This window comes from Uloborus diversus, chromosome 1 (assembly GCF_026930045.1).
Source record: "Uloborus diversus isolate 005 chromosome 1, Udiv.v.3.1, whole genome shotgun sequence".
In the NCBI taxonomy this organism is placed as follows: domain Eukaryota; kingdom Metazoa; phylum Arthropoda; class Arachnida; order Araneae; family Uloboridae; genus Uloborus; species Uloborus diversus.
Genome location: NC_072731.1, coordinates 120,589,473 through 120,661,561, shown reverse-complemented (window position 1 = coordinate 120,661,561; position 72,089 = coordinate 120,589,473). Strand labels below are relative to the sequence as shown.

At 34.2% G+C, this 72,089-nt stretch overlaps 2 protein-coding genes across 5 annotated transcripts in view; both read left to right on the top strand.

Annotated features, from left to right (window-relative positions):
- The first annotated feature begins 21,904 nt into the window (after positions 1-21,904).
- On the top strand, positions 21,905-59,249 carry LOC129220853 (protein lev-9-like). 4 transcript variants are annotated; one of them, XM_054855295.1, is made up of 9 exons: positions 21,905-22,064; positions 28,503-28,676; positions 35,340-35,492; positions 35,632-35,706; positions 50,638-50,769; positions 52,787-52,948; positions 54,652-54,738; positions 56,511-56,594; positions 59,134-59,249. In XM_054855295.1, exons 1-9 carry the CDS (start codon positions 21,971-21,973, stop codon positions 59,196-59,198), a joined length of 1,026 nt encoding a protein of 341 aa, XP_054711270.1. In that variant the 5' UTR covers positions 21,905-21,970; the 3' UTR covers positions 59,199-59,249. The 4 variants fall into 4 exon arrangements, with proteins under 4 accessions (XP_054711270.1, XP_054711262.1, XP_054711286.1 ...); XM_054855287.1 differs by having other exon boundaries at positions 54,649-54,738; XM_054855311.1 differs by lacking the exon at positions 50,638-50,769 and having other exon boundaries at positions 54,649-54,738.
- Positions 59,250-67,778: 8,529 nt separating this feature from the next.
- The window catches only part of LOC129231785 (conserved oligomeric Golgi complex subunit 1-like), a 70,030-nt gene continuing 65,719 nt past the window's right edge, over positions 67,779-72,089 (top strand). The window contains exons 1-3 of the mRNA XM_054866154.1: positions 67,779-68,038; positions 68,306-68,383; positions 72,081-72,089. The exon at positions 72,081-72,089 is cut by the window's right edge and continues 36 nt beyond it. Coding sequence (XP_054722129.1) covers positions 68,310-68,383; positions 72,081-72,089 — 83 coding nt within the window. The 5' untranslated portion in view covers positions 67,779-68,038; positions 68,306-68,309. The remainder of the gene's footprint in view (positions 68,039-68,305; positions 68,384-72,080) is intronic.

Below are 72,089 nucleotides of genomic sequence, written 5' to 3'. Positions count from 1 at the left end.
CATGATTCAGTTGTTTAAATTTATTAAAATGAAAGATGTTACGAGGCTGAAGTTTAGCACTGAAAACAGGACAAGGGGTCATTGTTTTAAGCTATATAAATCTCAGGCTAACATGGATATTAGGAAAAATTATTATTTTAGCAAAGTAGTGGAACCTTGGAACAGCTTACCGGAAGAGGTGGTAATGAGCAAGGGAGTAGATAGTTTTAAGAGTGCCATTGATCTTCACTGGGGACTGTAAATTGACTAGGACCAGTCTAGCTGGGCCCTGAGCCTGTTGCTGGTCGTCACTTCTGTATTTGTATTTGTATTTGTATTCTTGTCAGTCTTATGGTCGCAATGAAAATGTAGTTCCATCAAGAATCGATAAATATTGAATTCTACATCGTGGAAATTGCTGCTTAAAACTACGAACTACATAATTTGCATTAATTTCTGACGTTTAGTAATGCTTCTTGAGTTCTCATTTCTTTCTACGTGGGCCAGAATATCCAAAAGACTTTAAAAATTAATTTCAAAAGAATAAAGCAAAAAAATCATTCATACAAACAAAAATTACTAGGCTTATTGAAGTTTTCTACGCTAAAGCATGCATTTGATTTACCTTTTTCATCCGCCATTAAACAGTGGCTGCAGTGCCTCCTATATTTTGTTGGAGTTGCGAATTGGTGGAAAATATTTTTAAAAGCCAGCTGAATTCGCAATTATTTTTCACGTTAAATTCAAAGCAAAGTATATTGTTTTCGAAAAGGGAAAATACTTTGAAGATGGTCAATAAAATTTTAAAATAAGTTCAAAATGCTCCTTTTTTTTTTTTTTTTTTTTTTTTTTTTTGCAATTTGATGGTTGTAATATTGACTACATTTGTCAAACATAAATTTAAGGTCTGGGGTACCCACTAGTTGCAAATCGTTTGGAGATTGTTCTGACAAATTACACTGGTTTGAGTCTTCAATGATGCTTTTTTTTTTTCATCTTTTCTTTTTGCATGAAAAATTCTAACTCCGAAACTCTGAAATGTTGTCAAACAAGTATTGACAGAACAAATTAGAAACGCAACTGCATATGTTAAAATAAACAAACACAATTGCGAAAATCATTTGAATGAAAATTGCAAAGAATTACAACTATTTCTGGTGAGGACTGTCAGCTATAAACAGAGGCAACCAGCGAATTCCATTAAAACATCTAAACACTTCCTCGTTACAATTCAGGTGGGTTCTTGGCCTCTTAATTCTTCGGCAATTTCAGGAAGCAATAAGTGTTGCAAACACGGAGGAAGAAAAGACATGTTCAATTTCCTTTTCGCACTAAAAAAAGTCGTTTGAAAAGCTGCAAACGTTTGGTGGATGAGATAATGGTGACAGTTCTAATTTCTATCCTTTTTCTCTTTCTCTCTCACTTTTTTCTTAAACCAGAAACTTATCCTTCCCTGGGGATGTTGTTAGTTGTTACCGTCATAATTTCTCACTTAAATGCGGTGAAAGTGTTATGTAACTTTGTAGTGTGTAGAAAGTAGTGTGTGTAGAAAGTTCTATGAGAATGGGGTTGTTTCCTTTAGTCGAAAGTAGTACTTTTGGTCACTGAAATTGATAGAATAAGCAAAAAAAATAACATGGATCCAGAAAATACTTTCATTTTCCCAACAGTTATTTTTTAATCAATTTTTTAAAGTGTCCAATTTTTAAAACAAGGCGTGGTCTTTATGACGTCACAAATGATGCATTTTGGCGCATCTGCCTGCCGCGATTCCATTCCACGTTGTGATAATCAAGAAGTGAATAAAATATTGCGCTCGACGCCTGCTGTCAACCATATCGTTGCCAATACACGTGAGTAAAGAAGCGAATTTAATATTACGTTCTGCGAAATAGCAACAGTGAATGGCATTTTATCATTTGTGATGTCATAGGCCGAAGCGTAAAAAATAAAAGTGTGCCGATTAAAGTTTTTTTTTAAATGGTAAACTTAGTCAAATTATTTAAAAAATGTTCAGATCCTAGTTTTTAAGCATGCTCTTTCAGAAAAAAATACTTTTAAAATTTTTGAAACGACCACATTGAGTGCCCGACATACTGCGGATTCCTTTTGAGTGTTTTTATTAAATTATTTAGAACTGGTTTTCGTTCCATCAGCTCTTTGTTAACTGATTTCTCTGCTACTTTATCTAGTTTTCCCTTAATATGAAATATTTCAATACTTCCGTTTTAAATTCTTGGTCTTTATTTAGATGTACCAGTTATAGGTAGTTATTGCAGTTCGTTGAGGAAAAGGAAAATCGTCGGCATGGGCTAAGGCCCAGGGGTAAACTGGTTCGCGGGCGGGCCGATGCGCCCTCTTGCCTGAGAGCCCTCAAACGCCATCTCCCCCCCCCCCTTTTTTGCGCCCTTGAACTTGAGCACCTTTGACTTTTTGTTGCGCCTGTTTTTTTTTTCTGTGCCCCCGAACGTGTGCGTATTTTTTTTCTTTTTTTCTTTTTTGTTCCCTTAAACCTGTGCTCTTTGGAGATTTTTATTTATTTATTTATTTTTATTTTATTTTATTTTATTTTTGCTCTCTCGAGCATTTGTGGCTTTGTTTTTTGTTTCCTTTCTTGCAACTCAAAGCTTTTCTGTCTTTTTTTTCTCGTTTGTTTGTTTGTTTTGCACTCTGTGCGCCTTCGTTGTTCTTTTTTTTTTTTTTTTTTTTGCACCCTTTGGGAGTCAAGGTTGGTGCTCTCTTGGGGGAACAAGTCCGGCCCTGCTAAGGCCGGAATTCCCAAAGTGATGTCGCGGCACTCTGGGGAACCCCAGGGAGAGGCGATGGGTGCCATGGAATGTCCGTAGTTTCAATATATTCACGTATGAGGCAATGAGAAGCAAAAGGATGTAAGTGGCAAAATAAAAATTTGGGGATTACCAGTACAAATGGTAGGTGAACCTCTCCTCTGTCTTGGGGCAAGAGATGGTACTAAGTAGCCCTGGTAGGTGTTGCTGTACAGCATGATTTAGAAACAAAAATTATTGAAAGCCTGCCCAGTAAGTTATTTCTTCACGCTCTTTACTCAAAATTTGAAAATGACTACTCACATCCCTTTGCTTCTTACTGCCTCATATCACGGGACGCGGGAGCAATCCGCCCCGCCAAGGAAACCAAACGTCAGCAGCCAACAGAAGCAAATCCACCGCCAAAGACGAAAGGACATAAAAGCGACCAAGACCAAGATTACACGACAGAACAAGTTGGGATTTTTTGGGTTTTTCACCCCTCTGTATCTCAGCCCCATGAAAACCCCCGGAGTTGATTTTTGGTACACTCAATCTCTAGTGGCCCCTGACGCCGTAAACCAAAATACAATCCCCTGGACCATCAGGGGGAGGAGGTATTAAAGTTATAAAATCGCTGTTCAAAAAAGTTTTCGCTTTCTTTGACAGGGCTACAGCCCAGACGAAAAAAGGAATCAAGCTGAAATTTCGCACACACATTCCTTGTGCCCTTCTGATGTGCCTTTTGTGCCATTTGACCCCCTCCCCTTCCCCCCTCGTTTTCCCCCCCAAATTGTACCTTTCCGGGGTTCTATCACAGCCCCCCGGGGGGCTACGGTAATGATTTTTTGTATACATATTCTTGGGGGGGCCATTGAGTACATATACAAAAATTCAACCCCCAGGGACATCATGGGCCGGAGTAATTAAAGTTTGAATATCAATAATTTTCCCTAAATTATTATGTACTTACTCTCAGCTCATAGGGTTTGTTTATCTCGGACTGCAATTGCAAGGTTAGAACAGATCTAACAGTTATTCCAAAGTTGTCTTAGGAAATGAAATTCAATCAAGACTAAAACAAATCCAACAGTTGCAATTAGACGTTAAATCGCGGATATCACAAATTTGCCACAGCGACTGCGCATGCACGCAGACTTAGCTCATTGGGCTTTCTGTTTTCAGATTATATGTTGTTTGTTTATACTTAAACAGAGAAACAAATTAATGATGAGATTAGAATGCTGTCCCCCCCCCCCCCAAAGTTTTGCCGATACGAAATTTCCTTCCCCCTGTTTTTCAGTTTTTATATATTTATGGAGGAAAGAAATTTTAAATGTCGGTGCGAAACTGGGGTTAAACCATTACAATATTTTAGTAGACAAATTATATGAAACTGTACGCATATGAATACGGCACATATAACTTTTTAATTGAAAGCAAAAAATAGCACTTTTTTATTGGTTTGCTTATTTTCTAAATTAATGGATTTTTCACAAACAACACATAATGAATTGAAAATATATGAAATACGTGTGTGGATATCTGTGCTTTGCAGTAACTTGTTAGCTGGAAAAATTTTTGCAATTAATTTAAGCAAGACTTTTATTGAGCTTAGTTCGCGCGCAACATGCGCATTCGCTATGGCAAATTTGGGATATCCGCGGTTTGACATCGAGTAAAGTTGTATAGATCTTCTGACACATTCAAATTTAAAATATTTAATGGCTTAGTTTTTTTTTTTTTTTTTGCTTGGTGATAACATGGGTTATTTCGTTTTTTAAATGAACTTTTAAACAAAACTAGGTATTAAACAAGACAAAGACTTCTATCAAGAAAAAGATAAATCACCAAACAATTAAAATTATCCCATAAAACGTAAAATAATCCACGATTTAAGAAAAAATGTAATTAAACAAGAAAGTGAAAAGTTAGATTAAAATAGCCCTCAAGCTGTAAAGTATTTAAAGCCTTCATGAAAATGTTGAATAATCTGTCAAATAAAGAAACTGTAGTAGAATTTATTGCGAAGTTGTAAAATACTCGAAAACAATGTAATTTAAAATATAGTATTTTATTATCCAAGAAGATTTCTTTGCAACAGAGAGGATACAAGAATTATAATAAAATTTAAACCGTCCAATTCTCGCAAAATGAACATAGAATCTTAATAGTTTAGAAAATAACTTGACGTAAAATTAGGCTAGAAATTATTGTTCCTTAAAAACACAAAACAGCGTTGTTTCAATTGAAAATTTTCTGACTTGAAGTTCTCAATTCTAAAAATACAAAGTACTAATATCAATGCAAAAAGATGTGATATCTTATCAAAAACAACCCTGTTGTAAAAATTTCCCCGCCAAGAAAACCTTTAACTTTTCCGCACAAAAAAGAAAACCTGCATCCTAAACCCAAAAACACTCAGCCTTAAAAAGTTATGATATCTAGTTTGCCCGCCAAGTATCTGTCAAACTATCATCCCCCCTCTTCTCCTTTTTCATCACAGTTACTTCCATTAGAACCTCCTCCCACCTTCAACTCCTCAGAAATATGGATAGATCTTTTAAATTGTTTATCTTGTTTGGCGGGAAGCTTTTTGCTCACCAAGCAACCACTTCACTTTGAAAAGCTTCCCACCAAATAAGATAAACAATTTAAAAGATCTATCCATATTTCTGAGAAGTTGAAGGTGGGAGGAGGTTCTAATGGAAGTAGCTGTGATGAAAAAGTAGAAGAGGGAGGATGATAGTTTGGCAGATACTTGGCGGGCAAACTAGATATCATAACTTTTTATGGCTGAGGGTTTTTGGGTTTAGGATGCAGGTTTTCTTTTTTGTGCGGAAAAGTTAAAGGTTTTCTTGGCGGGGAAATTTTTACAACAGGGTTGTTTTTGATGAGATGATAGATACAGAAGGCATCACTAGAAAATTCTGATTCTTCTAAGAGTGCCAAGAAACGAAAACGTTTAGGAATCCCTGGGCGAAAGTAAAATCAAAAGCAATGCAAGTATTATTTTATTTTTTCACACTTACAAAAAAAGTCAAAAAGCTATAATTTTCTCAATATTTGGTACCAAATGCGTTTCTGTATTTTCCAATGTATTTCAAAATTCATTATCAAATTCATTTGGGGTTTGTCAATTTTTACCCAGCCAGTATATTGAAGTTATTTCAAGCTAAATTTATTATCTATGGGATATTTCATGGCAGTATTTTGTTGTGAAAACCAGAGAAACACCGAATAATCGGCAGTAATCGGTAATCTGCCTCAATTGGTCAGCATTGCCGATTACTTTTGTTCGATCAATTTTTCCAATTAGTCGGAGATATTAATCATTAAAATCACTTTAAGTGGTGTCTGAAACAAGAAATCAGGCAGGATAAGTTTATAGACAATAATGTTTTTTTTTTTTTTTTTTTATTCACTATGGTTTTTTTTTTTTTTTTTTTTTTTTATTGTTTAAAAAAAAAGTAGGTAGTTGTGAGGTAATCATGTGCATGTTTGTTTTGGTTCTCTTCGACTCCTTCCCAGAAATATTTCTCATTATTTTATTCTCTATAAAAATAAATATAACAACATACATAATACAATTCGTTTTAAAAATTACTACTTTTTTTATTCTACAAATATGTTATTGTTTAATTATTTTTATTTTTAAAACATGCGTTATTTTTTCAAAACATTTCATTTCGTTAGTTTTTAAATTTAATTTTATGACTTATCATTTCACTAGCAATATTTTTAACTATCTGCGTTGAGTTTCATGACGAATTTCCCTCTACTAAAGTCAATTCTATTTTCAAATAAGGATTTTATTTTTTCTGTAAAACCTGGATATCTTTTTGTCGGCCAGAAGAACGCCAAAATTCCATCGATTCTTTCCCATCCCGCATGAGTAGCTTTTCTCATGAGAAAATACTACCTTTTGAGCAGTTTGACCTTGACCTTGGCCTCCCACATTTTGTGACCATTCAATAAATAAGAAGACGCTTGACTAATAGTGAGCGAACCTGGGAAGTTTAGCGAGGTTCAGTTATAGTAACGATCACTTGAGATGATTTATTTTTCTCTTGAGATTTAGAAAATACGGTTCCATGCTCCTTGCTTAATGAAACTATGTAAAGTTTCAGTGCACTTTTATTTTCTCCAAGTTGAATAATTTCGCAGGCAAAACTCAATATTTTTCAGTCTTACTTGTTCATTTGTTATTTGCATTTGAGATTATGGGATTCAAAGAGAAATTGTTTCCCGAATTGGAAATGAACAACAGGATTCGGAAAGAAAAAATAGAGAAGAAAATTGCTCTGCTGACACGAAAAAACAGGCTATTAGAAGGAACATCCATAGCGCTCATTCGTGAATTAAATACTAGGATTCTAACTTAAGAAGAATATAAATGGGTGAAAAAACGGTAAAAAATTTTGCGTTCCCAAAGAAAAGAATTTCTGTTTACTTTAACATTCATTATTTCACGAGTTGTAGCTATTTTTGTATTTGTTAAGGTGAAAGTCAGACGATGTTTGAACTTTTTTGAGTTTTATTGGCACCAGGGGAAAATATGCCTTCCTGGGGCTACGCTATTGACTTTCAAATTGCCAGAGGAGTGGCGCCAGAAAAGTAACAAATTTACACATAATCTATTAAAACACACATCACCCGTTCTTTTTACCAGAACGTAAAAGCAATCCCTAAAGTCTTCACACAATAAACATGCATTGTACAAACGTACATTTAATAAAAGATAAAATTAAAAAATCTATACTTACCGGGGGAAATACTGAAACGACTGGCACAAGCACGCTTTGTAGCAATGCAAAGAGAATTGATGCAATATTATTTGAATTTTACTCGACCCCATTAGCTTGTTTCTAACTTTAGTCTGTGTTACACTGGTTATTCACAGTCAAGGTATTTTTTAGCAAATTTTGTGCTAAATTAGAATCTCTTAATTTTGCCAAGTGAGGGTGACATAATTATCATGTGACGTGAAAATTAATAATTTTTTGTATGTTAATAAATATTTTTACATTGTTTTTTGATAAAATATGTTTTGATGCTTATTTAGGTATCTGACTGTGGTAAAATACATTATGCCATGTTATTTAAAAAAGAACGTTGAACGCGTTTGTATAAAAAGTAGAAAAAAGGGAGGCCTGGGGAGTATACATTTTTAACTATTTTCAGCTATAAATGCTAAAATAAAACAATTATCGAGAATTAACTGTGGGGCCACATAAAAGACAATATTCTTTATTAATAAAGAATACAATAACAATAATATAATTTGTTATAAATAAAAAAATTCTACGCACCGTTGAAATTCAAATAGCGTATATTCGCCCAAATCACAGCTTTCCCTCTTTCCACGCAATGCATTAAAAAAATTCGTTTTTTCTCTCTCTCTCGTTCTAAATCACAGAATGACATAAAAAAAAATAAAGAAGGACGGAAGTTTTGTAATAAATTTAAAACAAAAGTTGACTACTTGAAGGCATGGGACACTTGATTTTGTTGAAAAGCCAAAAGTGTTTTACGTATTTTGAGTTGAGCCAAAACAATACAATGGTTTTCTTGGAGGCGACAAAAACACTTCAGAACGCAGGAAAGAGGACTCACATTGAAGTCTCCAAATGAATACTCTTCCTTTTTTTTTTTTTTTTTTTAAATTTCAAACAACATTTTCATGTTTTGTCAAATATTTGAATTGAGTTTATACATCGTTCCTATTTTTACGAAATTGGAATACCCATAAAGAGTTACACAACAGGAATTTCGTTTGAAATCAATGCGATAATAAAGCAAGATCAATAATGATCCCTAAATTCTTTTAAAAGCAAAGTTTGTCAATTATAATATCCTAATAACCAATCAAAATATCTATCTTAATATTCACAAATGAATTGAACTTGTTGAAAAATATGTTTAGAAATAACGAGCTGATGTGTGCATCACATGACTTCCTTTTACTCCAATTTAATGTCATTTCCCCATTATTCGCTATTTTAATGTGATTCAATATTTATTCTCTAAATATCACCAACAATGGCCAAATTGAAACCAAAAAAAAAAAAAAAACTCCGCCAAATTTGTCGCGAAGTTGGCGACAAAACTTGGCGACCAAAAGACTGGCGATATATCGCCAAGTGTCCGACAAATTATAACGCCACTTGAGTTTACATCGAAATTAACAATGATTTCCCCCCAAAAAGGTGCAAAAGACCCCCTTAGGAACATCCGAAAGCAACCAAAAGGGGAGGTGCACAACTAGACCCCACTAAGAGTCTATGTACCAAATTTCAACTTTCTAGGACATACCATTTTTGAGTTATGCGAGATACATACGCACATACGCACATACGCACATACACACATACGCACATACATACAGACGTCACGAGAAAAGTCGTTGTAATTACCTCGGTGATGGTCAAAATGGATATTTCGCGTGTCTATACATTCTTAGGCACTTTTCCGCATGTGGTCGTATCGAAAAAAAAACTCAACATTCATTTGGGGGTGAGCAAAATGGAAATTAAGGGCGATTTTTGAGTGAAAATTTTTTCGCGAATACAATACTTCCTTTTTTGTAAAAGGAAGTAAAAATGTATGAGTATTCACTTATTCATTCAAACTAGAGTTTGCCCAGTGGTCGAAATTCGATCATATTCATAAATGAATATTTGAGAAAACTTGAATGAGGATGCGTGTTTAATTAATATCTCCTTTAATTAGCGTTCGATTTCAAAAACTTTTATTGATGACACTAAAACTCGGCAATAGCTACTAAACAAAAAAAGAATGAAGGAAATCAGTTCAATAACGGAAGAGGAATCGGTGCCGAAAGAAAACGTATTGCCTATTAATATATAAAGATTTTACTAGAAAATCGCCCGTCAAAGTATGAGAGGTGAAAATTGCTTCTACATTTGAATGAAGACATTGCCTGTTTGGTGATATTTTGAAAGTTGAATTTGTAACCCTAACTTCAGTGGATGAACCCTAAACTCCAATAGGTAGCGTTCATTGTTGACCTTTTTTTTCGTTTCTTCATTCTCCTGAAATGACACAGTCGTACCAGTAAAACAGTTAAGATACCGGATCCAGTTCAGCCTTGTCACAATAAAGCCTTTCTCTGCATGTTGAACATTACCAACACACATTATCAAATTATCATGCCGTGGCGCGAGTTTCATTGTTGAAACACGCGGGTCACTCGATCATCGGCTATTATTTATATGCGGATTTTAGTTTATTTATTTATTTTGTATTATTATTTCATTTTTTCATTTTGCTTGGCATTGTCTAATTTCTGTTATATCCACATTTTAATGAAATGATTTAATGTTGCAGACATTCCAGTTCGCAATTACATACTTTTAAACATTATTTGACAGAATCTGTTTCGTATTCTCTTAATTACCAAAAGATACTACTTTTATTATAATGATATTCAAAACTTTTTTTCTTTAATTTCTTAATATCTCTGTATTCTTATTTTAGGCAAATTCTTCCCTCAGAATATGTACTTACATTTGTTCTATTTATCTCATTCGTGGATAACATCTTTTTTAAAAGCTTGTTTGAATTAATTTAATAGTATTTTACCATCCCCCTACATCTCTAATAAAAAAAAAATATGAGTCACTGTAAGTGAAGATCGGGCATGGCTGAAAAAAGGCTGGAAACCACTGAACTAACATATCAGGACATTAAAAGGGAGACATGCTGAAACGCTTTTTCCAGATAACACCTTTTTGGTAGCTCGTGCATAACGAAACGGAACTGTCTCATCGTCGACTTTTTCTCTCTTTTTTTAATGCAAAAGCTTTTACTTTATTCATTTTATTTTTTTACCGTAAAATGACACAGCTCTATCAAACCCAAAGCGTTGAGTGATTTTTAAAGCTCAGGTGGTGAAACATTGAAATTAATATAAGATATGCAAAAATTAAAATATCACTTTTAGTCCAGAATTTAAAAAAAAGAAAAAAGAAAAAACCCTGCTATTTTATCTACAATCCCAGGCAACACAGAAGCTTTGAAAGAAAACGCCGTAAGATTATTTAAGTCAGTGCCCCCTCCCCTCTTTCCCTAAAATTTAGTGCAAGGTGTTCTACATTCATGCAATGTAAAATAACAAGGTAAAAAATGAAGTTTTCAAAGAAGTTTTTGTATTTATTATCCCCATAAGTTTAAAAACCTGGATTTTATGATCTCTTTACCTTACCTGGCTTTACTATGTACTATTTTAATTCCTAAAAAAAAAAAAAAAAAAAAAAAAAAAATCCGACATCTTTTAACTTAGCACTTTCTATAATCCAACAATAATCGGAGTTTTTCTTGTGGCTTCTGATGTTTGTTGACCTTGTACATTTCTATTCGCAGAGGTGCATTACACAGCTTTAAAAATATGATTGTGTGTGGTAACAATTGTATTGGGTTTAACGATTAAAACTAAATCGACGTCCAATAACCAGTAATACGTAGTAGGAGAGAAAATGACCGACTCCGGCTCCGGTTCTGACTCCGGAAATTTTAGAGCCTCCGACTCCGACTCTGCAAGCACTTGCAGAGAGAGACTTAGAGGGTAAATGACCGACTCTGACTCTTGGAATTTTGAACCTTCGACTCCGGACTCCGACTACTTTTCCCAAAAATCAGCGAAACTCCAACTCTACGACTCTGATTTTGCAACTCTTCCAATAATCCCTTAAATTAGTCAACGCAGCGCTACTGATATCACAAACGCACCAAATTCAAGAGCACTGACTGCGCTTTAGAACTATCCAATCCATGTTGCGTCAAATTCTTAGCGTAAACGCCATCCATGAACCCTTGGCTTTGATTCATGCTCCAATCCTAGGATTTAAATATACATACAAAAACTGTTGTGTCCCCCCTGCCCCACCTACACACACACACACACACATACCTACGCTACGTACACAGAAGAAAGTTCGAGGGCCAATGAGTACAACACTCAGGAAGATCCAAAATTATCGGTAATATTATTTAATGGAAAAATGATTACTTTTCCTCAGAATAACTACGCATTTACTGTTCATTACCATACTCGATACGTATTCATGTAATAACTTGAGCATTTATTTAAAGAGCGGTGTTACTTTGTAATATTGCTTGTCACAACAGCTGTTATTTAAATAACAAATACCCCATGCTTTCTGATGCTTATCTCTGCTCCCTCCCCCCTCCCCTGTTCACTACCAATGGGATACGAATTCTTGGCATATGTACACATAGTCAAAACGCTACGCGTGCAAAATTTTAACGAACAACGAACACAAGAGTGGGATTAAAGCCATGTTTCTTCGTCGCAATGCACCGATCACGAAGGTAAAGTCCTGACATTCAAATTATATCGATAGTGATCTACAACGCGGCTGTAATGGCGACTGGTATTAATTTTGAAGAGGTCACTACCTGTTGGTGTTCTTTTTACTCTCTTTCGTATGTAAATCTACAGGTGTTGCACCAGATACCTTCTCCACGAAGAAAAATAGCTTTTAAAAGATGGCCGTTCCTAATTTGTACATGGCATAGGTGAGGTTGTAAATCTTAGGTAAGAGCAAGTGATGTATTGTGAGTAAATTAGGGCGGAACAGGAATAAACGTGTCGAGAGTAAATTAAATTCTGTGCATTTTATTTTTTTGCTGAGAAAGTGAGTTGCGGAACTTGTTGTTAGTTTTATTTTTGTGACTTGCAAAGGGCATTGGCTTTGCTACACTGAGAAAAATGAAGTATTCAAAAATGAGCACATTCATGCATCTAAATTTTCTTGAAACCTTTTGTTTCAAATATCAGTACCTATTGTTACAAATATTGTAAATTGTAATTATTTTTATGATTAATTTGTTGTAATCTGGCTAAATTGGGCGTTTATTCCATTTTCCATTATCTTTCATCTAAAATTGTCTTAGTAACGTAACCTGTAAATAGTTTCTAGTAATGAATATACAACCCCCTTACATATGAATGAAGTATATCGTGCCTCCATTTCTGAACGATAAGATTTGCGAATGGAGTAAAAAGAAAATATGAACAATTGGTAGAACAAGGTAGGATTTTCACGATATTTCTTTCCTGAGTATAAAAACCGTGTGGCATTTGAATGAGAGTTAGTTTTTGCTTGTGAATCGTATCAGCCGTGCGCTGGAGAGCATGTATTTAGCTCTGTGTGTATCAGCCTTTGCGCTGTGTTTTTGCGTATTTTGAAGTAAATACGTGTGTGACCGTTGAGTTTACAGTGTTAATGGATATTTGCCTAGTTGCTATGGTTAATTTAGCAGTTGCTAAATATATTTCTTGTACATAATTGTAAATAAATCTCCTGTATTTTCTAAAGAACTGGATCGTTATTTAAAGAATTTCTTGAAGTGGCTGGACTCGTAACACTATGTTTTCAAATAGAGTGTACTCAATTATTTCATACTCAAAAATGAATACATAACTCGGTTAATACTCAATTTTGAAATTATTACATATTCAAAAATGAGCACATATTGAATTTGATGAGCATTTGAATGTTCCAAATTTGAATACCACATTGTAGGAGCCATTTTAACTCTGCAGTATGTTCAAATTTGAGTACTTTTTCGTCATTTTTGAAATTGTTGTTTTTAGAGCGTAAAAAAAGTTTCATGCGGATATAAGATCCTGAAACGTTTCTCGTTACATCCAATTTTAATGCGATATCGATATCTGAATTTTCAAAACATCGGTGTTTCTGTTAAATTTAGCATTGATGGTTTGGACTCTATATGTTTTTATTTCATTAATATTTTTTATACTGACATTTTATTTCTGAGTTTTAAAAATTAACTTAAAAAATCTGTCTCAATACGTAAGCCGGTTCCGTAATAAAGAACGTGAAGATCCACCCGATCGGGAAACTTAGTAAGGAATATTAGAACAATATATTTTTTTCTTTTTTTTTTCAAACTGTAAATAAAACAAATTAATAATGGGTACCGGGCAAGAAGAGATGCGACAATTATAATAAATTATCAAATGTTTGAGAAAAGGGGTAAGGGCTAAATGGTATTAGACATTAAAACATCAATGACAGAAACACATCGTACACAAAGCATCGTCGTTTAAAGGCTTTCTTTTTTTTTTTTTTAAGTTTTTGCATATACCAATCACCAATAAGTACTCGTACGGTCATTGACTACTGAGCCATGTTTACTAATCTGTAGCTAAGGTTTATGAAGTCAAAACGAAGTGAAAAACAAAAGTTAATGAGAACATTAAAAGTTTTTAGTTTCCCATTCCGTAATACTAAAGAAGAAATATCTAACGTTTATTTCAAACGTAAAAGGTTCAATCATCGACAATTGAATAAAAGTAATTTAGTAACATTTACTAATCTGTAGCTAAGGTTTATGAAGTCAAAACGAAGTGAAAAGCAAAAGTTAATGAGAACATTAAAAGTTTTTAGTTTCCCATTCCGTAATACTAAAGAAGAAATATCTAACGTTTATTTCAAACGTAAAAGGTTCAATCATCGACAATTGAACAAAAGTAATTTAGTAACATAATCTAACGTTGAGTAATCCAAACAATTAAATTATAATCATTCACATATTAGAAAGTATTATAAGTGCTATAGAGTAACAAATCTTCTACTTTTAAAATGAATAATATCCGCCCAAAACAAAGGCAAAACAGCAGTCTCTGAATACGGTAACAAGCTGAGGAACATTTGTATGAAGTTCTGCTATGCGACAGTTACTTGTAGCTTTGATTCATAATTACTTAAAAAGGAAATGACACAATGCACTGTACAATTCTATTCCTTGAATAAGCAATTTTTTATGTTACAGATTCCCCCCCCCCCACACACACACAAAACGCGAATTTTAACTACCAGTTAAAAGAGAAAATAAAATGGTTTCCCAATTTCACTGCATAGATTTCTCTCACAATTTACAAACCGTTATAACGGTGCGTGTACCAAACATTACCCTATCACGGATCATCGCAAAGAATCGGACTCATTCAATCCTACGCTCACACGTTTAGTTTATTTCCGTTTAAGAACGAAACCACGCTCCTGAAAGAATTCCATCTTTTGTCACGAATGAAACCGAGAAACTACTGGGACGCCCCCACTGGCGCATGATGAAATCTATTGAGAACGTTAGAATTCTGATCGAGACTTGTGTGCATTGCAGAGGTTATGACCTGCAACGTTCATTAAGGTCAGGGGATGGTTCATTGGGTTGTATTAACTGCCATTTAAGTCTTCAATGACTCTTCCACGAACATTTCAACGTGGGAAAGTGCTTCACAGTTTCGTTTTTACTGGTGACGGCAAGCTGTGATTATGGATTTTGTTAGTTGAGTATCTGACGACAGTTTGCTTCAGGCACCACGTTAAAGCGAGCAACATTAGTTAATGACCATTCCCTTTCCCGTAAGTTGTAATAATGCAGAATGATGGATTCAGAAACCTAAAAGATTCAACATTGCCTACTTTCTGTAACTAGATATTGTTTTAGATGATACTGGAATTCTTACGAGGTTTTTCATGTAGGCATAGAGCGCTTTCCTGTTGCAATAACTCGGGCAATGATTTAGTTTTGTAAATCTTTATAATACAATACTCAAAGGGCTTTTAAAATTTAAGCTGCTTGATGTACAGAAGATTTACCGAACTATTCGCACTTAAGATTTTGGGATGTGAAGAAAGAAAGAGAACGAGAGAGAGAGAGAAAGAGAATTCTAGTTGTACTTTCATTTTTAGCTGTTGATCGGATTTACATATTGCGCACATAGAATGAAAAGCGGACTTCTCCAAGTAGATTATAAATAGAGATGTACCCCTTTCATTCTACTTGTGCAATATTTGGCCATTGTTGAAATGTAGCTTTGGAGTTTCTCATACTCTCTGAAAATATTTTGAGAAGTGAAATCAAATTGTGGTCGTCTGTTTATTTAGACAGAAGCAAAACAGATATGTGAAAACCTTAAAACAAGTTTTACTTGGGGGGTGGCGGGGGGGGGGGCTGGATTTTGAAAACTGGGAATTTTGATGGAAGGAAACTATTTTCAGAATGTGAAATGCAGTAGTTCTTGGAAATAAATACTTGGGGAAATTCACCTCAGAGTTTCAGTCATTTTGGAGAATTTTTCCAATTATAATAAACAAAAAATTCAAAAGAAAGATATTGATGTGGCTCTTACTGAATTCTTAAAAATCAGTTTTTAATGACATGTTTTACTGAATCTGTTTAAATTTTACTATTTTTAACTTGTTCCAACTACTGATTATTTATTGCTGAATTTTAAAATATTATCTTCCTTAAATTATTTTTCTGAAATTGTATAAATTTTCTTTAGAAATATCTATTTTATTTATCTTTTAATTTGTAGTTTGTAGTATCCCACTATTGTGGATAGCTTTTATTTTTAATTTTTAAAACAATTTTTTATTTTTTATTTATTTATTTATTTTTTCTTTGATCCGGATAAAATGGGATGGTTTTTTTCATAGTCAACACATTTCGAACAAAATGCAGATATTCGTTTTGTACTTACAAAAACCTGTGTACTGATGTCCTCTTTTCCGCCTCAGTAAATAAAAATTTAAAATATTAATGTAAATTTAAACAATTTAAAAATTGTGAAATTATTTTTGCACCATTCGGAAAAAAATAAACACAGAATTTCAAAATTCCACAAATCATATTTTATTTTCAGGTTTAAACCGAGCTCTGTTTCCATCCTTTATACATCTCTAACCTGTCGACCACGACTACGCAGTTTAATTTTCAAGTTATACCACTGAAGTTATACCACCTATTCAGAACAGGTAATTAATTATTCGATCCGGTAGCATACACGTCATTGATGGTCGAGGTCATGTGACCCCCACGATCACAGAGATCCCTGGCTTTTTACCTTAACAAGTCGAGCAGGTCGCAGGACTAGTGACGTCATACTATTAAAGTTGACGTGGTTGCCATCCTTTTGGAGACGAAAGTTTTGAGCGTTTTAATTTTTGTTTATTCATTTATTTTTTATTTTCATTATTTATTTAAAGTTATGTATCTACGTATTTATTTTAGTTCTGATTTTGAAGAAAATGAAGCTGTAGTTTATTTTTTTTAAGAAAAAAATTGCGCTTACATAATAATGTTTTCCTTCTCGAACGTACAAGAAATGGGGTTGTTTCCTTCAGTCAAAAGTAGTACTTTTTGTCACTGAAATTGATAGAATAAGCAAAAAAAAAAAATAAATAAATAAAAACATGAACCTGGAAAATACATTCGTTTTCCTAATAGTTATTTTTTAATTAATTTCTTAAAATGTCCGATTTTTCAAACAAGGCTTGGTCTTGATGACGTCACAAATGATCTCTTTGGTGCATCTTTCTACTGCGTTTCCACATTATGATAATCAAGAAGCGAATTAAAATTGCGTTCTACGCTTGCTATCAACGATATCGTTGCCAATACACGTGAGTAAGGATGCGAATTAAATATTTTGCTCTGTGAATGGCAACACTGAATGGCACTTCAACATTTGTAATGTCATCGGAAGAAGCGTAAACAATGAAAGTGCACCGAATTAAGTAATTTTTTAAACATTAAACTGAAACAAATTTTTTAAAAAATGGTCAGATCCCATATTTTTAAGCATGCTCTTTCAGAAAAAAATACTTTTAAAATTTTAGAAACGACCTCATTATAATCTATTTTTTAAAAATAGATGCATGTGGGTATGGATGTTTCTTGCTTATACGTAGTACCTTTTCCAAATGTAGGAAAGTTTGTTTGGTGCTGAAAAATTCACAGGGGGGGAGGGGAGGGGGGAGTTTAAAAATTAAAAGAAGTTTAAATTTGAATTTTTAGTCATAGATCTGCTTTTATCTACACGTTGGCAGGAAATTGTGCACATTTTATCTTTCTCTTTTGGTTAAGCTTGATTTTAAACATGCGTCTTTTGGCAAAACTTTTTCGATAGGACCGTGCAACACCAGGCAATGCAACTAGTAAACGATAAAAATTCATTCAGCTGAACCAATACTTTTTTTATTTACTGCATAATGTTAGGGTTCTCAGTTACTGAGTTTGTAACTGAGAACACTGATAATTTGTACCGCTCCTGTTCAATGAGGTTGGATAGAGGGGGGTCTTCAAGTGATTTTATTTTTCAATAAATTCCTAAAAAAGTAATTGTAGTAGGTCACGTTTGTTGACGTTATATGTAAGAAAAAGGGACGAGGTTTCGCTATCTGATTCAAAAAATTTTCGAAACTTTTGAATTATTTTTTTTCTTCTAAAAAAACGCAATTTCAGCCGATCTTCGATGAAATTAAATGCTTAGAATTCAAGAACGCTTACCAGAATTTTTTTTGAAATTGAAGTTCTAAAAATGAAATGTTAAAATACCCTTTCACCGGTAGATATCAGTCGATATATAACATGGAATATATTACGATATATATCCGATATTTATTTTGAAAATATCATGATATTTTGATATTTTAGATATTTATTTTTTTCAAAATGTATATTAATCATACAGTGCGGGTAAAAAAAAATTGCATCACCCTCGCATTTTCACAACAATGGGATATGTGAGAAGTTTTGGTCGACCAATTAACGATGAATGTATGTGAAATTCTGTAAAACTTATGAAATAAACATTTAACAGCAGGAATCTGATAATTGTTTACTTTATTTATGGAAATACATGACCAAAACTGTGTACAATGTGACACTACAATGTACAATGTGAAGTGCATCCACGTTGCCTAGTGGACGACGAAAAAGTAAGTAGAGGTTTTAATTGTAACACTCTTTCTGTTCGAAAATAAACAAAAGTAACATGGAAACGTTTGAATATCATAAAATAAAACCTAATATTTTGTTGATCCGCCTCTAGCTTTAATGACAGCTCTATATCTATGGGCATTGAACGGATGAGTGATTGAATGTATTCTTTACTGAGTTAATATGCCAGACACAAATTATTGGTTCCCGGAGTTTTGCAAGTGATGTTGGCTTATGTTTCTCTCTCATCACTTCTACGCCCATTCTATTCCAACAATTTTCAATCTGATTTGGATCGGGGCTGTTTCCGGGACAAGGCAAAATGCTGACCCCATGCTCATTTTTCCATTTCTGAACCAGTGTGTGAGTTTAGAGAAAAAAAATTACTTAACCCCGTGTCAATTTAGGTCTAATGGTACGATAAAGGTTTTTTAAATTGTTATTTACCAGTTTTGCCCTATGGCACGGAGCAGAATCATCCTGGAAAATGACGTTAGGAACTGAAGTAAAGTGATCCCGGACAGTAGGAAGCAATTTCTCCTCCAAAATGCCAATATACGCCTGAGCGTTTACTGTTCCTTGCACAAAGTGAAGCTCACCAACTCCTTGATCAGAAATACATCCCCAAATCATCTGGGATACGGGATGCTTGACTGTGTTGAATGTAGTCGAGATGATATTTCTCTCCTTTGCGGCGTCTGTGTGCTGTCCGTCGGACCCATGCAGATTGAATTTGGACTCGTCCGAACACACAACTGATTTCCATTGATCGACAGTCCACCCTTGGTGAGCTTTTGTCCAGTCTAGACGCTGTTTCTTCATTTTTTTTTTTTTTTTTTGGTAAACAATGGCTTCTTTCGGGGTCGACGTACCACCAAACCCGCACCACACAGTCGTTTTCGTACAGTAGACGTGGATGCGTGAATGCTCGATTCGTTTTCCCATTCTGTTCTAAGGTCTGTGGAAGATGATTGTCTGTTCCGAAGATTGAGTCGTATCAAATACCTGTCCTGAGCTGCATTGGATATTCGTGGACGACCATTGCCACTCTTTCTCAATGTGCTTCCGGTGCTCTTTAGCTTATTCAGTAGTCGAACAACAGTCGATTGCGAACAGTTTATTCTTTTTGCTATGGAACGTGACGACAATCCTTCTTCTTTGTCCAATGTAATGGCAACACTCTTCCTTTGTGGTGTCAGTTGAACGTATTTCGACATACTGCCACTCATTAGTCCAGGTCGTAAATGAATGCGTCGAACGTTCAACTGTTTTTTTTTTATACAGTTAGAAGGATGATGCAATCTTACGTCATTTACCGATGCCAGTTCGTATTATATGATGCAAGAACCGTTAAATATTTCATAATTACTTATAAATGTTAAAAATATTTGGATTTCGCGAGTGATGCAATTTTTTTACCACCACTGTTCTAATATTGTTCATTTATTATTAAAAATAACCAAAAAGCCATGTACTATATTTTTATGATGTATAATGCATCATTAATATAACAAAGTAATATAATATTCCTTTTTTACTTGTAGTTTATGTTCATAAAATTATTAGTAATTTAACGATTTTAATTCTTACTAGAAGTGCTTAATTAAATATTAAACATTGCTCAGAAAAAAAAGAAAGTTTCTCATATTTGTCCACCGACTAATGCATATTATTTATCTCTGAATCATATAACTGTAAAAGTAGCTAACAGAAGAAAAATGAGTAAAACAGCTAATGCTAAATTAACTCCATTAAAATTGATAGAAACGAAGAATGAAATGTTGAATAAAAATAATGAAAGAAACATTAATTTTAAGTCTACATATTGTAATTATAATATAAGAAAGTAAAGACTGATTTGAAGATGCACTTGCTATTTAGAAGACTTTAGTGTATGCTAATTGAAAATATCGGATATGTATCAAAATATCCGATAGTCAAAATATCAGATATTTTCGAACCCTGACCCTTTGTGACGTAAAAGGAAGTGATAAGGTTCGGGAACTCTCTCCAGCTTTGGATACATCTCTATCTGCTTTTGTTTGTTTTAAATTGAAATGCAATTTTAAAACCTTCCTCCAGTTTTCTTTCCCGAAAAGAGTTCACTATTTTGTTTGGAATGTCCACACACGAACAAACATATACAAAGTACGGGCATGTATGTCTAAATTAGGATACGTAGTATACGGTGAGCAATACAAATCAAACGCTTCCTCCTCTAAGAATTTCTGGATCTGCCCTTGCCATGAGGGCTGGGGAAGCGAGGGATTTTTTCTCCTTCATCAAGTCTTCCAGTATTTTATTTTTTTTAAATTATTTCAAGAGATATAATGCTTTCATCGATAGATTTATTTGTTTCAAACAAGAACCAGAACTGTATCTAAACTCTTTCATTAGTTCGAACAAAAAAAAAAGAGAGAAATCTAGTGGACGCTAAAACCATTATCCATGTCTTTTTGCATCCGCGAGGAGAAGTTTTGCAGAAAATCGTTCAAAATCATAGTTGGTTCGAAAGTTTCCGTCAAAAGAATTGTGACTAATATCAATTGTAGTGTATAAGTACGTAGCCCACCTCCCTCCAGTAACATTTCAGGTGGTGCTAGAAAACCTCAATAGCACCAGTCAGCACCTTTGCCTAGTACGACTAGCACTCCATCCTAAAACTATTGCATAGGCAGAGTGGGCGATGGCGCGTTCATCTCAAATGTACTGAGCACTCCCAAAACGAGAGCCCTCTAAATGAGATTTAAAAACCCTCTCAAATAACAACCTCTCCCTAAGAATTTCAATGTCAAAATCTGCCCCATGACCCCCCTTCCCCCCCCCCACGGCATAGGTTACTAGTAAAAAAAAAAGCACGACATGTGTAGAAACAGTTGCAGTCAGCGTACCTGATCCCTCATCCGTACCAACAACAGTTTCATTTATATGTGGTTGCATTTCTGAAAAGATTTTTAAATTCTGGTACCACAGTTTTCATTCTTAACCTTTTTGTCGCCATAGTTGACTTTCTAGTCTTTCTTATTAACTGCCTTGCCACTCTACTATCATTAAACATTATTGCCCCCCGCCCCCTCCTGAAATATTTTTCAATATAACCTATGATATACATGCATATTGCTTAATCTGCAAACATTATGTTGTTGTATCATATTGAACATCATAGTTCCCTTAAAAATACGTTACAAATTTCAAACTTATTATTACATCAAATATGTTTACAAGACAAACTTCCTGGGCGGAAGAGAAAAAATTTTATTGGGAAAAAAAGTGACCTTCAATCTATCAATTCTCTGTCCCAATCGTTGTGGCCCCTCATTACGTCACAGCTTTTGAAGTCGTTGCCTTAACATCCGGAATCTTAAGAGACAGGAAATAATGAAGAGAATTCGAGTAATTTTTAAGCGCGAAACAAACATTTGAAGATGTTGAATTTCTTTGCTATGGAGATAAAGGCAGGAATTTCATTTAATGTGTTAAAAATTGCAATTTTCTGTCGCTTAATCGTCCCAGCCGTATGTAAGTACATCATGACTTAACTTTTTAAAAAAATTTTGAGCTTTTCCTTTTCTCTTTCTAAAGAAATTTAGCAACTGATCTTGAACTAAATCTTGCTTACCCATCACACTATGTTTTCGATTTTTTTTTTTTATTTATTTTTAAAGGTGACTTGATCAAGAGCGTTCTTGTCTAGGTTACATCTTTGTAGGAGTTTTTAATTACCGAAGATATTAGTTCAAAACCGAATTATCACTTTCTCAGTTTTGATAGTGAAAACGTACTTGACCATTTGAAAGAGTAGAACTAATCGAAAGAATAAATTTTTCTGCATATGATGGAATTTGTTTCAAACCTTCAAGTTTCATAGAACTGAAACTATAGCCGTTTTTTAGAAAGTTTTTGATGCAATTCTAAAGCTTTTTTTTTCACGTGATCAGTAAAGATTTTATCGTTGCAGGCAAAGAGAGAAATCCATCGATATATAATAGTTATTATAGCTCGATGGGGAAAGTTAAAAGAATTAAAAATTTAACCTGTTGACATCTCTTGTTTGTCAATAAATAAAATACTTGTAATTGATTTTAGTAACCAAGGCTTTTAAAACGGTTTTCAATTTTTCCTCTTGATTCCGCACTTGCGACTAGCAAAACAGAGTAGTTGTTATTTTCTTTCGTTTTCTGCGTTTCTCGTGTGAAGTTTTTAGGGGCTGGTTGCGGGGTCTTTTTCCCTTCTTTCTTTGAGGGAGGGGAAGGGACTTATTCTAGAGGAATACTTCGTAGAACGTAAAAAGGATTGCATTCGAGAGGGCGGGAGCCCTGGGATGGAGAATGGTGATATGTGATATATTGAAACGGACGAAAAACATGAATGTGGAAAATTTTACCAAAAATATTAAATAACTTTTTAAAGCTATACTCAAAAACATTGACTCCGCTTTAGTTTAGAGGACATAACATGAGTGAATGAAAAAAATTCTACGTCTTTGGTAAAAGTAAAAAATCTTAGCAAAACCAAACATTTGAGTTAGAAGTAAGAGGGCAAAACTTCACGTAACTCTTCAAGACATCAAATGACGAGTCGCTTGAAAGTTATGCTTGGGTTAGTCTCAAGCAGTGGTGTTCCCATAGGGTATACTCCATATACGCCGCATACTCTCAAACATTTTTTTAGACATATAGCGTATGACCTCAAGCTTCAAAAAATTTCGTATTATCACATATTATGTAAATGATCGCATGCACAACTTGTGCATAATAAATTACTAGGAGTATATCCTCAGAAAAATTGATGGGAACATCACTGGTCTCAAAGATGTTTAATTCCAGTATTCGCTAGTTTAAAAGATATAATCCTTTTGTTTTGGGATTTCTTATCATTTTTAGCTAAAAAAAAACCGTTTAATTAACTGTTTTACGTGGCAAGTAACTGAATTTACTTGAAGTCTCCTCTGTTATTAAGCAGAGTAGGGGAATACTCTTAACTTTGTGTTTGCTTCTTTTATTTATTTATTTAGGCTTACCCTTTAGTTCACTGCTATTCTATCATTGCCTTAAAATGGCTAACTAACATGGTTCTTAATTATTCAATAGTCAAAATTTAAAAAGTAACAAAGTAGAAATGAATTTTGACACTCATTTTAATACAAGTATCGAATGTCAATGTATAAATTCAAGCATTTCAGTTAATGTTTTCCCAAAAAAAGGACAGTATCCAGATACTGTAGAAATAATCATAAAAGAAATTTTTCAACACTAGATAATCGTCTGGGTCTTTATTTATTTATTTATTATTGTCTATATTAGAAGCGATATCTATTTTTCCACTTCTACTGTAATAACTTAGGTCAGTGATTCTCAACCTGTGGTCGCGGACCACTATTGGATCGCGAGCAATTTTCATGATGCGGTCCGCCTACAGTTAGTGAAAATTAAGTTGACTAGTTGTTGTTCTAGATGCAATTAGATTCATTAAAGAAAACTTTTGTGGATTCTTTTCTTTTCACCTATTATAACTCTTTTGAAAATATTATTTCTATCGTATAGGGCTCGACCGATGGCATTTTTTGGCCGATGGGCCGATGCCGATTGTTGGCCGATTGTTCAAAGATGGCCGATTGTTTTCCTCCAAATGGCCGATTGCCGATGGCCGATGGCCGATGCTGTTGGCCGATGGCAAAAAAAAAAAAAATCTAACAAAAATTAATTGATAAGATTGTTAGGGATTTAAAGGATCATTATTGATTCATTTCACTTTACTTCCTTTCTACGAATAAGGAATTGTAATCCAAAAAAAATCAGATTTCAACCTAACTTTTTATTTTACGATCACCCAATTTAAACTTCACAAGTTTTTTCGGAGCATATGTACATGCATATGTACCTAAGAACATATAGATGACCGAAATATCCATTTTGAACGCCTCCTTAGTTAATTATCGCAAATTCTCTTCTGATGTCCTCATGCGTGTACTAACTTACGTCACTCAAAAACGTTATGAAATAGTAAGTTGAAAACTCATACGTACGTAGTATGATCTAAAAGTTCGAGGACAAGTTGTATAAAAATTTACCGTGAATAGTTCACATTACCGAAGTACATCTATCTACGAAATAGTCACCTTGAACGACCATGCACTTCTGCCAACGTTCGTATAGCTTTTAGAAGGACTCCTGGAAGACATTTATCGCACCCTCCTGTAAGGTCTCTTGCGCTGCTGTTTCAACTTCATCGTGGGGAAGAAGACGCCTTTCATGTTGAGGATGCACGGTTCGATTGGCCAATACTCTGATATGACAAACAAATAACATAACGTTTCGTCGGACTTAGCTCCGTGTGACTTTCACCTGTTCCCAGCAAAAAACATTTGCATGGACGCCGCTTTCTTCCGTCAGGAGAAGATAAAGCTGCATGACAGAAGGTAGCGAAAAATTGCTTCCAGGAGTGATTACAAGATTTATATTAACACTGGCAGAAGTACATAGTCCCTGAAGATGACCTTTTGAAGGTGGATGTGCTTCGGTAATGTGAACTATTTTGGGTAAGGTTTTGTACAGCTTGTCCCCCGAACTTTTGGATCGTACTACGTACAATCTGTATAGGGTGTAGTTATGCTTCTCCTTTTTTGACTGCTGTATGATGGAAGACAAAGAACAACAGCCAAAAAAAAAAAAAAAGAAGAAGAAAAAGGAATAAAAACAAAGAGTCTGTTTAATAACCAATTGACTTTTTTTCTTTAAATTGAACATATAACTAATATTTCAGTAATATTGTAACAATGTATGAATTTAGGTAAACTACACATAGTTAAAAAACATTAAATTATGTTGTTTAATCATTCAAAAAAAATTAAGAATAAAACTATGAAACCGTCAACAAATTACGTAATTAAAGTGGAAAGATTGCACGAAGACTTTTTTAGTCATCAAATTAAACAAAAAAAGGTAACAGATAAATTACAATATTAAATCATAATAGCAATATTTTTATACTTATTTAAAATTTATGAATAGAAAAGTTTGCATTTTTCGTAAAATGTATAACAGTGACAGCGGAAAAAAGAAATAGCCATGAAAATAGCGAGGTTCTTAAAACGCAGCTACAATAAACAAACTCAATATTTACACCAAGTTAATAACTGAATACATATACTACTTGATCTGATGTTTGCACACGTAATATTGAACAATTTGATTGTTTAATTTTTTATGAAGCACTGCAAACAAGTTCAAATTAAATTTTTCAATTTAACAATAATTCTCTGAAATTTAAAAAATTGCACAATAGAAATCCTTGAAACTTTTTTATAACATATTATTAAACATGTGATGAAAACGAAAAAAACTTATTCATTGATTTTATATAAATACATAAAAATAGTTACTTACAACAGAAAAAAAATCGATCGCTATTAATGATGCAAAAAAGATGGCGCATTACAAAATATAGGTGAAACAAGTATAAGAAATACGCAAAATGACATTTCTTGACCAAAATAAATAATCGCTAAATATTTAAAAAATGCTTGAAACGACGAGGATGGTTTAGGGGGGGTCTATTTCTGATTTTGGAGTAACTCATAACGTTAAACTTCTGCCCCAACTTCGGATTAATTTTTTTAGTACAGAACCGCTACCACCAACGCCTCGGAAGAGAGTTTCTGAATCTACTTCAGCACTTCTGAAGAAAAATGTCAAAAATCCCTTTATTTTCCAAATTATGTCACCATTCAAAACGTCTTTAATCAATTTCTTACATTAATGCTCTAAATTCTTCCTAAACAATAGATAAAGCTTGAAAAAACAAATCTCTAATTTTATGAATGGTGTTAGTTTTAAACAACTCAGAAGTACAACTAGAGATTAATTTCAGAAATTGAGGGAGTGGGAGGAGGGGCACGCAAGTGTTCTCGGAAATACAAAAAATAGTCTTAAAAAATAGAGTTCAAAATAATCATAAACATTGAGCAGAAAAATCCTTTTAAAACTTGCACCCGAGTTTGTTTTGACGTGCAGTGGCGGATTTAAAATATGGCAAATGTTGCAATTGCGCGAGAGGCTCCAGAACCATAGGGGCACCGTAGGAGTTACAAAAATGCTTCTGATGAATGTTTTACAACTTCTGTGATAGAGAAATAGGGCCCCAAAATGTATTTAGACGGGCCCCAAACTTGTAGCTCCGCCGAAGCGATACAGAAAAGACTGCATTACTGTTTTTCATATTACAAATATCGAAAAATTAAAAATTACCGTCGGTTCAACGGGAATCTAACAAAATGAAACAAAACCGGTTTCGCCATCTCATATTTGTTTCCATGGTCTCCAATTCTGCAATATATCACCAAATGATCGTCAGTCTGAGACGCTATATTAGTTTTGCATAATAGCCACAAAAAATCAGTTAATAGGCTTTTTAGAACACCCGATCGAAAACAAAAAGGGAAGTGCACAACTGGAATGTGCGCACATCCCACATGCGAGAATTTAGCCTTCTACAGCTTACCATTTTTGAGTTATGACTTATAAGAGATACATACGTACATCCAGCCGCAAGAAACAACGAAATAATTAACTTGTTTGGTACCTGAATGCAGTATTAAAAACTCTTTCAAGGGTGACTAAAATAGAAATTCATACTGAAATTTAGGTAAACAATTGTGTCTGAAAACAATAACTCCCTTTACTTTGTATAAAAAAGTAAAACAACAAAGGTCCTTTTTTTTCAAAAACATCGGCCAATTCCATCGGCTTTTCGATGTTTTTAAGGCCGATGGGCCGATGTTTCCTGCAAGTTAGCATCGGCCGCCGATGCCGGTGCCGATGGCTAAATTGTTGAACCATCGGCGCCGATGCATCGCTCGAGTCCTACTATCGTATGTGGTTCGCTTAAGACTCGGAAGGGTACCAAGTGATCAGCAGCAGTGAAAAAATTGAGAACCACTGACTAAGATAACGTCATTTTATTTTTAATACTTTAAAAGACAAGTGAAAAATAAACACAATTTTCAGTACAAAATATATTGAGCTTTAAATTGAAATTATTTAACAAAATTAACTATAAAGAGCTAATAAAAGAAGATTTTAGAAAATAACTTTAATAAGAAAAGTTTTTTTGTTGTTTTCACTATTTCATGGCTTTAGTTATTTTTCTTTTTTATTTTGTCGAGCGATACGGACAAATTTCCTTACATATTAAAACTTATAAAGTTGTTTTATTACATTTCAATTTTGCAACTAATGAATTGATATCTTAAGAATATGCTTTCTTTAACAAAATAAATATAAATATTGTGATCACAAGGATTTTTTGTTTAAAACATCAACAGGGGGGCCGCCTGGGGGATGGGGGGGGGGGGGGAGTCATGGCGCAGACTAGGCCATTGAAATTTTTAAGAGGTTCTTTTGGGGGTTTCTTTTTTTTTTACATTTTTTGGAGTGGCTTTTGATTGGGGGGGGGGGTGCGATATTTAGCAGGTTGCGCCCTTGCTCTTAGGGGGTGAGAACCCCTGACATCCATTATATGTTTTCATTGCTTCAACAGACTCGACCTGTTTAAACCAATTTAACCAAATAATGGTGGCCCCCCTTAGTGGAAATCTTCCATTTTGATACATAGAATGCAGTTTAATTTGGTATTGAGGCAAATTGATGCATTTTGGATTAACTTATGTATTTAAAAATAAAGAACTGTAACTCGAATTTTGAAGTTGGGTGTTTATTTTCAAATTAATCCTGTCTCTTTGCAGCATTTAACTTAAATACTTTTGAAGAAGATTTTGATAGATGTCTATTGACACCTTAATTGTTTTCCATATGCAGTTGATGGTTGAACAATTGGGAGTATTTGTCGTCCAGCCCCTCCCCCAGAGTTGCACCGAAAATTCCCCTCCGTTGTGCTTCACGAAATTTGTAAACGTTCGGTGTTGATATAACCAGCTGTTATACATTTATCTCCCTACAGTATTATGCCATCTGCCAGATTATCCCAAGCATGGGTATTATTCTCCTGACAAGTTAAGTTATTCCATGGGCGAAAGCATCACTTATTCCTGCAGTGACGGATACAATCTGCTGGGGAAGAGCACAAGAACTTGTGAAGCAACTGGCATGTGGAACGGCCGAACACCATTTTGTGGTAAGTGCTATTTTGTTGAAAAGTTTCATACCTACAATTCCTCTTCTGCTAACGGATTAACGTAATCCTATTCATATTAATTGATTAGGAGGTGACCAATGCTACGAGTAAAGAAAACACCAAATTATAGAAAAATTTTGAAAAAAAAATAGAACCGACTTCAAAATTGCTCTAAAAAGTGAAAAATAATTTTATTCTTTAAACACCATCGATAATGCTTTTAAACATAATTTTTGAAGTTGGCGCAAAAACAAAACGTAAAATCCAGTGTAACCATGCTTCGTTCATATTTTTTTTCAGAAAAGCATCCAAAGTTACGAACGAAACATTTATATCGCTATTCAAATATGCTGTCATCAATGCATAATGTATGTGATAGTGAAGAAACTGGTCCTGGTTAAATTTATAGTTGTATTTGAGTTATGGCTGTGAATGATTTTATCTATCGTTTTTGCGCCAACTTCAAAAATTATATTTAAAAGCATTATCGATGGTGTTTAAAGAATAAAATTATTTTTCACTTTTTAGAGCAATTTTAAAATCGGTTCTATTTTTTTTTTTTTTTCAAAATTTTTTTATTTCATTCTTTTTAGTGTAAATGTAGGTATTTCAGAAATAATAAGAAGTTACCATCACGATAATTCACATTTTTTCTTAAAAATGCTCCATACTAAAAAAAAAAACTATTGATACGCGTTAAACTTTAAGCGATTGGCACTAAAAACTTATCTTTGTTCCTCTCTGGAAATCATGCGTAGTTAATTTAATTATAACCATTTAAGTATTACGTTTTTCCTAACTAATTTACATTCCACAGCATCTAAGTTGCTCATGATGCAATTCTGTATTTTCTTACTTAGCCCCGATCATCTGTTATCGGCCTAGATGATAACGATAAAAATACTACAGAGTAGTTGAGTCAAACCTAATGCTTGCATTGTGAAGGCTAAGCAGATCCTAATCACTGCATCACCTCGCTTCCAGGTTAGGTTTACCCCTACTATGGAGCAATAGCACTGAAGAAAGGAAGATTTTGATAATTCACATAGGGTTACTATAAATCAGCAGGGTTACTAAAATAAAATTATTTACGCCAAAATTGAGACGACAGCGTCAGATTCCCCATTATCGAAATATCCCTTGAAGAAATTTGATGCTTGCTTCAGAGAAGCCTTCATTCAAAATTATCATTACAATTACTATTAATGTTATAGGGCACCAAAGTTTTATAACAATGAGTTTCCTATTGTCGCGTAGATGAAGAAAGCGAAGACGATGTGAAAGCCAAATGAAGCGAATACTCGTTAGTCTCAACTCGAGATCTTTATTCAGAACCACGAATGAACGTTACATCTCCTTATATACAACTTGAGAAAGTGCTGGAACATTCCAGACTTGGAAAGATACAGAAATTAATAGAAGATTCGAGAAAATACGGGAAACAGTAGAAACGAAATTTTAGTAAAATACACTTTGTCCTAGTCGGGATTTGAACCCGGGTTGCTCGTGTGGGAGGCGAGAATTCTATCACTGAGCCACCGTTGTCCACGGATGAAAAGTGCGAACTTCGCTACAAAATCATTTAATAGGGAAATTGCATAAAATTTACTGTTTTTTGCCCATAACTTTTTTTCTAAAGAACAAATATGGTCAAACGAAATAATGGGACCTAAGTTGAGCCATCCCCTATCCATTAAAAAAAGAATCATCAAAATCGGTTCACTAGGTGAGACGCTATGAGTGGACAAAAAAAAAAAAAAAACATACATACGGTATGAATTGATAACCGCCTCCTTTTTGAAGTCGGTTAAAAATTTTGGAGTCAGTTCAGGTTTAGGCAATACGGGTCACCAATCTCTTAAATCTTTAATATGGCAGAAACAGTGAATAATAAAAACGTCTTGATTTTCCCCTCTCACAGTCACCATTTTATGAACAATTGGATATGTAAATAAAGTGAAGTATACTGCTCGGCACTGTTATTAATTCGCTCATTTTTCTGTGCTCCTAATGATATTTATTGCAGAAGCCACACCACGCTAATTACGAAACGATATACTAGCCACCCCCCCCCTCTAAAGAATGAGTATTCCTTTAGAGGGGTGGGGGGGGGGGTGCAGTTTCAAAAAAGTGATTTTTTTCTTTTTTGTTTTAACTTGTAGTTAAGCATTTCAAAATATATTCCCGAAATAACAAGTCGTTTCGAGTAAAACTCTCAAGGTTATCAAGTACTATTTAGTCTCCGCTCCTAAAATTATAGCTCCGACGGCTGCCGAAGAATGCAACTGTTCTAACAGCTGCGGACGCACAGAATGTCAGTGCTGCTTGCTTGGGGTTGGTTAAATATAATATAGATAAATAATGAAAAAAGAAAAGGCTCGGGAAATCAAAGCTGCTACAGGAACTGTCTTCTATTTAGCTGGAATTAATGCCTTTTAGCTTCTAAAACTTTAAACACGCTTTTCTCAAAACAGTCTGTGTTCACTCCCATTTTAAAACCAATGGACCGTTCCATTTCAAATTTTGTACGTACATTCTGCATATAAAAAACCTTCCCCCCTTGGTTGAGTCGAGGTCTTTTTTTTTTTTTAATGCGTTTTTAACTAACAAAATAGCGGAATTTTTCGTGAAAAATAGCACTTTAACTTTCAAATGGCCGCCAAAAGGTTTAAAGTCAAGCAAAAAAGATCTGAAAACATAGGGTGGAGGATTAATTAATACTTTGACTAAATTCAAATAGAATTTGACTTCAGATAAATGTCAGTTGAGATGCAGTGAACGCCGCAAATCTTCAATCTCCAAAGGTGCTCTGGGAAAAGTTCTGTCACCGGCTTGTCTGTGCTCTCTTAAAAAATTCCAGCGATTTTAATTCAGACTGAGTAAATTTTCACTCCTTTCCAGCATTGAAAACGTACTTTCCTTATAGGAGTGAATTTCATTCCTTTTGCGGAGCGGTTATTTTCACTCCTTTTGGATAAGCTAATTTCACTCCCTTTTGATAAGTGTTTTTCACTCTTTTTTAAGACTAAATTAATATCCTAAATGAGTGGCTGCTTTCCGTTTTGGAAAGCCGCAATTTCACCCTTTTTTAGAATAAAATATGTAAAATCATTTCACTCTCATTTGGTGAAATTGTTTTTTAAACGTGTTTTCATGTGCTTATGCTGTGTATTTGAATTTATAACTGTTTTTTAAACTGGTATTTCATTTGAAAAAAAAATAGTTTTAAGTTGAAAAAATGAAAAAAAAAAACTGTTTTTAGTGTTTCCGAAGAGGATGCACAAAAACTGTATGGTAAGTACGAAGAATTTTCTTTTTTATTAAAACTTTAACTGGTAATATTTCTTGAACTACACGTATATCGTTACAAATCACCCACGTGCAATATTACGTACATTTCCGAATCTAAAGATTGAAATAAAATTAAAAAACCCACACAGTTACAAATAAATAGATTTAAAATTTTGAAACTCTATATTGATATTCTCGGTATGCCTTTTAACATTAATAATGTTTTAAAAGTTACATCAGTCCAAATTAATTTAAAAAGTCACTCATAAATTGTGACAAGATATGTTTGAATTCAATTTTGTTTCTTTGGGGCCATTCATTAATTAAATAAGGACAATTTTGACAATTTTTGACATTCCCTTCTCCCTATGTAAGGGTATGTAAAACTCCCCTCCCCCCATCTTACGTAAGATTCTTTTTTTTTTCTTCACAATAATAAAATAACAAATATTACATAACTTGGATTGTTCTTAAATCAACTATCATTATTTATTTATTATTTTTTTTAAAGATTTTTGAGTAAAGAAATGTTTACTGTAAGGAATCTAGACCGAATGTTTTTTCGACAAATAATTTTTGTATATGATGCGATAATAATTAAAAATAAGGCATGCAAAACACAGTGCGATTCTTTTATTATATTTTACACGTTTCATTCTTCGAAACACTAGTAAAACACAGCTCATCCTATAATGCATACTTTTACCTTCCTGAAGCAAATGAAATATAATATTTGCCAAACCACTCGACCACGGTTTCTAATATGAAATTTTCCACCCCCTCCCCCTCAGGACCCTTACTTAATTAATGAATGGCCCGTTACACATATGAATGAGTGTGTTATACAAAGTTTTTGATACTCTTTAAAGTTTATTATACACAAAAACAATACTTGATTAATTTAAAATATAAGCAGTAGTTGGAGCTCCGACCATCGGGAGCGGATTCGGTATCCGACCTATAGATTTGCGCATGGTCGGGTCTGTAACACCTGCCTAAAATATATATACAGTACACACACCAAAGATGGTAACGACTTTCAAATGTCATATTTCTGATTCGATGACCGAAACAAAATTGTTGATTAAAGTTTCATTAATTTGGAAGAAAAAGTTACAAAAAGTTCGCCGTAACATTGCACGTGGGTGATTTGTAACGATATACGAGTAGTTCAAGAAATATTAACAGTTACAAGTTTTAATAAAAAAGAAAATTCTGCGCACTTACCATGCAGATTTTGTGCATTTCCTTCAGAAACCTCATTGGGAAACAAATATTGTTTTAATGCATTAAATAAAGACATTTAGATAGCGACATTCACTTGGTATTCGCGACCAACGTTAGTTAAGCCGAACGTGGAGGTATAGAAGATTCTCCCTAAACAAAATCACGTGACAGAATCGAACCAATGAAAATGTTTTTGAGTCCTTCTTTTAAAGAATGTTTTTATTTTTCGCTCATCAAAAGGAGTCTTTCCGAATTTCACGCCAATAAAGAAAAGTTTTAGTCTTGGTTTTTTCGTAAAGCGTCTTTTTTCGATAAAGCTAGCACTCAGAAAGAATGAATGCACCCGAAATGGATTTCACTCTTTTTAAGAGTTATTTTTTCGTTCTTTTGAATTAAGAGTGTGGATATTTTTGATCAAAAATTTATAGAATATTCTTAAAGTCATACATAATAATGCACAAATGCACAAAAGGTATTAATTAATTTAATCAAATCATTTTCTAAAAAAAAAAATCGTAAAAAAGTGGATTTTTTGACGCTGAAAACCTATTCCCCCCCCCCCCCCTCTAAAGATAGCATGAATTGCTTCTGCACCACAGGCTAACATGCTCTTGCCTGTGAAAGATTATTTTTTTTTTAATTTTTAAACTACTTTTTCTTATTTCCGCTCGACGACATATGCTGCGTGTGTACTTTTTTACATTTTGACCAATTAAACGCGATTTTGGATATCGATTCCAGCTTTTGCCGTCCAACTTTCTTTTCCAACTAAATGTCCTAAACGATCCTGTGTTTGACGCCAGCACCAAAATGTACTAAATCAATTTAAAGATCAAGAAAATCTCGAAACTTCTTTGCAGGTCTGTCATTTAGGAAGGAGGGGGAGGGGGGAGGTCAGGAGGGGGTAATTTCTCTTTGTCTTTAAAAACAATCTGTATGCAAAAGTGGGGGAATGGTTTTTGTTCTTTTTCAACTTAAAATACATTGAGGGCATACCAAATTTTTAAAGAAGTCCATCAGGAAGTGGGGAGAATTGAATTGAAATAGTCCAATGAAATCGTTGAAAAAATATGAGGCAGAAATGTCGGGAAGAACTTCTGTTTTATAATCGACGTTTTAAAAACTAAGCAAAAACTGAAACAGATCAAGTGCTATAATTTTCAATAGATTTAAATACTACTGGGCAAGCACCGTTATACAAAGTTATTTGAAGTTAAATTAGACTTCCAATGATGGGAGATACTATTTTGATACTTGAAATTTGAGCACAATTTCAAATTTCGGGTGATTCTCGTTTCATTCCAGCAAGATCGGCAAAGGCAAAAAAATTAGTTTCCAGAATATATTGTCATTATGAACATATTATTGAACTCGCACCCGCAGGACCATAATGAAGTAGGAAATATGATGAAAGAACAAGTTTGAATTGAAAAGAGATTCCGAATGCAACTGCTTGCAGATCCCGGGAGTTGGTGAGTGATAGCGAGCAAATATTGATAGCTTCCTGGTACAGCGGATCTCAACCTTTTCATTACTGAGGACTACTTGGTACAATCCTAAGCGAACCTTATGAGACAGAAATAATATTTTCATAAGAATTATATCATACGAAATGAGATGATCCGGAAGTTTTCTTTAAAGAATTTATCACATCTAGAACAATGATATGGATCAATTTTCACTAGGGCTGTTGGCGGACCACATGAAAATTGTTTGCGAACCACAGGTTGAGAACCGCTGTTCTAGTGTAAAAAAAGACAAAGAAAGTCGTTACCAAATAATTTTCTCGCTGGTTGCGATTTTTTTTTTCGCATTTTCCCTAATTCTCTGCCGTTAACCATGAAACCTGATGATTGTTTATCAATTGTTACCTGACGAGGGTTGTTTATATTTTTCCTATACCGGGAATTCTAATCACTAGGACCACCAAGAAATTGCCGATTTCTTACTGTTTTCACTTTATGTTCGATTTGTGAAACGTACTTCCGTAATAATAAGGTTGGTATATATCTTATCTTAGTACCCGAGGTTAAAAATGAGTGGATACTCTATTTTTATCTCTTTGTTTACCCCCTCAAACTGCCTTTTCTATACGAGGAACGTTCGAACAATTTTTCTGAAACGTAGTTCACTTATTAATTTCAGATAAACCAACTCAGCTATCCATGCCCAGCTGGACCACCGACAAGATGGTAGACGGCAACAAAGACACCTGCCATCCCATAATACACGGAATGACCTTTACCTTGAAAAATGCTGGAATTGTACAAGCAATCCGCCTCCACATACCTGCTCAACGTATGTCTTGTTCAGTTGTTTTATGATCTTTCCATTAGCAATAAATAGTATGAGATAAGTTACTGTACACATTAACAAATATTTTCGATTAATTTTAAAATGCAGTGAATTATGTTTACGTTTTTTTTCTTTCTCTCAGCTGAGACAAAAATTACTGCGTTCACAATTCAAGATAGAGTTGTTAAAATCTGCAACGATTATGAAACAACAGCAAGTAAGTTTACTGCTTTTTTTTTTTTTTTTTGAAAAATTTAAGCTAGTTCGTAATTTGTAGCGTGTATAACCTGATCAGTCCTGACCAAGCACTGTCCAAGATGTGATTCTTGAAAAGAACATTTTGAAAATTCTTGAAAATGCAAATACGACACATTTTCTCTCTAACGGTGAAACATTAAGTGAGAGAAATGCAGGTCTTGCAGAGATATGCTACTCATTCGAGGCAGTTCAAAAAAGGGTATAATGGGCCATTCATTCATTTCGTAAGGATGGTTTCGGCAATTTTTGACCCCCCCCCCCACCATGTAAGGGTACGTAAGATTTTTCAAACCCCGCCCCCCTATTCTTACGTAAGATTCCATTTCGTTTTTCAAAATAATAAAATAACGAATCTTACATCACTGGAATCGTTATTAAATTCACTTATTATTAAATTTAACCTTTCTGCGTAAAATAATATTTACTAATTTACTAAAAAGTTGAAATCTAGAATGAATGTTTTTTCGATGTTTTTTCTAATAACGAGCTGATGTGTGCATCACATGACTTCCTTTTACTCCAATTTAATGTCATTTTCTCATTATTGGCAGTTTTAATATGATTCAATAGTTTACTCTCTAAATATCACCAACAGTGGCCAAATTGAAACCAGATTTAAAAAAAAAAAAATAAATCGCCAAATTTGTCGCCAAGTTAGCGACAAAACTTGGCGACCAAGTGTTCGCCAAATTATAACACCACGTGAGTTTACATCGAAATTAACAATGATTTCCCCCCAAAAAGGGGCAAAAGACCCCCTTTGAAGCATATGAATGCAACCAAAAAGAAAGGTGCACAACTAGAACCCACTAGGAGTCTATGTACCAAATTTCAACTTTCTAGGACATTCCGTTCTTGAGTTATGCGACATACATACACACATACGCACGTACATACAGACGTCACGAGAAAACTCGTTCTAATTAACTCGGGGGTCGTCAAAATGGATATTTCGGGTGTCTGCAGGTTCCTAAGCACATATCCACGTGTGGTCAGGTTGGAAAAAAACTCTATATTTATTCGGGGGTGAGCAAAATAGAAATTAAGGCCGATTTTTGGGTGAAAATTTTTTCGCGAATACAATACTTCCTTTTTTGCAAAAGGAAGTAAAAAGACTACTGTATATTTTCATAAACGGAAATATTTAATCTTAAAATTCATTTTTAAGAATTAAATAGCTGAAATTAATATCATATTTACAAAACAAAGGCAAGATAGAAAGTTTACATTGATAATCTGCGGCGAAAATATAAATTTTTTTGATCTCTATTCCATTCTTACTGATTCCGATGTGAAATGATCTCCAAGATCCACGCAATGATCCCTGTTTCGTACATCACCCGCCTCTTCCTGGAGACACCTTGCCCTTATGTTCCTTAGTTTTCGAGAATTTCAGAAAAGTGACTTTCGATTGGGGAGGGGGAGTAGAAGGTAAGGGAGACGAAAACTTTGAAAATAAAATCATTTGATGCAAGAACTTGGGAGGATTTTCTTTCTTAAAACATAAAAACATCATTAAACAATCGATTTTTGGAGTTCTTTTTCTCAATTTGTTTGCTTATTTTTTACTGTAAAAAACAGAGTATCAGCCGCACTTATGCAAAAGCCATATCCAATACTGTGTTCAGGTTTGAAAAAAGAAGAAAATCTATACATATAATAAAATAAGATGTTTGTGTGTGTGTGTGTGGCGTGCTTTCCGGGACAACTGTACGGCCTAGAAAGATGAAATTTGGTATACTGGTGCAGTTTTTGCTGAAGATGTGCACCTCGGGCTTCGATTTTTGATATTTTCAATAGAAAAAAAGTTATTTAATGTTTTATGCGTTTTTTTGCACTTTTTAGTACTTTTTACCTCACAGACCCCAAACCAATCGCACCACACAAATATTTTTTGCACTATAGTGTAGGAAATTTCATTTTAAATATGATGAATGAAAAATTTTTGAAGATAGAGCAATTTTTGTATTTTTTATAAATTTTTGAAAAAACCTTTATTTCGCATTTTTCTCTGGGTTTAGTTTTTTTTGAAGCCCATCCTGCAAAAAGTATTGAGCCCTCAATTCCAAAATTTTAGTTGATAATAGTAAAAACATTCCACCCCCTTCAGAAGAGAAAAGTTTTTAAAAATACGCAAAAGTTTTTTTTTTACAATTTTTTAAATGCAGAACACGACGCGACCTGTAAGCATTGCCGGCTGAGTTCCGCACTTCCTCATCACGTGACCTATCTGAAATCGTTTGCTTTCTCTTCACTTTCTTTTTTTTTTTTTTAAAACGTTCAGAGATTTCATATCTTTATTTTTCCAACTTTTTTTTTTCTGGACTGTTTGCTATATTTATTTTTGGTCAAATATTTTTGCGCATTTTAATTCACTAAAAGCGGTGATTTTTTTTTTTAATCTTTTGCAAGCGCTGCTTTTTGCACACTACAGGGAACATGGAGCCTTTTTTTTTTGGCGTGTAATTTTTAGTAAATAAATAAAGCCCGAGGTTTTTTGCATGATTTTGTAGAGATTGGTGGTTGTGTTTGATAGATAGAGAGATATTAAGTGGGCAAAAATTGTTTTTTTTTTTTTTTTTTTTTGCATAGAAAGGATTGTTAATTACTATCAGAGGTAGATATGCATGGCTCGTATAGATAGATAGTTAGAGAGAACGAAAGGTGGACAAATATAGAGGTGGATACAGTAGATGGACAGTAAGAAATAGAGAAACTTCAACGGGGGATCAATTCCCCCCCACCCACACACAAACATACACCATGACTTTGAAAAAACAATGCTTTCACATAAAAGTGGAAATGCTTTTTGTTACTTTCCGACAAAATTTGCATGAAGAGTATGATCTTTGTGCTTCCCCTCCCCCCTTAAAAATATGCCAAAGGACATAACGGGAGGTTGATCTAGAAAATACTTTATACAACACAAAATTTATTTAAGCAGCCGCCGATGGCGGCAACCTTGGCGTAAAAAGGCGAATGATAATATTGATGTATAGAGAAAAAGATTGATTAATACCATCGACAATTTTTTTTAAGCAACTGCCGAAAAAGTCAACATTGGCGTAAAAAAAGCGAATGATAATATTGATATGTAGAGAAAAACATTGATTAATACCGTCGCTAAATTGTGCAAGCAGCCGCCGAAGGCGGCAATCCTGGCGCAAAAGGCGAATTGCGTAAAAAGGCGGACCAGCTGGTCGCCGAAGGCGGCTAGTGTAAAATAAAATGAAAAATACCGAAAGCACCACAGCTTGACTATTAGTCACATCGCAAATCTACATTGAGAAACGTGTTTTATAAATCTACTAGCCACCTGCGGCGACCAGCTGGTCCGCCTTTTTACGCCAGGGGTGCCGCCTTCGGCGGCTGCTTAAATAAATTTCGTGGCGGTGTCAATCAATCTATATCTATCTATATCATTAATAATTTGAATAAAATATTTTCTAGATCTGTCTCCAGTTTCGTCGTTTGGAATATTTTTAAAGGAGGGGGAGGGGAGACACAAACGACGTACTCTTCATGCAAATTTGGTCGAAAAATAACAAAATGCACTTCCACTTTTATGTGAAAGCATTGTTTTTTCAAAGTCATTGTGTATGTGGGGGAGGGAGGGGGGCATTGACATCCAATGTGCATGCAGCCACCTACGGCGGCTGTTTGGCTAACTTTTCATTTACCTTTTTACTTCAAGTTTGCCGCCTTCGGCGGTTGTTTAAATAAATTTGGCAGCAGTATTAATCAATCCATCTCTATCTTTTTTTGTGCCATTCACATTTTTACGCCAAGATTGCCGCCTTCGGCGGCTATCTACCTTTACAATCTATCTCTACAATTTCTTATCCATCTCTATTTATTTTGACCTCCTCACCCATTTCCTAATAAAAACAAAGAACACTCAAAAAAAACCGCTTTTTTTATTTAAGTAGAGCAAAAAAAAAAAAAAGCTCAAATTCCCCGTAGTGTGCAAAAAGTAGCGTTTGACAAAGATAAAAAAAATCTCGCTCTTTTTATTGAATTAATGCGCACAACTATGAAATGTAACGTAATATAGATACAGCGGAAGGTCCAGCTTGGGGGGAGGGGATGGAAAAAGAAATAAATGCAATCCCTAAATAAAACAAAAAAAAAGGAAAGAAAAAAAGCAAGCGCTGCCGAAAAAACACGTGGTCATCACGTCAGAAAATGTAGAAGTAAGCTATATAGTAAAAAAAAAATATTAACATTGCTTGCGATTAAGACTCCATCGTAAATATCGAATCGAAACCCAAGTAGTGACGTCACAGGCATAAAAGATTGAAGAACGCTTTTTTCGACTGATGCGTGAAAGGACATGATGTGTTCAGCATTAAAAAAATTGTAAAAAAAAAACCTATTGCGTGTTTTTAAGAACTTTTTTCTTCTGAAGAGGGCGAAATGTTTTTACTATTACCAACTTAAATTTCAGAAATGAGGCTTTGATACTTCTCGCAGGATGATATTAGAAAAAAATTAAACCCAGAAAAACATGCAAATTGAAGGTTTTTTTCAAAAATTCATAAAAAATACAAAAATTGCTCTATCTTCAAAATCTTTTTGTTCATCATATTTAAAATTAAATTTCCGACACTATAGTACCAAAAATATTTGTCTGGCGCGACTGGTTCGGGGTCTGTGAGGTTAAAAGTACTAAAAAGTGCTAAAAATCACATAAAACATTAAATAACTTTTTTTCTAATTAAAATATCAAAAATCGAAGCCCGAGGTGCACAACTTCAGCAAAAACTACACCTGTATACCAAATTTCATCTTTCTAGGCCTTACCGTTTTCCCGGGATGCGCGCCACACACACACACACAAACATCTTATTTTATTATATGTATAGATATATAACAAGTTATTTAAAAAAAAAATCGTCGCCAAGTTGGCGAAAAAACTTGGCGACCAAAAGCTTGGCGATACGTCACCAAGTGTTTACCAAATTATAACACCACTTAAGTTTGCATTGATATTAACAATGATTTCCCCCCAAAAAGGTGCAAAAGACCCCCTTAGGAACATCCGAAAGCAACCAAAAGGGGAGGTGCACAACTAGACCCCACTACGAGTCTATGTACCAAATTTCAACTTTCTAGGACATACCATTTTTGAGTTATGCGAGATAAATACGCACATACGCACATACGCACATACGCACATACACACATACGCACATACATACAGACGTCACGAGAAAAGTCGTTGTAATTACCTCGGTGATGGTCAAAATGGATATTTCGCGTGTCTATACATTCTTAGGCACTTTTCCGCATGTGGTCGAATCGAAAAAAAAACTCAACATTCATTTGGGGGTGAGCAAAATGGAAATTAAGGGCGATTTTTGAGTGAAAATTTTTTCGCGAATACAATACTTCCTTTTTTGTAAAAGGAAGTAAAAAATAAAACATGCCATACATAGTGCGATTCTTATACTGTATTTTACACCAGGGCTTCCCAAACTTCATACCCAGCGGACCCCTTTAGTAGGACAAATATTTAGGGCGGACCCCCTTTAGAAGAGCCCTTCGGGGACTGTCCACAAAGTTCACCCTTTTTTCAACATGCTTGACCTCCTTCCTCATTTGTCACAAAGAGTCATACTTCACCTTATCCCATCCCCTCCCCTTGTCACATGTCACGCTGTTTCTCATAAGCATACAGTTATAAAAAGATATGTGATGCCCCTCTTGTTACCTCCTCCTTTCCCTGGTCACAAACTGAAAAAATATCTCAAACCCCCTCAACCCTCAAAGTGTGACACCATTTAGTCGATGTCCCCTTGATAGACGGTTTATAATGCTTACATTCATTTACAAATTCTGAAGTGCAAAAAAAAAATTAATTTGACATAAATCAATTGGTAATAAAACAATGAATATTCAAAAATGAATATCGAATTAATTACAAGAGTGAGGTTGGTTTAACTGACACAGTTGTACTATATTTGGTTTATTTTTTGACTTATGATGTCGAATACCTGGTTTAGAATCTAGACAGCTTCAGTATTTAGTTTTGCAGTCATCCTCGGAGACACTTTTTGAGCACGTTTTGAACACTTTTTGAACTCGGACACTTTTTACTTTTTTTTTTAGAATTATCTGAAGCACTTTTTGAAAAAGCTTTCAAAACATTTCTGAGAACACTTATTTAGTTCAGGAACTTTTACACTTTTGGAGACACATTTGAAAACAATTTTTGAACACTGATACATGTCTCCTCTTTTAGTACACTTTGTAGCAAAATTTTTCGGGGCACTTTTTACAACACTTTTGTACCACCCATTTACCAGTAGTTTTTGCCGTTACTTTTACAGTAATGTCGTGGAGAAGCTGTCAATTGCCGCCAGCAATGATGTCTTCGACCACGGAAGGCGATTCTTTTTCCTGGTACCAACCGACAGTGATTCATTGCAACAAAACTTCTAGAAGCATCATATTAATAGATTCTATTTATTGGTATTTAAAAAAAGATTTTGAAATTATGTTTGTAGGAAAGAGAGTAATGATCTCACAAGTGTGGCCAAATTAGATGTGGGCAATGTCGTTCTTTTTAATGATCATGATCCGTTCATCAGGAGATCGTTCATTCTTTTGATCCTTTCATTCAACTCGTTCATTCGAACGACTTCATTCATTTAAAAAAGTTGCAGGTGATCTCTCTGTGCGAAATACTCACGTACATTCGAAATGTGTCATTAAATCTGTAATATTCTTTGAAGGAAAAATAAATAAAAGTATCTAAAAGCAAAAAAATATGTCTATGAGAAATTAATCAAAAATATTTTATTGGGGGTCTGATGAAAAATGTTCAGATAAGCACAATTCAGCTGATTCATCGGGTGGACGCAGCATACCCTAAAAGGAACCTCACAGGTTTCGGGACGCATCACGAGTCAGCAAGTAAATAAGGCAAAAGCATTTCCTGAAATATTATAAAGCAAATATTGAAGTAAGTACAGAACTAATGTTCTTGGAAGCAATTCAGAATACAGTTTGAAAAAAGACATTAATTTAAAAAACATTAATGTAGTTCAGTCAATTTACTGTAAACTGGTTTCAAAACTCTTTTTTTTTCTTGTGAACATCTGCTTTTTATATAAAAACTTGCATAAGTTGTCGAAACTAATCTTTTCTGACCACAAAATAATCATTTGTCAACCATGAAATCTACCCAAAAGAAAAAAGTGCGTTCCTTGAAATATTTTTTCCAGCTACAGCACTGTATATATACCATGTGTAGCAAAAAAAGTAACAACAAATATATCGGTAACTCACCCGGAGTACCGGATAACTTAATTTAAAAAAGATATTAATATATACATTGGTGTCCAGAAGTTAAGCATAATTCATAAAATGTGAGAAAACTCTTGTAAATGTTCATAAAATTATATAAAATTACTTATGGAGATTCATTGGTTGAAGAAACATTATGCTTAATGCAAAATATCATTGTCGATGGCATCATTCGCGAAATGGGTGCGCATGTGTGAATGTGGATAAAACGACTCTCACATTTCAGATAGTTCAGGCGCGTTTCATGCAACTGCTGTTCCAAGAAACATTGGTTTTGGTGAAACAAGATTAATAATGGCACAAAGGTGCCAATTGGACATGTTTGCGAAGGAAAGAATCGTTGGAATGCTGGAATCTGGACGATCACAATCCGAAGTGTCTCGTATTCTTAATGTGCCTCAGTGTGTAATCTTGAGACTGTGGCAGAGGTTTCAAAATACGAGAGATGTTCTCCGACGGCCAGTACCAGGTCGACCAAGAGTCAAAACCGCTCGCCAAGATCGATTTCTGGCAATTTCTGCGTGACGTCATAGGGACAGCTGTACCAGAGAACTGGGTTTGGCGCTCAGTGCCGGCCACAGGAATAACAATTTCGAGGCTAACTGTTTACAGGAGACTTAATTCTGTTGGTAAGTATGCCAGAAGACCAGCAGTTTGCATTCCTCTCACGTCAGCACAGAAACGCGTTTGTTAAAAACTGGAGCTTGCAACATCACCATTGGAGTGTGGGGACAGTGGGTCAATGTGATGATGAGTGATGAGTCCCGCTTTACTCTACAGAGTGATTCTCATCAGGTAACAACATGGAGAGAAAAAGGAACTCATTTCCAACCGCGAAACATAAGAGAAAGACATCACTTTGCGTCAGCGGGAGTAATGGTATGGGCGGGCATTATGTTGGACGGTCGCAGCAACCTCCTTATGTGTGAGAAAGGTCCCTGTAACTGGTAAAAGATACAGAGACGAAGTTCTTGAACCTTATGTTTGCTTGTTTCGAGGTGCTGTCGATCCTGACTTCATATTCATGGGTGATAATACGTCATATCCAGCTGTGGTCAATGACTTCCTTAAATCAGAAAATATCTAGCGAATGACTTGGGCAGAGAACTCCCTTGATTTGAACCATATTGAACATGTCTAGGAATCTAGGATATTCTCGCGAGAGAACTTGCAGCCCATTCGTCCCCGCCAAGCTCCGTTCCGGAGTTAAAAAGAGCTCTCCAGCATGCTTGGAACTGTTTGAGACCACAACTCATCCACCATGTCATAGAGAGCATGAGTGATCGGTGTGCAGCGTGCATGCTGTCAGAAGTTGTCATACACATTTTTAAACTTCAGTATCATATTTTTTTCTTTTTTTTTTGTGTAAAGAGTAGATTCCTCATACGCTTAATTTTCTTTCAAACTATTCTTTTGAATAATAAAAGTAAATACTACAGTTTTTTTAATAGTTTCGTTGTTTTGTAACCGTGTTGCACTCGTATATCACGTTTACTCCTATTCCGATGTATATTTCATTCATTACTCACATAAATAGCAATTATGCTTAACTTTTGGACACCAGTGTGTGTATATATATATATATATATATATATATATATATATATATATATATATATATATATATATATATATATATATATATATAGGGACGGACTGGCCAGGTCGGCTAGTAGGGGATCCCCGACTGGGCCAACCGCCGAGTGGGCCACTTTCAGTATTTTTTTTATTGAACTTAATACATTTAAATTCACACCTAACATTTTTTAATATGTCATAATAAATAAATAAAAAAAAAAACATGTATGTTTTCTCTATGTTAAAAAAGCGTTTGGAAACAGGTTTATTCTTTTTCAGTCCTTAGTAGGGACCAGAGTAAATAGCCAAGTCTACACGTCCGAATGTTTTCCTCTCATCAACTTTCTCTCTAGTTTTTAGAACTTTGGGGGCCATGGCTCCCACATTGAGGAAACGGGAGGGGGTCAGAGAAATTGGGGTCCGACGCGGCCTGAAAAAGGGCCCGAGACGAAATAAAAAAATTTGAAAAAAAAATAAAATAGAACCGACTTCAAAATTGCTCTAAAAAGTGAAAAATAATTTTATTCTTTAAACACCATCGATAATACTTTTAAACATAATTTTTGAAGTTGGCACAAAAACGATCGATAAAATCATTCACAGCCATAACTCAACTACAAGTATAAATTTAACCACGTCCAGTTTCTTCACTACCACATGCATTACGCATTGATGACAGCATATTTGAGTAACGATATAAATGTTCCGTTCCTAAGTTTGGATGATTTTTTGATAAAAATATGAACGAAGCATGGTTACAATGGATTTTACTTTTTGTTTTTGCGCCAACTTCAAAAATTATGTTTAAAAGTATTATCGATGGTGTTTAAAGAATAAAATTATTTTTCACTTTTTAGAGCAATTTTGAAGTCGGTTCTATTTTATTTTTTTTCAAAATTTTTTTATTTCATTCTTTTTAGTGTAAATGTAGATATTTCAGTAAAAGTAAGAAGTTACCTAGTAAGAAGTGCGGCTCTATATCACTGTATTGCTTTAGAAAAGCCTTTATTCAAAATTATCATTACAATTACTATTAATGTTACAGTTATATGGCACCAAACTTTTATAACAATGAGTTTCATATTGTCGCGTAGATGAAGATAGTGAAGACACTGTGAAAGCCAAATGAAGCGAATACTCGTTAGTCTCAACTCGAGATCTTTATTCAGAACCACGAATGAACGTTACATCTCCTTATATACAACTTGAAAAAGTGCTGGAACTTTCTAGACTTGAAAAGATACAGAAATTAATAGAACATTCGAGAAAATACGGGAAACAGTAGAAACGAAATTTTTGTAAAATTCACTTTGTCCTAGTCGGGATTTGAACCCGGGTCGCTCGTGTGGGAGACGAGAATTCTACCACTGAGCCACCGTTATCCACGGATGAAAAGTGCGAACTTCGCTACAATATCATTTTAATTATTTAATAGGGAAATTTACTGTTTTTTGCCCATAACTTTTTTTCTAAAGAACAAATATGGTCAAACGAAGTAATGGGACCTAAGTTGAGCCATCCTCTATCCATTAAAAAAAGAATCATCAAAATCGGTTCACTAAGTGGGACGCTATGAGTGGACAAACAAAAAAAAAAAACATACATACGGTATGAACTGATAACCGCCTCCTTTTTGAAGTCGGTTAAAAAGAGGGTTAAAAACTTTTATTTGTACATCTATTAACAAAAATTGAAGGGGCCTGCACCATTCAACAAGGCAGCCCCGGCCCTGCCATAAATGCGTGGGTCATGTTTGGGCTGTTGATGCAAATGAGTAGGGGCATTCACAAGAGGGGAGGGAGAGGGACACCTGTCGGCCCGGTTCTGAACCTGATGGAGGCTCGAGATTTTTTTAATGAGGGTTGAAATCTATGTAGGGAGAAACAAGATGGAGGGGCGCCCGTAAAGGTCATTTATGACGGGCCCCAAAATTTATGTGCACGTCCTTGGTATTCAATGGTTGTAACTGATTCAACCAAATACTGTCAGTTGGCAAGATATTTCATTGGTGTATTGTAAATTATCTCTATACGAGTGTTTTCACCTCAGAATCGCATACGGGGAAGCAAGCTAGAACTACGATAAACTGAATCTGAAACAGGACAAAATTTCGACTTAGAAGAGAGAGCTCCTGAACTTAAGCGAACTTAGGATTGCAGCCGGGGAAGGTGGGGACGGGGGGGGGGGGGCAAGGGTTTTTTTTTTGAGCAGCATTAGTTGTAATCAGGGTCAGATTGAGACTTAACGGGGTCCCTAAGGTATTTCAGGTAAGAGGTCTCTTTGTAGTCCTAAAGTTACCAACGATAGTCTAAAGTCTACAATGGGGTTGTTTTTTCGAAACTTTAAAAACATTTTTCTCTGAAAGAACATGCTTAAAAACATATGATTTTACCATTATTTAAATAATTTGGCAAAGTTTAATATTTTTAACAGTTTTTTTTAAATGGTGCAATTTTATTTTTTACGCTTCTGCGCACGACACGCATGTGGTAGTGATGAAATGACATTAGCGCAGATCGCAACATTTAATTCGCTTCTGTACTCACATGCACTGGCAACGATATGGTTGATAGCAAGCGTAGAGCGGAAAATTTATTTCGCTTATGAATTATCATAACCTGTAAACGCGGTGGACAGCAAGCGTAAGCATTCAGGGCGCGAGTGGAGATGCGCCAAAGTCTATCACCTGTGACGTCATAAAGACCACGTCTCTTTTTCAAAATCGGACATTTAAAAAATTAATTAAAAATTAAGGTTGAGAAAGTGAAAGTTTTTTTTTTTTGTCGCCCCAAGTTTTTTTTTTGCTTAGTCTATCAATTTTAGTGACTAAAAGTAGTACTTTTGACTGAAGGAAATAACCCGATTGAGGACAGTGATGCAAGAACCAGTTACGTCCAAACTTTCCCTTTTTTTTATTTAACTTTTGCGTGGGGAGAATATTGATGTTCCGATTGGTGCAAAACCGAGACACAAATATAAGATCAGACCTCTGCTTTGTAGTAAATAATGTGGAAAAGATATTAGCCTTTCTATCGGACACTGATGTTATTTGTTGGTCTTACTGAAATTAAGTGAGTCTGGACTTACCTGGTTCTTCGATCAAGTCCCTTTATTTGAGTTTTTCAGATTTAAATATCGAAAAATTGCCAGACAAAGTCTTAAAAACCTTCGTCAGTCCCTTAAAATTAATTAAGCTAAAGATAGCTTAAAATTTCACTGATAGAAATTTCCATGGGAGAGCTCCGTAACACTTTTATCTCCACTGTAGCTTAAAATTGATTTCAGTTTCAGAAAAAAATACCCAGAGGGAACTAGTGTTTTCCTCAGACCAAAAAAAGGGCAGTGCGTGTTCTGATAAAAGGGTACATTTCAAGAGAAATTTAGTCTAATAAAAAAGGTGCTTCTTTTACTTTTTGGTATAGGGGCTACAAAGTTCAAGTGATTTCCATAGTAATTTTTAAAATATTAAAAAGCTTTTTGATGTTTAATTTTAAAGGTAATGCAAAAAACATTCAGATATATTCGAATCATATTCTGATGGATAAGTGATTGAAACGAGGGAGTGATGTTTCAAGGACAGGCTTGTGTGAATCTTTACCTTTTAGAAAAAAATTCGCTTTTGAGAAGTTTTGTTTAAGCTTTCTAAGGGGCAAGGAGGGTTGATTAAGTTTAGGGTCAAGGTTAGCTTTAAAGAGGTAAGGCACGGCACCCTCCAAAAAAATCTTAGGGGAAACACTTTGGGAAAACTGTCCTTTTTCCTTTTAATATTCCCAAACATATTATAAGATTATGTTATGTTTTTAAATTTTCAATGTCGGCAGAGACACCGGATTCCCTGTGGTAACTGAATTGTAGTTTAAAATTGGGTCAAGTATACTTCAGTTTTTAAATGCTTCCAAATGATATCATTGAGTTTTCTACTCTCTCTAACGTGACCAAAGATATTTTTGCGTTTTTTAATAGTTCAAAGTCGAAAGGTTTTCGTAGAGAGCTCCCGATGCTTCCCTGTTCCATTAATTTTACCAAGGGTAGCCTAAAATTGCATTTCTAAAATTTCCCATTGCGGAGGAAATCTGGGAAAAGCCTCTGACATTCTATTGTAAACAAAGATAGACTTAAATAGACTTCAATTTTGGAGACGAAAAAAAAAAGACAAAATCGTGGGGAAGCCCCTTCTTTTTCCTCTCCTCCGATGTTACCGAAAATTGTAAAATTGCGGTTTTTGACATCAACTTTGAAAATATCGCTTGGAAGGGAACTATAGAACCCCTTCTGCCCTTCTCCCGATTCTTTTCTCCTTGACCTATATAGATCAACCAATTTCGAAAACTTTGTGTGTGTGTGTATAATTTGGATTCTGACACCTTGAATTCGAATTATGTTTTTCGCAATCACAAGTTGAGACAGGACCCTACTCTTTGGAGGCTGTTGTTTCTGAAAACGGCTCATGTAGTCCCAAGCCTGGAAGGCCTAGAAGCTTCCTGGGTGGTTACGTGTGTAAGGACTTGTTTGTGTGTGGACGTGTGTGTATGTAAAAGTGTGTGTATGCAGGACATGGACGCCACCGCCTAGGAGGAGGGAATTCCGGTGGACAGGCTGCTAGTGGAGGCTAGGACCAGAGGAGCAGCCCCGTCCTCCGGTGGACGGCGGTGCTGCAGAGGCCGCTGGTCCATCCTGAAAAAGGAACCGGACATCAAGGACGGTCAAATGAAAGCAATAAGCAATCGTGATTGCTCAAAAAAAAAAAAAAAATCACCGAAATATTAGAGAGCTTCAAAATTATTCTACAGTATCGATAAGAACAGAAAAAAAAGCAACACCTTTTTAAATGCGGAAAATAATAGACAATAATAATCCTTATTAAAAATTTCTGGGTATTGAATTTTAAATTTAAGATTTAAGCGTCCTGGAAGTCGCCAACAAAGTTAAAAAATAAAGTCAAGTCAATATGATAGTTGATAGGGATGTTATAGAAGACAAAAATATCACCAAAAGAGTGATAACAGGTATGTTTTAAATAATTTTTGAGACAGAAAAGGTGAGACAGATTTTAGCAGGTGCGTGGAACAGCAAGTGGTAATTACAAATATTTTATTAGCAGCCCAAACAAGTTACACAAAATATTACCAATAGATACATTGGAAAATAGCAAATGAACAGCAGCGGTTAAAGAAAAATGATGGTAAAGAAAGAAAGTATAAACGTTCGAAATGAATATATTGTACTGCGCTGAGAAAAAGGAAATTTGAGATTGAGAGTTAAAATTAGACCCGAGGAATAAGTTACGATTTAGTACTGGAGCATAAATATTTTTTCCGGTGCTTCGCGTAAGACTGCAAGTAATATTAATGATCGTATCTTTTTCTGTCGGTTTCACATATCTTACCAGGCTTTCAAGGTCTGACTGACTTTTATCGTACGTCCCGGAAACGATTTGTTTTTCATTTATTGTCAAATTTTAGATTCAATTATATCAGAGAACATTAAATATAAGTATTTTTATAGGGCTTTTGTTATACTTTGATCTCTTCATTTTTAAGCAGGTTCTCTTATGCATGCGCACACCTATTGTTTGTCTGTTTCTGCATGTTGGTACTGTGCTAAATTTAAACTAATTGATAGAAATTGACTGCACGTCAAAACCTTGAAATACTTGCTTCCAATTGAAATTAATCCTTCTTTATTGTGTTTTGTCATGTATAAAAAGATTTTGACTGCGATAATTTTCTGAATATAAAGTATTGTCTAATACAGAATACGTTCGAATAAGTTTTACAGGTTTGTAAGGGATATAAACGTTACCATGAGAAATACTATTAATTTATTTGTATCTTCATCCTTTGAATAAAAAGCATCCCGGAGGCCTAAGCTAGGTCCATTTTAAGGCGCTGTTTGTATGTACCTCATAAACAAATGAAGTGTTTTAATCCCCTTTTTGTTACAATAGCGGAATTCTTTACATGTTCTTTTCTGCAGGTTTTTTTTTTTTTCCATTTTTCAGACACTGAAGAATGGGTACTTTTGGAATGTCAAAATGCAGAGGGTATAGCAGACAGAATACGGGTCATGCACATAGGTGAAGCAGAAAATAAAATTGAAATTTGTGAAATTGACGCCTACATTCATAACGTAGGTAAGAAAACTCTTTAATAAAAGTATCACTCATCATTGCCACAAAAGAAGATAATATTTTTTTAAATTCCTCTTGTCTTTTTGACTACTCGAAAGTTTATTTTAAATACATTAGTTCTATTTTCTTCGGCTCACATTTAATCACTTTGTATGAATGCAATAATACTTACTAAAATTAGATCATTCAGTTCATATTGTACTATTTTTTATTAAAAAAACTAGGTGCTTCCTGTTTGTGCAACTTTTCTTATGCAACCTGTTTTGCTTGCTGTAAAAAATTTTTCCACTTTTGTCAAAAGAGAGCAAACCTAGAAAAAGTCTGTTCTGGTGAATAATCTCTCCCACTAGTTTTTTTTTTTTTTTTTTTTTTTTTTCTGTCTGCAATCTTAGTTGTTCAACTTTAATCACTTCAATGTTGAGTTTTATTTTGATTAATTCGTAAATCAAATATGTGCTCTCTAAATTATTTTTTACTTCCTTGTTTTATAGTAAAGGAAGTAGTATTGTATTCGCAAAAAAACTTTTCATTTAAATATCGGCCTAAATTTTCCTTTTGCTCACCCGCGAATGAATGTTGAGTTGTGTTTTCGACCCGACCGCACGTGCATATGTACTGAAGAACATATGGAACGTCTGAAATATCCGTTTTGATGATTCATCCTTAAGTTTATTACCACGAATTTTCTCGTGGCGTCTGTATGCGCGTATGTGCATACGTACGTATCTTGCATAACTAAAAAACGGTGAGCCGTAGAAATTTCAAATTTGTTATGTAGTCTCCTAGTGAGGAATAGTTATGCAGTTCCCTGTTTTTGGTTGCATTCAGATGTCTTGAAATGGATCTTTTATAGTTTTTTGGGGAAAATCAGCGTTAATTTCAATGCGAACTCAAGTGATGTTACAATTTAGTGAACGCTTGGCGATGTCGCTAATTTGGCGTCAAATTTGGCGAGAAAATGTATTTTTCGAATCTGGGTTTAATTTGGTGCCACTAGCGATATTTCGAGATTATCCGTTGAATCACGTTGAAATTGTTGACATTCGGAAAGCTAATCTGTGTAAAATGCTTTTTTACATTGACAAACTAGGGGTGAAAATATTGAAGTGTTTCCTGACTTACTCCAGAACACTTTTAGGGAGAAAGTAGCCATATTTCGACTCTTCATTTTGCTTTAATGGGCACATTCATAAGTACACCCCTCCCCCCTTTTTTTGAGTTATTAAAAAATATGTATTAATAATAGATGTAAACGGAAGTAGTGTGGTGTTTACATCAGATTTTTGCATTATAAATGTGACCTCTGTTACTTATCTCTCTTATTCTCATATATATAATAGTGAATTCACTCATCGAGTAACGCTCCTGACGTAATCAACAATGAAACTCGCGCCATAGCATGATAGTTTAATAATATTTTCCGGCAAAGTTCGAACATGCACGAAAATGCTCTAAAGGTGATCAACAACTACGCTATCTACTGGAGTTTAGAATCAATTCATTGGAGTTAGGATTAAAATTTCAACTATCAAAATATTAGCAAACAGTCAATTTCTTCGTGCAAATGTAGAACCTATTTTCACCTTTCATACTTAGATAGGCGATTTTCTAATCATTGCATAAAAGTAATAGAGATTGCAAAATTCAACAATGGTTACGGTTACACCTCTTCATTTGCATGGGAGCTCACAGGGGGTCAACTCCTGTGCTTCTATTTAATTTTATAGGACTTTTACATATTACACAGAATTGAGGCATTTAAGCATGAAATTCGATTCTGGACACTTAAGGTCTCCTGCATTCTTTTGCTAGAAATTAAGACTTGGCTAGAACATCTAAACATTAGGTATAATTTTTGCAAAATCTACGATGATTTTCGTACTATTTATTTATTTATTTACTTATTTTCGATGCAGCGGAAAAGCACTGAAGATGCTTCAAAATGCAACGTGAATGCCTCCAAGCTGTGAGATGTGAGTTTGAAGTGTCAACTGTACTTCTGATTATGCTTTTCTTTCAGGCGAATGGTGTTTATTTCCACCCGATTACCACGTCCGTTCAGGGAACTTCGAAGTCAGCCGCGACAAAGCTATTCTCCACTGCTCATCTGACGTAAAACAAAGGGTTGGTTATATGATGTGTCGAAACAACACGTGGACCGGTTTCGATCTATACTGCGAAAGTAAGTCCCACAGCTTTAGCTGCGCTCTGTACCTTTTGGTTAAACATACCTTTTTGGTTTTCATTTAAGTGGAAATCGTTTGAGTACAGAACATTCAGGGGGATTCTCGCACCACTGGAACTTCTTCACCAGTCGTTTTCGGCCAGTGATTGATGAATCGGACACGATTCATCCATCAGTATCAGATTTTTCACAAGCACGAATCGAAAACGATACCGAAGATTCGACACTCATTCATACGCTAATTAGACGCAAAAAAAATCGGTTGTATCTTACTTTGGTCAGTGTTCTTTACAAATACTTCGATTCTGGAGCGAAAATCTTCAAAATACAAAAAGAGGGGTGGGGGAGGGGGAGGACACAATTCACTTCTATGTTTTGAACTAGCAGTACCCGCACGGCGCAAGGCGATGCAAGTACTAAGAATGTAAGGGAAGTCCGTTGAAACAAAAAAAAAAAAAAAAAATTCCAGCCTCCCCCCCCCGCCTTTCTGATTTGAAATATTCATTTTTCTTCAACAAAAATGCGTGCACTTCTTTTCAAAAAACCTATTAAAGTCTCTTAGGAATTTAAAACTATCCGGCAAAGCATATAAAAAGATTAACAGTAGCTTTAAAACTCAAAATAATAGTTCAACTACTATATAGTTCATCGCTTAATGCGCCAAGCAACCACGCTACCGTAAACCTGCACTTTAGCGAGTGGAGCGGTTTTTTTCTGCAATTTAAAATGTTTTGACAAATAAACAGTACTATAATAAAAACGATGTAAAGAACAATCACAATTTGAATAATACGACAAATCAAATTATTTACTTAGATAAGTAAGTAACTATCTTCAACTATAAAAACAAAAACAAACGTTGAAGAAATAACGAAAACAAAAACCAACAGGAAAATCCCACAAAAGCAAATTATGTACCTAAATATTGGAAAAAAAAAAAACGCATTCAAAAAAAAATCAAAATCTCAATGCTATGGATAAATGGTTACTAATTATGAACCTGAAACAGGAGTAGTAAAAAATTACATAAGCAGATAAAATTAAAACATTTCACTTTCTAGATGTAAATATTCACAATTTATTTTAGAAAAAACACTTTGAATGAGGAATGAAAAATTTAACAATATTTTGATATACTTTTCATTTTATGGGACTTTTTTATAGTCTTTTTTAGTTTTAATCTTGCAAAAATCCTCACAAGCTAATCTGCATTAATTTTACAAGTCAATGTTACAAATGAAAAAGTAATTATCCTAAATAATCCTTCACAATTAAAGTTTTTTTAAAGATCTTTTTGATTATTTAAATCAAAGTTATCTTTTCCGGGATGTGAAGTAATCCAGCCGGGACACCGGGATTTTGTTTGAAAATCGGGATTGTCCGTGTCAAACCGGGACGTCTGGCAAGTCACGTTTTAAGAATTGTTTTCTTCCTGAAAATATGTCTAAAATCCTAGCACTCTTCATTTCTTTTGGTGAGAAACTGTACCAAGAAACGGCAAAAAAAAAAAAAAAAAAAAAAAAACTGTGTGGTATGAATTACTTTCTTTTCATAAATCCTCAATGCTTGGAGGTGTCCCATGAAGTTTTGAGTGACATTTGAGCAAAAACATATTTTGTCTTTTTAAGAATTTCAATTATGAAATATTTTTTTAAAAATACTGCATTGTAAATTTTAAAATCGTGTATTAATTTCAGAAGAATCTGAAACTACTTCAGCTGCATCCTCACTTGTTGCTGTACAAGAAATAAGTATCCAGGATTGTGCCTACCATAACAGTAACAAAGGTATGAAACTTTATACGCATAAAAATGCAGTTTCAGTCCCTTTTCTCAAATGAATCAAACCATAATTTCTTTTTTTTTAACCTGCAGAATACTATAGAAACTTCACTGCATTCTCCCCCAAGTTTTGTTTTACTCAAAATCTCACATTGAGAGTTTTCTCGCTTGTCAGAGCTGTAGATCATTTTGCCATACAAAGCGTTACTCGGGTTGTATCACATGGAGGGTCCGGGGCCCGAAAAAACTAAAAATATGGTCCAAGGCCCACAATGATTTGGAGGGCCCCTAATCTATTCTACCACTTTAAGTCAACGCAAAATAATGTTTCGATTATTCGCAATGTTGGTGATAGCCCTTGCGAGGCCCTTAGGGCCTCAAGAGTGTTTGCACATGCCTAGCACCATCACTGCTTTTTTATATCCATTTCACAGCTTAATAATTTTATAGCACAATTAAATAGAGCATATTTCTTTCCCCCTTTCCCTCTCGCAGACATACCTGTACATAAAAAGAAAAAATTGGCCATTTACCGAACAATTCATTTTTATCATAGCCTTTTCGCTTCATTAGTCAATTTATTTATGGGTGGGTGGGGGAGGGAATAAAAAAAATAGTTACTTTTAATGACTTTGCATGAAACTCTCCAAGAAATAAAGTTTTTTCCCATATAAAATCAGCTAAATAAGAGAAATACTAATAAAGTTACAATAGATTTTTTTCGTGATCATTGATCTTTTATTATTTTCTTGAATGATACTCTATTGCTATGCATAATATTTGGAAAAAAAAAAAAAAAAACACTAAAGGCTCCTAAGGAAGATGGGGCCCAGCCTCAGAATTAGTTGGCCTGTGCGGTAATCAGGTCCTGGGTTAACCTACTTTACGTGCTAACTCCCAGCTCTTATAGTCAATTCCACACTGATTTCTTTTTCAAATGTTTTGTCTTTCGAGTTATTTTAATAAATTTCCGTGCTTAAGAAAGTATCTATCTCTCTCTCTCTCTCTCTTCAAAAAAAAAAAAAAAAAATATATATATATATATATATATATATATATATTTATATACTCATGAATAAACAATCTAAATAAAATTGAAGATGCAAAAAGCAAGAACATAAAAATGAAAAAAGGTGAACCAGGGACCGACACTTTCTCAAGGGGAGGACCGGTCCCTAAGTTCACAAGGCCCTTTCCGTTTAGCAAGAGGGAAGGTCCCAGTAACTTGCTGCCCTCCCCAAGAGCCTTGGAGGAAAACATAACTGAAAAATAATGAACGAAAGCGTATTCAAATGAACCATCAAAAGGAAGAAACAATCAGAAACTAAACCTTGAAAAAGAAATGATATGCACGTGCCAGGCAAACATGCAGTTAAGACACGGCAGCAGCAGAACCTGGAATTGTAAAACATGGAGTTGAAAAAACCTGGAGTTGGAAAAAAACCGGAGTTGAAAAAAACCTTGGAGAGGAAATAAAAATGGTAATACTAAAAAAATAATAAAAATAATAAAAATAAAACCTGGATCGGAAATTACATCAGAATTTAGGGATGTATTTTACAAGAAAAAAACGCAGGCTCCAGACAGATCCCATGAGATGCTTCAAATTTGGTCTCTAAAATTCTTGAAGAGATCATTAAAAATAATATAAATTAATGAATGACTGGTTCACTTAAAATTGTTTAAAATGTTTATTTGAAACAATTCTATATTGTGTTCAACACTATAAATGATTGCGCATTGCCATTCGTTATTTCTTAATAAATTTTCTCTTTCAGTAAACATACTCGTCGCAACTGTAATCATTCTAGTCTTCAGTCTTTTAGGATTAACAATATATGAAATATGGAGGCACAAAAAATGTAAGTACATAGTCCTTATCGTTATTCATATAATTTAAATCTGCGCGTCTGTGTGTGTGTCTGTGTTCCTGTAACCCTATCTCCTCCGGAATGTCAACGTTCCCAAGTCGATGCAAGTACCGTTAGATACAGGATATCCAGAGGAAGTAGACCTAGGACATCCCTCCAAGTTTTAACGTGACGGATGTATGAAATGAAAGCTATACCATAAAATCCTCAAATATCATACCGGCAGCGTTAAATTTCGCGATATTTATCCGGTTTAGTCACCAAATTTGGTGAGAAATTACTAGCACTGTCGCCCCCGAACTACACCGCCGAAGGCGATGTACACCAACGGTGGGTGAGCGAAGCGAGTAAGTGTGGCGGAGTGGTGGAGCCCCTTAGTCTATTCTATACTATTAAAACGCATGTATACGGGGAAAATGTTTTAAAGGGTATTTTTCACTAGCTTTCCAACCATACCAAGCTCGAAGCATAAATGAATTTTTTGTGTAGAAAGAGCGATTTCAAAAACTTAATTTTTCATTCTGGAAAAAAAAAGCCGAATTTAAAAGTTAGAGTTTCCCTAGCTCTCCCCCCCCCCCCCCTTCGTTATTGGACCCGTGAAAAACTTTGTTTGAAGTACTTTTTTAATTTTTTTTCTCACCGTATCAAACTCGAAAAAAACTGAACTAGCATCGAAAACGCCATTTAGGGTAAAAATGTGTTTTTTATTGATATTTCCGTTAATTAGCCTCTGTTTTCAAAAGAATCACTGATAACACTAACAATAGGCAATAGAGCAATTCCATGTCAGATTAATAAAAAAAGGGAGTTTTTGACCTCACCATTTTCGATTTTTCATGAAATTCGGCATTAAAGGACACATATGTCTACCACCAGTACCTCCAGTTATATTGCTATTTTTTCAATTTCTATTTTGAAAATTGTTCAAAATATAAACCTGCAAAAAAAAAAAAAAAAAAAACTCAAAATTTGCGAAAAAAATAAATAAAAGTATGTTTTTTCAAATGAATGTTACTTCTCCTAATTATAGTAGAATTAAAGTTTGAAAACCACTGCAAAGCAAAGGAATAGAGCTTTCTATTGTTATATTATGCGACTTTCTTACGACAGATTTAGGTTTCAAGGTCATTCACCGTAACTTTTGACCTAAAATAGCTCAAAACACCCCTTACCCCTTAGAATTTTTTGAAAAAATATATTTCCTTGCCCCAACACTATTCTTTTACTGTACTAAAAATTTTGCTGGAACCGCAATGGCAAGGCACTGCAAAAAAAAAGGGATGTTTACATATATTTTCCGTAGATGAGAAATTACATGTACATCAAGCCAAAAATGTGAGTTTTTGACCTCACCATTTAAGATTTGTAATAAAATTTTGTAGAACGACACTTATGACAAGGGAATAATCCTGTCAATTTTTAGGTTACTATTTTGAAAATAGTTCAAATTTTTCAAAATGAGTGTTAAACATCTACAGGAAATATGTAAAAATTCCTGAATTTTTGCAGTGCCTCGTCATTGTGGTGTCAGCCTAATTTTTGGTGCAGTGGAAGAATAGTGTTGGGGAGCAATAAAACATATTTTTTTCGAAAATTTTGAGATCATTTTGAGATCAAAAGTCAGGCTGAATAACCTTGAAACTTAAATCTGCCACAAGAAAGTCATATAATGTAACAAAAGAATGCTGCTCTGTTTCTTTATATTTATTTTTTTCTACCATACTTATGAGAAGTTACTGTCAATTAACACAACACACTTTTCATTTTTCTCCCTCACATTTGGAGTTTCCTTACAGGCATATATTTTAAACAATTTTCGAAATAGAAATTTAAAAATTAGCAGGATTACTTACCTTGTCGTATGTGTCCTTCATGCCAAATGTTATTAAAATCAGAAACGGTCACGTTAAGAAGGTGATTGATCTGACATGGAATTGCTGATTGCTCAATAGCTACTGAACAAAAAAAAAAAAAAAAAAAGGAACGAAGAACATCGGTTAAAAGACAGAGGAGAAAATGGTACCGAAAGAAATCCCTTCACGTATCATTATAATTAATCGGCATCGGCTGGTTACTAATAATGGTAATAATCTTGAAGTGCTTTTTGATTTGCGGTTTTTTTTTTTTTTTTTTTTTTCTACATTTAGTATTTAAACTTCGCTACAGTCCAAAACAAAATTACTTCAATTGTTTAAACTCCAGCAGATTTGATGCTCACCAAATTTTAGTGCTCTAGGCCAGTGTTCCATGTGCCCATGCCTTAATATGACCCTGCATAAAGCAAATTATCCGCGTAGACAGAATTGCCCAACATTTTATAAATACCTTGTTTATTAATGTTTTAGTTGAAATTTACTACTATGAAAATCATGAAAGTGCTGCAGCTGACATTAAACTGTACTTTTTTATTTGTTTTGCGTTAATAAGTTTGAAATAATAATTTATGTATTTATTGTATAAAAAATATAAAGGCTTATGGCTTTCTGAGTATTTCTCTCTCTTTTTTTTTTTTTTCTTCTCTTTGCTGTAGGTTCTAGAATGATGGGTATGAAACCTAGCTGGTCAAGAATGAGTTCTGAAGAATGTCATATCTAATTATTCTGTACAATATAAATAAATGTAATATACTTGAAGATATTTATTCAACATCTGGCCTTGTCTTTTCATAGTTTAGCACATTACTTGGAGGTTTTGAGGATCTTTTTGTGCTGTTTGGGAGTGGTAATGGGCATAGCGTCGTAGGGGAGGAGAGGCATGAACCCCACAACTGGCTACACACTACTGTGGGCCATTCTAATTTTTTTCCCGAGAAGGGGACAGAGGATTAAAAAGGTGCTGAATGGTCCCAAACTAAAATGTGTGACATTTTATTAAATTCTGATAAGTTTTTTGCCTTCGGATTGAGTTTGAAGTTTGGATTTCCTTACCCAATCAGGATACGTGCTATGTAAGATTGCAATAATAATAAATGTTACTTCGTTTGCAGAAACAAGTGATGAAACTTTCAATTTTCACCTGGTTTAAATTCCCACCTGCCATTTTAGGTGTTAGAATTGGCTGAAATGTGTGAACCAGAGTAGAAATTACCTGCACATGCGCGAGTTAATTCAGCTATTTTAATATAATTTCGATCGAAATAAAGTGAGCCAGATGTCGTTTTATGCTGATATGCCCGACATTTGAAATCACGGATAGCACTCGTTTAGGTTGGAAATGCAAGTTGTTTAGTATTTCTTCTGATATCAACTGCAATACATTGCCGAAGATGTTGTGAAGTACTATGAATGGAACCGTCATAAGCTAAAACATGATAATGATACTAAAAAAGAACCATATTACAAGGAAATAAAGCACATTTTTGCGAAAAAAATTGGAAGGAATTTGGTCAAACGCTTCCTGCTTACCGTACAACAGAGATGAGTAGAGATGCTAAAAATTAACCTTTTGAATTGCAACAATCTTTTGAAATCCTATCCGAAAATACCTAAGAAAATAATTAGAACCATTTACCAAGCTAGTAAACTGCTATTTGACATTTCATCTTGCAAAGACAAAGATATTAGCTACTACATTTGTCCGGGAAAAAAAAAAAAAAACATGAGAGACAGAGAGAAATTGCAGCTTCAGCCTCAAAGAAGAAAGTGAAGACAATTTTAGTATCATTACTTCTTTACTTCATCGCATCTATTCTATCAGATACAAACAGTAAGGATGAATTCTATGGACCTAATACAAGCTTCAAACTTCAAACGCTTATATCGATAAATTTACTACTACAAGCAATACGACCGACTTTAATTTGCTTTCACGGACTTGGGATGCTGTAGTTGTCTTGGGCCAGCTAGGCTGGCAATTTGAGGTGCGCTGCTTCACTTTTCCATCTGCGTATCATAATTTGGTGTGAAGTCCGACTTCCACAGTTACACACATGCTATAAGGACCCATTTATAGGGTAGGCAACCATTCACAACACAACAACACATTCATCTAAATAAAGGACAAGAACTGGAGAGAGAAAGTACATCCATGCCCTAACCGGGATTCGAACCCGGGACCTCCCCATCGCAGTCAAATTTATCCACTCACTAGAAAAGACGGTCTACATGGACGATAGATACGAAGTATCAGACCGGGCTGGAGCAGCTATTGCTTCAGTAGTTCTTTACCCAAGCACTTCAGAAAATTATTGAGAAAAACGTGCTTCATCGGAAGCGCAAAGGTGACAATCAAAAGAATGACGTCACAAATGATGTACTTCGGCGCATCTCCACTGGCATGCTGAATGCTTACGCTTGCTATCTACCGTGTTTCCAGCTTATGATATTTCAGTAGCGAATTAAACATTGCACTCTACGATTGCTACCAACCATATCGTTGCCCCCATCGTATCGTCCCTGGTCCTGATCGCTGCCAGTACACATGGGTAAAGATGCGAATAAAATATTGCGCTCTGTGCTAATGGCATCAGTGAACGGCATTTCACCTTTTTGGATATGTGCAGAAGCGTAAAAAATGAAATTACACCGTTTAAAATAATTGTTAAAAAATATTGAACTTTGTCAAATTATTTAAAAAATGGTTAAATCCTTTAATTTTATGCATGCTCTTTCAGAAAAGAGAAATACTTTTAAAATTTCGGAAACGACCCCTTGTCACAAACAATACGTGTTTAAATAAGTAGGGGGCACGGCCCCCTGCTCGCTGCTGCTCACAAACTCTCGAAGATTGCTTCTCTATCTTATTTAGTTCGTGAAGGTTTAAAGCGCCTATTAAGAAGAATCTGATTGAAATGCACGTAAGTTATTTGAAAGATATAATTGGCTTGAAAGAATAAAATCATTTACGTAATTTTTTGAATATTTTTTAATGCTCGATAGTAATAGAAAGAATTCAATAATATTTAAATTTCATGATTTCGTTTATTTTAGCCGCTCCCCTTTTGCAGAAAAAATTGTTTTTACTTTCTTCTATATCTAATACATAGAAGAAAGTATTAGATTCGAGGAAAATTTCGAATTTTGACGGATTTGAACGTTTTGAAGTGTGCTCAGCCCATTTCGACCATTTTTGGAAAATGTCTGTGTGTGTATACCGGTTTTTTATGGTTGCTCTACAGCAAAAACTACCGCATGAAATAGAACAAAATTTGATACACATATGTGCCCCTATGTGAACTTGTGGGTGGAGGAGCCGGCGGACAACCAGCCCGGTGGGCCGCCTCCATTTGGGCCGCATTGAATTTTACAATTGCATATTCCTTTCTTTCTTCTTTTATCAATTATATTTCTATGTCAATTTCATAATGTTCCAATTTTCAAAAATAAGAAAAGAAAGAAGGGAAACTTTACAAATGTACATTGTAAGGAATATGATGTTTTTCTGGGTGTCGGGGAATTCATCGGCCAATAAGATAACTTTGTTGCTAATGTTCCCATAATAGATTGAATCTAGTCGTTCACTTGAAGCATTTCGAGATGATCGTTCCTAACTATCTTCTGAAAACAATAAGTGGAAGTTTCCTGATCCTATCTCTTTTCTTACAGCCATCAAAGAAGCCTACATGTACGTTTTTAAAACTTCAGTTTCGAAATTTCAGGGGAAGCGCTTCCTAACCAACATTATTACTAAATGAATAAATGGAATAAAAGTGACAAAAATACCCTTTTCCGCAAATTTTTGAAAGAAAATGCCAAATTTGAATTTTATTTAGGAACTTCCAAGATTATGCATTGTAATATACCTAACCGAGGGTCGCGGAAACATACGTTTAAAAAAATTTTAGCGAAAAAAATGTATTTAGTGCATAGTACAAATCTATGACAAGTATCAGCTTGAAAAAAAAAAGAATAGATAAAAAATATGTTGGCATCAAAGGGCACGCCAACATACTTGCATCTCTATACATTTCTTTCTCTCTCTCTTTCTTTCCTTTTTTTTTTTGTATAAATATTTTCGTAAAATCAGTATCAGTTACTAGGGAAAAAAATGATTAGGCGGTCAAAATATTTTTTGAGTTTTGAAAGAATTCCAGAGAAGAGCCTACATCGTCATCGAAAAAGGCTGTAATTACGCATTTAGGCATGCAATTTCGAAAAAATTCAAGAAGAGTGCCTCTCACTCAAACCTTCAAAAAAACCTCCCCCCCCCCCTCCAATCACTAACGATCGTCTGAAATTTTGTTTTTACGAGTAGACTTCAACCTGGAAATATTCTAGAGGTCCCTGAACCTTTCCTCTCCCTAACTCCACCAAAGATCGTCTAAAATTTCAGCTTTAGGGCTGCAATTCAGAAGAGATTTTCGAAAAAAGACCCTGATGATCTGATAACACTATAGGATGTGTTTTACCCTCTCTCACCAATGTCATTTAAGATTTTCTTAAATTTGCTTGCAATTCAAAAAAAATCAGGAGAGAGCCTTGTCTATCATTGAAAGTCGACTAAAACTAAGTTTTTTTTTTTTTGTAGTTTTATGGAGGAGAAATTGCAAATCTCCTCAACGTTGCTGAAGATTGCTTCCAATTGAAGATTTCAATTTCCAAAAATTCTCAACTGAGCGCTCCTGAATCTCCCCCCTCCCAAAACATTATAAGACAGAACGTCTAAAAATGCGTTTTTACAGCCAGGGGCGTAGCTAGACCCGACTTTCGGGGGGGGGGGGGGTTTCTTCTTTTACATATATATATATATATATATATATATATATTTTAGTATTAAAGAAATGAGAGGGAGGTGTATCTTACATACTTTGGAAAGGGGTGACCCTATTCCGATACTTGTGTCAAACAAAACAAAAGCAAGGAATTTTTTATTTTTTTAATGTTGTGGAAAATTCAACTTTTTTTTCTTTTTCCTTTAATTTAAAGTGAAATTTTCTAGCATTCTCTTGTCAAAACCAGTCTTTCCAAATCAAGGGGAAGTCAAATATCTGATGAGCGTGTTCCGTTCATTTCAATGTGACTGCTTAATTTAGAGGCTAACACACATCTACAAAAGCTGGCATCCCTGAAAGCTAATAGATACTTCCATTTCTGCCTGTAAACTGGATGTTTGACTTTCAATCTCATCGGTGGTCAGACTATAAAGACTATTTTTATTAACTTGGTTTGCACTAAAAGTATGAAATAAAATAAAAAAAGACTTCTTGAATTATAACCCGCAAAAAATGAAATTGCTTTTCATATCGTTATATTTATATGTTGCATTTTATGTATTTACATTTATACTAATTCTAAAGCAGTTAATAAAATTTGAATTAAAAAAGTTAGGGAAGAAATATAGGCGGTAGAAAGTTATTCGCTCAAATGCATACCATCTGTTCTCATCTCAAGTCTTTATTTTTAATTTTATTAGCTGCTTTAGAATTTACATAAATATCTATTTAGGATAGCAACAGCAATTTTCGAGTATTATAAACAGAAGTCTTTTTTATTTTCTACTTTTTAATGAAAACCAAGTTAATAAAAATACTCTAGATTCATTTCCTTTTTAAACATTTTATTCATGTAATGCTATGGAGTTTTTCTTTTGAATTAAAATAAAATTACCTTAAGAAGGGTCCGATGGGACTAATGCTGCTTTGCAGACTGTACTTCGTTTTCTTCAGACGACGTTAACTTTCTCTTTTTAGAGCAATCCTTTTCGTCATTTTAATTTCTTTCTTTGGGTTTAAAAAAGCTTGTTATCGGTTTTGCTCGCTTCATTATGCAACAACTTTCACTTAGAATGTACTATTTTAAATAGACTGTACGTTTCCAAAAGAATACGCAGTAAATACTGGCTGAAAAATCAATGTGATTGCAATGGATACTCTGGTTAGCAAAGGTCGTTTTGACTATGACCTATGACACACACGAGATCAGACCAACAAAAACCTCTATCGTCTCGAATTCCGGTTAAGCTATCATTTTCGGATTCAAAGCAAAATGATCTTTAAAGCAGCAAACAAAAACATTTTCTTCAACTCAGAAACAGAGGAATTGTCTTCAAGAGCTGAGGAGGCAGTGGAAAAAAGGGAGAAATGCGTTCCACGAATAGGCTTTCCAGGAAGATTAACCAAAGGACAGTCGTTTCGCGCACTTTCTTGGAAGAAGAGTAAAGGGGTGAAATTCACAGGTTTGAAATGTTAAGATGAACATTTCAATTTCATGTTTAAAGATCATTCAAGTTAAAAACCATTTCGCTCTGTTATCCGGATTAGTACTGTTCTTTGGTAGCTCTCTTTCTTAAAATTGTGATTCCTTAGAAAACCGAAATGATAGGAGTGAAAAGAAAGTATAAGTTTTTTTCAAGTGATGAAAAAAGGAAAACTGTAGAATACTGACCAAGTTAGATTTGCTGCAATTGCTAACCTCAAAAGCATAAATAATGAATCCAAAAAAAAAAAAAAAAAAAAAAATCAGGGACCAAAAAGCAATAAAAGACTTCTTCTTGAAAAAGATATGCTTAAAGTTTCTTTTACTGTCAAAATGATACCTTAAACTCTCAATAAAGCACTAAATAATGTAATAATAGAATAAATACCTAACAAAACTAATAAAGAGGAATTTTAATCAAGAGCCCACGTTGTCTTTAGTATCGATTTCAAATTTTCACCATCATATTTCCAATTTCTATAAAAAGTCTCTTAAAGCCCCCGTATTTCAAAACGTCTTTATCTCGATTTTTTTCTTTAATGTGAAATTCGAAATATACAGATTCGACTGTATGCAATATTCCCACTGCGCGGCTCATAAAATTAAACATATTTAACAATTTGCAGAATCAATGACAAACAAAGGCTGCATATACGTGGATTTAACAAATCAATCTCATTTCTAAAGCGAAGTGTCAACTTTCACTCAATTATCAAAAAATTGTCGCAGCAGAGGAAGGCGTCTTTATGCTTGAGGGTCACACATGGAGCAGATTTTCAATGGCATTGGGGGGGGGGGGGGGGGGGGGGGCGAAATGAATTTTTGACCTTTGTTACTCAGGAAAAAGTCGTTTTTATTTTTTTTCTTTTTCTTCTTTTATTTCTTTCTCTTCCCTCTTTTTCTCTTTTTTTTTTTTTTTTTGAGACTAACGTTTCGGGGGGCGGGGGTTTGTCCCCAAAACCCCCCCTTAGCTACGCCCCTGTTTGCAGCTACATTTTCTAAAAACTTTCAAAGGAGAGCTCACGAACCTCTTCAGCCCCTAATACAACCAAGGATAATCTAAAATGAATTTTTAAGTCTACAAATTTGAAAATCTTCTGGGGTGGACACCTGAATCTCTACTCTTTTTTACAACACCAAAGATTGTTTAAAACTGCGTTTTCAGACAACTTCACCAAAAAAAAAAAAAAAAAAAAAATCAGCGGAGAGTACCCAAACTATAATTTTCTTAGCATTTAATAAGTGATAAAGCAATTGCGTTTTAAAACGCATCTTCTCTCTCTCACATTACCAACGACCAATGATCGTGAAAAATGCTTCTTTAAAACTACTAATTCGGGAAATTTCTCGGGGGAAATCCCTTTGTATTTAAAATGCGTTTGAAATAATTAACAAGAAGTTCTGTCTAGAACTAGACGAGCCTACTTTCCCGTATACCCATACTACTTTCTAGTACCTGATCTAATAAGCTAAATTCGAAAATGTTTTCAAACATATTTTTAAAATACTTCAAGCTGATTTCTAGAAATAAAATATTCCTCACTCATCTAAAAAAAAAAAAAAAAAAAAGAACAAATAAAATAGCAGCATTTTAAACAAAGCAGCTAATACACTTTTTTCCATTAAAAAATACTTAACAGCTTTCAAAACGAAAAAATAATAATTAAAATTAATAAGCTCATTAAAATAAATACATCATATCAACAAAAAAAAATCGCTTCTTTTTCCCCCTGTTGCCTAAAACAATTTTTAAATGAATTTTAATGCACTTACCAAAATAAATAAAAACAATAAAATGTCAACTAGTTTTCTTTCAATATATATATATATATATATATATATATATATATATATATATATATATATATATATATATATATATATATATATATATATATATATATATATATATATATATATATATATATATATATATATATATATATATATATATATATATATATATATATATATATATTAATTTGAATTTTTGTCACCTTGAATTCAAATTATGTTTTTCGCAATCACGAGCGTATGTGTGTATGAATGCGCGTGTGTGTTTGTGTAGGTGCGTGTGTGTGTATGCAGTGTGTTGTGTGTGTACGCGCGTGTGTATGTAGGCGTTCGTGTATGTGTGTGTTAGGCATATGTGTTTGTGTCTGTGTGCAGGCATGAGTGTGTGTGTTTGTGTGTAGGAGTGTGCGTTTGTGTCTGTGCGCAGGCATGAGTGTGTGTATGTGTGCGTAGGATATGAACGCAACTGGAGACGGTTTTCGCAAGAGGAGCAGCATCGTGAGGCCAGTCGACGCGACTACGGTGGTGCTGGCAGAGGGTGCTGGTGGGAAAATAAAATCAAAGGAATTCAAAACAGTTAAATGAGAACAATAAGCAATCGTGATTGCTCAAAAAAGCTTCGAACAGACGAGCATATTTGTTTTTATTCATGCAAATGCGAACTTAGTTAATCCAGAGAGTTTTCTAGCGTTTAGGATTTCGCCATTTCCGACAGTCAACATACTTTTTAGAGGAAAATAATGAAAACTAACTTTACTTTGAGAAGCTCGAGAAAACCATTACGAGAGGAAACAATTTCCGTTGCTGAAAGCAATCTAAGATATAACGAATGCGTTAATAACTCATAACAAACTGCCTATAATTACGAACAGAGACAGGTGGAACGCAATGTTTTACCTTTTTCTTTTTCTTATTTAAATCACTGCAAGGTAGCATATTCGAGCGCTGGAGTTGCGAATTTTGAGAAGTTCGAGAATGCTATTAAGGGACAAAACAATTTCTGTAGCTGAAAGCAATCTAAGACACATCGAATGCGTTAATAAATACTCATAACAAACTGCCTATGTTTACCAACAGACACACGTGGAACGCATTGTTTTACCTTTTTCTTTAATTTTGTAAATCACCGCAAGGTAGCGATTTCGAGATGATTCGAGTGCTGAAGTTGGGAAAGAAGAGCGAAGAGCCTGCTCCATCGCAGCCATCGCAGCTAAATATGGATGCTCTATTTCAGATTTACGTTGGCAACGTAAAGCGTGATGATGTTTTGAAAACACTGATGTGAAATTGTCATGCATAAATTAAAAAAAAACTTTTTGTTTACAAAGTTTGCTCTTGAATAACAAAATGTAGTTTTTGACAGTGTTGCTTCATAAATAATTAGAGAAATACACTACTAATTAAATTCGTTATACATTAATGTAAACAAAACTTAGCTTCGAAGGAAATGTATTTTTGAGTTGAGGACACATACATATAATTATTTCTATTTTATTACTGTTTCCTCCTGTAAGTAATACGATACTGTACATTTTTTTAAGAAAATATTGTGCAGGACTTTCTTTAGTATCTAAGGATGCCTAGATGGGTATTCAATAATTCTTTAGTAGTTAATTTTCTTTCCTTTTTTTGAAAGCTTTAGTTTTTTTTTAATTAGAACAAATCAATTAATAGAAAACATGTGTTTATTCATTTGTTGAATTAGTTGCAAATACTCTTCTTTTATTTTTTCGAAAATTGTTATCTATTATTCTTTTTTCTCTAATTTTGTTTCAGAACTATGACAGTTGGCACTGATATTTTATTCGAAAACCATACCATCAAAGAAATACAAGAGATTGAGAAAAAACTTAGGTATGTAAGAAATGATCTTTTTCTTCTGAAAATAAGATGATGTAAATGAAAGTGCATTTCTTTACTTTGATAAGGAGATGATGTAGAAGCATGCACACTCCAAAAATAAGTACAGTAGACCCTCGTTTTACGCGGGTTTATTTTACGTGGTTTTGATTATACGCGATTTAAGATTTGACACCTTTAATTTATTTTATGTGGATGAGTTTCGGTTTTACGTGGATGCGGCAATACAAACAGGTAAAATTTCCCCCTCTTTTAAAATCCTAAGACTCCTAAAGATTGCAGATTACGCATAATGAACTGCAATTTGTTGTGCTAGTAATGAAGCTTGGGCCACTGGAGACATTTTATGCAATTGGTTCCAAAGCTCTTTCAGAAGTAAAGTTATTTAACTCACACAGTTCAGAACTCACTGGAAGAAGAGCTTTTAGGAGTGACAAAGGAAGCCAAAACCAATGAGTACACCGACGTCGGTGAGGCACAACCAAAAACGTTCACATTGATAATTTTGAGCTATTCCTAGACAATAGAAATGATCTTTCTGATTTGTTAGCGAAGGAATATTCTATTGTGAAAATGACACAAGTGATCATAGATGCATTACTGCTCTGCAAAGAATTACAGAGAAAAATTCTTAATGACGGCCAAAAGACTATCATATCCAGCTCCTCTTTATAAACTGGACACGAAATTAATTTATGTTTTTTCTATGTATGTTGTGCAAAAAGGCGATATAAGTACACATTAAACTTATTATACAATTAGTCATATCACTAGAATGAAGTATGTTTTGTTATTTATGGAACCAAACCCCTATTTAACATTAGTATTAGGTCTCCATTTACTCAGTTTCAATTGCCGCAGCATTTCTGTGGAACATAACTCCCGCGTAAAACGAGGGTCTACTGTACTGCACAATTATAAGCTCGTACAGTGGGAGGGGCTAAAATTCCTATTTTGCAGGGTTCGTCATTTTTTCTTTTTTTTTTTTATCAAAAAAGGCAATTTTTTTTTTTTTTAAAATTTGAATTAGATTTTTGAAATTTTTTTTTAAATCCTCAAAAATTTGTAGATTAGATACTAAATACTTATAAACAAACAAAAAAACATACAATAGATGAGTCGATTCAGCTTACTTTTAAAATTGAGATAAGTTCTCTATTCAATACATTTTTAAATTTATAAATGCGTTATAATGCTTTGACGAAATGTGATTTTGTTTTATATACTTTGCTTAAAGATAATGTTTCCATCATCATGTATGTTTTTAGTGTAAAATAATATGTTGAACAATTACTTTTCTTCACTATATTAATCATGGTGTATTTAAGAAAAACTGAAAATTTTTATTTTGTTCTGAACTGTAATTTTGGAGCAAAAACAATGATTGCAAGAGAGAGAGAGAGAGAGAGAGAGAGCTGTTACAAACATAGAAAGAGGGATCTATGTAGTTTTGTCTGTTGAAGTTAAGATAGTATAATGCAGTGTAGTTGGGTCAGACGGGACATTTATGGGTCAAACTACCATAGCATCTTAATATTTTCTTAAGTATAAAAGATAAAATGATTTAATTTGGCATGGAGTAAACTTACACAGCTTGGAAATTATTCAAATAATCCCTTTACCTAAAATTACATTATTGTTTATTTTATTTAAATTAAATGAGTGACCAGGAATCACCCCGGATCGGGGTAATTATGGGTCACACATGGGGCAAATATGGGTCACTCCCTTTTTTTTAAAGTAATTCATGTCAAAAGTAACTAACCATTCTAAATTATCATTTCTTAACCCACTAAGTGACTTTTTAATGACAAAAAGTTTTATGTTTAAGAAATAACACATTATAATTGAATTAATATGATTTTACTCTTACTAGTTGACTACAATTGGCTATTGCACTTTGCTCTAAGCCCACAATTCGATGAAGAAATTTCTTTAATAGTTGTATGCTACCTTCATTCACGTTTCTATCAACTGCAAGGATTTTTCTTTTCAATTTCGATTAATTAGACTGAAAAAAATGCACTTATTTCAAATTACTTCTAGAAATGTTTCGGTTGAACCCAAACTAAAATTTCTGACACCTTGCTCCAAAAAATTCATTTCTGCTTTTTCTTTGTCTAAAATTTAAGTTACTTTCCCATTGTAGAATATGTTCCTTATCATCATACACAACAAAGTATATCTGATTTTCAAGTACAGAATTATTCGGTTATATCACCATCTTTTAACATTTTTAAAACAGGTTTTTTTTTTGCGAATTCTTTCCTCTTTTTTGGTTGTCACAAACAATTCCACAATAAGCTCATTTTGCATTTAAATGCTGTGTCTATATCAGCTTGAGGTACTTTTATTTTTTTGCAAGCACGGTTTCTTATTGACTACATTTGGGAATTTGATTTCTCTTGCAGTTACAAGATAGACATTGACTACATTTATGAAATCGATTTTTCTTGCAGTTACAAGATAGACAAGCGAGTTTGATTTATAACAATCGAATTTGTCTCCTTATTTGGTACTAAAGTGATTTGCATTAATTTGTTGCTTATTTTGCTTCTTGATGTGTGCCGTAATTGCATGCTGACATAAATTATCTTCAAAGCTGAAATTGATTTGCTAGCCAAAAGGGCATGATACTTAATCAGCAATTGAAGATGATAAAATGTCTAATGTTACACTTGGAGCACTAAAATTTCTTTTTAAGAGAGAGTTTGGCATTGAAAAGAATAAGTTGAAGTTGATACTTATATTATTCACGTAAAAATAAATAAGAAAAACATCTAAAATACCAGAAAATATACTGTCCCAGAATTACCCCGGTGACCCAGAATTACCTTGCTTAACTGGGGTATAAATCAGCATACTTTTATAGTAACTTTTTTTTTTAAAAGAAAAAAAAAATGTATGTAGGTATAAAAAGGTTAGACCATTTGCTATTAAAAAACAGCACCAACAGAATTATTCCTCCAAGAGTGTTTCACCAACACAAATCTTGAAAAAAATCATCATTTTCCGAGGCAATCTTTTTTGAAGATGTTTTTATAGAAGTGTGAAAACTATTTTTTTCTCTTATTTACTTCATTGTTGCATTGTTTTTGACCTTGGTATAGGAAAATTGAATGTATAAGGATGACTTAGCATATTTTAGTTTTTTTTGCAAAAACATTTTTTAACAGTAAAAAGTTGATGACCATTATTTACCCCAGAAAGAGAGTGACCCGTGATTCCCCCCTGTGACCCTACATTCTAAAAATGCAAAATTAATTTATAAAAATAAAATCGACTATTTTTAGTGAATGATTTTGTTTAAAAAAATCACTTCATTCAAATCAATCAATTTAAATCAATGTTTTTTTTTTTTTAAATCACTTGATTTAAATCATGATTTAAATCAACAAACCCTGCTATATTGGAATGAAGAGCAACTTCCCTGCAAGATTTTTGTGTGCAGGAAGTCAAAATTCCTGTGAAGTGAGGGAAGAATACTTTGTGACCAGTTAAACATTTTTTTGTTTTTTTACAACAAAACTTTCTGTGTTGCATTTAGTGTTGCATATCTTCCTCAATTTTATCAAAGTTCTTAAAAGTTTCCAGAGCACAAATTTTTCAAAATTTAATAAATGCCTTTTGTCTTTTTAAACAACTTTTTAAACTTTTATGCATTGTTTAAGTAATCTTTTCATATTTTCAGAAATGATAT

Coding starts and splice junctions, on each gene's coding strand:
- LOC129220853 (XM_054855287.1), top strand. CDS start 21,971: ATGTTGAATTTCTTTGCTATGGAGATAAAGGCAGGAATTTCATTTAAT. Junction 52,949..54,648: donor TTTCGATCTATACTGCGAAA/GTAAGTCCCACA, acceptor TATTAATTTCAG/AAGAATCTGAAACTACTTCA. Junction 54,739..56,510: donor CTACCATAACAGTAACAAAG/GTATGAAACTTT, acceptor TTTCTCTTTCAG/TAAACATACTCGTCGCAACT.